Here is a 67,629-nt window from a genome sequence, read left to right on the forward strand (position 1 = left end):
ACAGAAGAAGGAGAAGAGTGAGCAGACCCAGACCCGCCTTAGACCCGGACCCATCCAGACCCGGTTCTGTTTAAAAACATCATGAAGACCTTCGTGTTTGTCCTGACTCTGATACACGGTAAGAACACCAGACCAGGACCAGGACCCGGACCCGGGTCCTGGTCTAATGTGTCTTCAGAAACCAAACCCGATCAGGGTTCAATCTGGACCGGGTCTCCGGGACTACCGGGACTACCGGGTCCACCGTAAAACAGACTGCCGTAAAGTTGGCCGTAGTTTGGTACTGCCGTTGGGCGGGAACGGTCCTGGAGAGAAAAAGAAAAAAACAGTCTGTGAAGAGATAAAAGAAAAACAGTCTGTGAAGAGATAAAAGAAAAAAACAGTCTGCGAAGAGATAAAAGCAAAAACAGTCTGCGAAGAGATAAAAGAAAAAAACAGTCTGCGAAGAGATAAAAAAGAAAAACAGTCTGCAAAGAGATAAGAATAAAAACAGTCTGCGAAGAGAGAAAAGAATAAAAACAGTCTGCGAAGAGAGAGATAAAGAAAAAACAGTCTGCGAAGAGAGAAGAATAAAAACAGTCTGCGAAGAGAGAGAAAAGAAAAAACAGTCTGCAAAGAGAGAAGAATAAAAACAGTCTGCGAAGAGAGATAAGAATAAAAACAGTCTGCGAAGAGAGAGAAGAATAAAAACAGTCTGCGAAGAGAGAGATAAAGAAAAAACAGTCTGCGAAGAGAGAAGAATAAAAACAGTCTGCGAAGAGAGAGAAAAGAAAAAACAGTCTGCGAAGAGAGATAAGAATAAAAACAGTCTGCGAAGAGAGAAAAGAATAAAAACAGTCTGCGAAGAGAGAGATAAAGAAAAAACAGTCTGCGAAGAGAGAAGAATAAAAACAGTCTGCGAAGAGAGAGAAAAGAAAAAACAGTCTGCGAAGAGAGAGAAGAATAAAAACAGTCTGCGAAGAGAGAGAAGAATAAAAACAGTCTGCGAAGAGAGAGAAGAATAAAAACAGTCTGCGAAGAGAGAGAAGAATAAAAACAGTCTGCGAAGAGAGAGAAGAATAAAAACAGTCTGCGAAGAGAGAGATAAAGAAAAAACAGTCTGCGAAGAGATAAAAGAATAAAAACAGTCTGCGAAGAGAGAGAAAAGAAAAAACAGTCTGCGAAGAGAGAAGAATAAAAACAGTCTGCGAAGAGAGAGAAAAGAAAAAACAGTCTGCGAAGAGAGAGAAGAATAAAAACAGTCTGCGAAGAGAGAGAAGAATAAAAACAGTCTGCGAAGAGAGAGAAGAATAAAAACAGTCTGCGAAGAGAGAGAAGAATAAAAACAGTCTGCGAAGAGAGAGAAGAATAAAAACAGTCTGCGAAGAGAGAGATAAAGAAAAAACAGTCTGCGAAGAGATAAAAGAATAAAAACAGTCTGCGAAGAGAGAGAAAAGAAAAAACAGTCTGCGAAGAGAGATAAGAATAAAAACAGTCTGCGAAGAGAGAGAAGAATAAAAACAGTCTGCGAAGAGATAAAAAAGAAAAACAGTCTGCGAAGAGAGAAAAAGAAAAAACAGCCTGCGAAGAGAGAGAAGAATAAAAACAGTCTGCGAAGAGAGAAAAGAATAAAAACAGTCTGCGAAGAGAGAAAAAAAAAAAAACAGCCTGCGAAGAGAGAAAAGAATAAAAACAGTCTGTGAAGAGAGAAAACAAACAACAAAACGGTCAGAAAAGAGATAAAAAAAACAGTCAACAAAACTATAAAGTAAAAACAAAAGGACAAAGAACACTCACAAAAGCTGTAATGGAAACAGAACAGAACCGTCACCAAAGCAGCAGCAGAGCAGCATTTAAGACACATGAGTTCAAAGGTCCTGGAGTCTACAGCTGGGAAACAGGAGGTCTGGACCCGGGTCTGGACCACCAAAGGGTCCAGTCTGGTCCACCAAAGGGTCCAGTCTGACCACCAAAGGGTCCAGTCTTTTCCACTAAAGGGTCAAGTCTGGTCCACTAAAGGGTCCAGTCTGACCCACTAAAGGGTCCAGTCTGGTCCACCAAAGGGTCCAGTCTGACCACTAAAGGGTCCAGTCTGACCCACTAAAGGGTCCAGTCTGACCACTAAAGGGTCCAGTCTGGTCCAGTAAAGGGTCCAGTCTGACCCACTAAAGGGTCCAGTCTGGTCCAGTAAAGGGTCCAGTCTGACCCACTAAAGGGTCCAGTGTGGTCCACTAAAGGGTCCAGTCTGGTCCAGTAAAGGGTCCAGTCTGACCCACTAAAGGGTCCAGTCTGGTCCACTAAAGGGTCCAGTCTGGTCCACCAAAGGGTCCAGTCTGGTCCACTAAAGGGTCCAGTCTGACCACTAAAGGGTCCAGTTTGGTCCACTAAAGGGTCCAGTCTGACCCACTAAAGGGTCCAGTCTGGTCCACTAAAGGGTCCAGTCTGACCCACTAAAGGGTCCAGTCTGGTCCACCAAAGGGTCCAGTCTGACCACTAAAGGGTCCAGTCTGACCCACTAAAGGGTCCAGTCTGACCACTAAAGGGTCCAGTCTGGTCCAGTAAAGGGTCCAGTCTGACCCACTAAAGGGTCCAGTCTGGTCCAGTAAAGGGTCCAGTCTGACCCACTAAAGGGTCCAGTGTGGTCCACTAAAGGGTCCAGTCTGGTCCAGTAAAGGGTCCAGTCTGACCCACTAAAGGGTCCAGTGTGGTCCAGTAAAGGGTCCAGTGTGGTCCAGTAAAGGGTCCAGTGTGGTCCACTAAAGGGTCCAGTCTGACCACTAAAGGGTCCAGTCTGGTCCACTAAAGGGTCCAGTCTGACCACTAAAGGGTCCAGTCTGACCCACTAAAGGGTCCAGTCTGGTCCACTAAAGGGTCCAGTCTGACCACTAAAGGGTCCAGTCTGACCCACTAAAGGGTCCAGTCTGGTCCACTAAAGGGTCCAGTCTGGTCCACTAAAGGGTCCAGTCTGGTCCACTAAAGGGTCCAGTCTGACCCACTAAAGGGTCCAGTCTGACCCACTAAAGGGTCCAGTCTGACCACTAAAGGGTCCAGTCTGGTCCACTAAAGGGTCCAGTCTGACCCACTAAAGGGTCCAGTGTGGTCCAGTAAAGGGTCCAGTGTGGTCCAGTAAAGGGTCCAGTGTGGTCCACTAAAGGGTCCAGTCTGACCACTAAGGGTCCAGTCTGGTCCACTAAAGGGTCCAGTCTGGTCCACTAAAGGGTCCAGTCTGACCACTAAAGGGTCCAGTCTGACCCACTAAAGGGTCCAGTCTGGTCCACTAAAGGGTCCAGTCTGACCCACTAAAGGGTCCAGTCTGACCCACTAAAGGGTCCAGTGTGGTCCAGTAAAGGGTCCAGTCTGACCCACTAAAGGGTCCAGTCTGACCCACTAAAGGGTCCAGTGTGGTCCAGTAAAGGGTCCAGTCTGACCCACTAAAGGGTCCAGTCTGACCCACTAAAGGGTCCAGTGTGGTCCAGTAAAGGGTCCAGTGTGGTCCAGTAAAGGGTCCAGTGTGGTCCACTAAAGGGTCCAGTCTGACCACTAAAGGGTCCAGTCTGGTCCACTAAAGGGTCCAGTCTGGTCCACTAAAGGGTCCAGTCTGACCACTAAAGGGTCCAGTCTGACCCACTAAAGGGTCCAGTCTGGTCCACTAAAGGGTCCAGTCTGACCCACTAAAGGGTCCAGTCTGACCCACTAAAGGGTCCAGTCTGACCACTAAAGGGTCCAGTCTGGTCCACTAAAGGGTCCAGTCTGACCCACTAAAGGGTCCAGTGTGGACCCTGGGGTGAATGTGTCAGATACAGAAGTACAGAGCAGACCGCTCACATGTGTTCCAGTCCTTTCAGGTCCTGTCAGTCTAAAGTGGACCAGAACCAGGAACAGACTCCAGTAATAACGTATAAATCATCAGAACTGGACTTTGTGTTTAAGTGAAAACAGTCAAATTAAACCAAAGTGTTTACATTTACAGACGAGCCTTGAACAAAACGTGAATTTCTGGGACATGTGAACAGAAGTCTGGAATTTAACTCATGTTGTCTGTTCTTAAATGTTTGTTTGTAGATCCACTGTGAACAGGAGTACATGATAAACGGAGGCAGAACATCGTTCACGTCACACTCAGTTCACTGTAGAATTCTAGCCTGTTCATGTTGTGTTCAAGTACAGTTCGTAAATGTGAACTTTTTCATTATGGAGTTTACTTTGTTCACTCAAACGTTGTGATCCTGTTATTTCTATTGGACTGGACCGGTCCGGTCCACTACAGACCACATTAGACTGAGTATGGAACTGATCTGACATGAGTCTGACAGACCTGGTCTACAGGAGCCCCCATAAGACAGCAGGGTTCAGGTGGACCAGGTTCAGATGGTCCAGAGGGTTCAGATGGTCCAGAGGGTTCAGGTAGTCCAGGTTCAGATGGTCCAGAGGGTTCAGGTGGACCAGGTTCAGATGGTCCAGAGGGTTCAGATGGTCCAGAGGGTTCAGGTAGTCCAGGTTCAGATGGTCCAGATGGTCCAGAGGGTTCAGATGGTCCATAGTTTAGTTAGTGGTCACTGATTAGTGTACTTAATGGTGACTGGTTAGTTTAGTCTGTCTCCTCAGTTTCCCATCATGCCTCAGTGTTTTTCCTGTTTCTCCTCAGTTTCCCATCATGCCTCAGTCTTTGTCCTGTTTCTCCTCAGTTTCCCATCATGCCTCAGTGTTTGTCCTGTGTTTCCTCAGTTTCCCATCATGCCTCAGTGTTTTTCCTGTTTCTCCTCAGTTTCCCATCATGCCTCAGTCTTTGTCCTGTTTCTCCTCAGTTTCCCATCATGCCTCAGTCTTTGTCCTGTTTCTCCTCAGTTTCCCATCATGCCTCAGTCTTTGTCCTGTTTCTCCTCAGTTTCCCATCATGCCTCAGTGTTTTTCCTGTTTCTCCTCAGTTTCCCATCATTCCTCAGTCTTTGTCCTGTTTCTCCTCAGTTTCCCATCATGCCTCAGTGTTTTTCCTGTGTTTCCTCAGTTTCCCATCATGCCTCAGTGTTTGTCCTGTGTTTCCTCAGTTTCCCATCATGCCTCAGTGCTGGTGCAGGTATCTGAGGGGGGGTCGGCCCTCCTCCCCTGTTCTTCTTCGAAGCCTCTCTCTGACGGCGCCGTGGTGGAGTGGCTCCGGGACACGCCCCCCCTCACCGTCCACATCCGCCGCAGCGACCGCGACCAGCCGTCCGAACAGGACAGGCTGTACCAACGCCGCACCGCCATGAAGGCCGACGCCTACAAGAGCAGAGACCTGAGCCTGACCCTGAACGACACCACCATCTTTGACAAAGGAGTCTACATCTGCTCTGTGACGGACGGAAGCAAACTACCAGACCAGGAGGTGGAGCTGAAGGTCCACCTGAAGGACGGTGAGTGGTCCAAACAGAACCAGAACCAGAACCCCCTAACCCTAACCAGACCAGGAGGTGGAGCTGAAGGTCCACCTGAAGGACGGTGAGTGGTCCAAACAGAACCACAACCAGAACTAGAACTAGAACTAGAACCAGAATCCTAACCATAACCAGACCAGGAGGTGGAGCTGTGGTTCCACTAAATGTCTTCATTCACTGTACGATTCTTTCGATGGTTTCAAACAGCTCCAACTTAAACTGTGTGAATCTGTGGTAAAGTCAGACTCAGAGTTCATGTTCTCACACTGTAGGACCGTACACCAGAGGACGAACCACACTGTAGGACCATACACCAGAGGACGAACCACACTGTAGGACCATACACCAGAGGATGCACCACACTGTAGGACCATACGCCAGAGGACAAACCACACTGTAGGACCATACACCAGAGGACGCACCACACTGTGGGACCATATGCCAGAGAACAAACCACACTGTAGGACCGTACGCCAGAGGACGCATCACACTGTAGGACCATACACCAGAGGACGAACCACACTGTAGGACCGTGCGCCAGAGGACGCACCACACTGTAGGACCGTACACCAGAGGACAAACCACACTGTAGGACCGTACACCAGAGGACGCATCACACTGTAGGACCATACACCAGAGGACGCACCACACTGTAGAACCATACACCAGAGGACGCACCACACTGTAGGACCATACGCCAGAGGACGAACCACACTGTAGGACCATACACCAGAGGACGCATCACACTGTAGGACCATACGCCAGAGGACGCACCACACTGTAGGACCATACACCAGAGGACGAACCACACTGTAGGACCATACGCCAGAGGACGCACCACACTGTAGGACCCTACGCCAGTGGACGAACCACACTGTAGGACCATACGCCAGTGGACGAACCACACTGTAGGACCATACGCCAGAGGACGCACCACACTGTAGGACCGTACACCAGAGGACGCATCACACTGTAGGACCATACGCCAGAGGACGCACCACACTGTAGAACCATACGCCAGAGGACGCACCACACTGTAGGACCATACGCCAGAGGACGAACCACACTGTAGGACCATACGCCAGAGGACGCACCACACTGTAGGACCATACGCCAGAGGACGCACCACACTGTAGGACCATACGCCAGAGGACGAACCACACTGTAGGACCATACGCCAGAGGACGCACCACACTGTAGGACCCTACGCCAGAGGACGCACCACACTGTAGGACCCTACGCCAGTGGACGAACCACACTGTAGGACCATACGCCAGAGGACGAACCACACTGTAGGACCATACACCAGAGGACGCACCACACTGTAGGACCATACGCCAGAGGACGCACCACACTGTAGGACCATACGCCAGAGGACGCACCACACTGTAGGACCATACGCCAGAGGACGCACCACACTGTAGGACCATACGCCAGAGGACGAACCACACTGTAGGACCATACGCCAGAGGACGCACCACACTGTAGGACCCTATGCCAGAGGACGCACCACACTGTAGGACCCTACGCCAGTGGACGAACCACACTGTAGGACCATACGCCAGAGGACGCACCACACTGTAGGACCATACGCCAGAGGACGAACCACACTGTAGGACCGTACGCCAGAGGACGCACCACACTGTAGGACCGTACGCCAGAGGACAAACCACACTGTAGGACCGTACGCCAGAGGACGCACCACACTGTAGGACCGTACGCCAGAGGACAAACCACACTGTAGGACCGTACGCCAGAGGAGGCACCACACTGTAGGACCGTACGCCAGAGGACGCACCACACTGTAGGACCGTACGCCAGAGGACGCACCACACTGTAGGACCATACGCCAGAGGACGCACCACACTGTAGGACCATACGCCAGAGGACGAACCACACTGTAGGACCATACGCCAGAGGACGCACCACACTGTAGGACCATACGCCAGAGGACGAACCACACTGTAGGACCATACGCCAGAGGACGCACCACACTGTAGGACCCTACGCCAGAGGACGCACCACACTGTAGGACCCTACGCCAGTGGACGAACCACACTGTAGGACCATACGCCAGAGGACGAACCACACTGTAGGACCATACGCCAGAGGACGCACCACACTGTAGGACCATACGCCAGAGGACGCACCACACTGTAGGACCATACGCCAGAGGACGCACCACACTGTAGGACCGTACGCCAGAGGAGGCACCACACTGTAGGACCGTACGCCAGAGGACGCACCACACTGTAGGACCGTACGCCAGAGGACGCACCACACTGTAGGACCGTACGCCAGAGGACAAACCACACTGTAGGACCGTACACCAGAGGACGAACCACACTGTAGGACCGTACACCAGAGGACGCATCACACTGTAGGACCATACGCCAGAGGACAAACCACACTGTAGGACCGTACGCCAGAGGACGCACCACACTGTAGGACCATACACCAGAGGACAAACCACACTGTAGGACCATACGCCAGAGAACAAACCACACTGTAGGACCATACGCCAGAGGACGCACCCCACTGTAGGACCATACGCCAGAGGACGCACCACACTGTAGGACCATACGCCAGAGAACAAACCACACTGTAGGACCATACGCCAGAGGACGCACCACACTGTAGGACCATACGCCAGAGGACGAACCACACTGTAGGGCCATACGCCAGAGGACGCACCACACTGTAGGACCATACGCCAGAGGACGCACCACACTGTAGGACCATACGCCAGAGGACGAACCACACTGTAGGACCATACGCCAGAGGACGCACCACACTGTAGGACCCTATGCCAGAGGACGCACCACACTGTAGGACCCTACGCCAGTGGACGCACCACACTGTAGGACCCTACGCCAGAGGACGCACCACACTGTAGGACCCTATGCCAGAGGACGCACCACACTGTAGGACCCTACGCCAGTGGACGAACCACACTGTAGGACCATACGCCAGAGGACGCACCACACTGTAGGACCATACGCCAGAGGACAAACCACACTGTAGGACCGTACACCAGAGGACGAACCACACTGTAGGACCGTACACCAGAGGACGCACCACACTGTAGGACCGTACACCAGAGGACAAACCACACTGTAGGACCGTACACCAGAGGACGCACCACACTGTAGGACCATACGCCAGAGGACGCACCACACTGTAGGACCATACGCCAGAGGACGCACCACACTGTAGGACCATACGCCAGAGGACGCACCACACTGTAGGACCATACGCCAGAGGACGCACCACACTGTAGGACCATACGCCAGAGGACAAACCACACTGTAGGACCATACACCAGAGGATGCACCACACGTTCAACTGTTGGACCCGGAAATCCAACGTTCAAATACCAAGGAATCCAAAGTGCACAGACGACTGTGTGTTGGTGTGAGTCACCAGATGGTAGTGCTAAACCAAACCCATGGAGCTGCTGTGGTAACATGTGCCATTATCTGTGAGGAATGAAAACAGAAGAACAGACGAGCAGGTGTTTGTGGAGGAGGTGTTTGTCCAGATGTGGACAGTATGGGCTGTCAGTCCTACAGCAAAGGGAACCAGAGGGAAGATGCAACAGATAAACTGCACTAGGACAACAGCCAGCTACTGTTAGCTTAGCATTAGCTGAGTATTAGCTTAGCATTAGCTTATAGTAGCTGGATATTATTGTGTTGGTGCATGCACAGTGTGAGAATGTTTTCAGTTCAGTTCAGTTTTATTTGTACAGCCCAGTATCACAGCCAGGTTATGTCAAAGGGCTTTACAGAGTCAGCTGGATGTAAACAACAGTCTAATAAACAGCAGAACATGAGTCATGTCCAGGACATCCCCCGTCCTTAGACCCTCCTTCTCAGAAAGGAAAAACTCAAACCCAGTGGGAAAAGGGAGAAACCTGGGGGAGAACCTCAGTGAAGGACAGATCCACTCCCATGGACGGACAGGCTGGAGATGCACCAGGACTGATGGACGTCCTTTGCAGATGGAGTTCTAGTCTGAAGGATGCAGTAGGTGGACACATGGGGGTCCGTCCACTGGATGAGACAGGCAGGAGCGAGGAGGTCCATCCACAGCGGTGAGGCCCAGGACGTCCATCCAGACAGGTGGGGGAGGGGCTCAGGACAGGACACAGAGGGGTCAGCGCAGATCCTGTCGTCATTGGCTCCCAGTGGCTACGGCTGAAAAAGTAGCCACTCCCCCAGAGGGGAGTGGGGAAAGGGGACAGCGGGTGAATAGTAAAGCAAGAATCTGAGGCTCATGGGCTCGTGGCAGTGCTGTGACAGTGGATATCCTCAGGAGGAGCAGCAGGACTTCAAACAGCTGCGTTTTCCTGGTGAACACACGATAGGAGGTGGTGTTCATGTCCACTGCACCAAACAGCACACACCGTTAGAGGAACATCTGGACCCACCCACAAAGAGAAGCACCAGAGTATGGACGCCTTTAAAGGACAGTGAATGGTCTGATCCAGAACCAGAACCCCTTAACCCTGACCTGACCAGGAGGTGGAGCTGAGGGTCCATTTAAAGGACAGTGAGTGTAGAACCAGAACCCAGAGCCTCTGAACCATAACCCATAAACCCTGGTTCTACTGGTTCTGTTGGTTCTGGTTCTGGTCCTAGTTGTGGTCTGGTTCTGGTCCACAGCTCATGTGTTCTTGTGTTTTCCAGATCGTTCTGTTGGTTCTGGTTCTGGTCCTAGTTCTGGTCTGGTTCTGGTCCACAGCTCATGTGTTCTTGTGTTTTCAGATGGTTCTGTTGGTTCTGGTTCTGGTTCTGGTCCTAGTTCTGGTCTGGTTCTGGTCCACAGCTCATGTGTTCTTGTGTTTTCAGATGGTTCTGTTGGTTCTGGTTCTGGTCCTGGTTCTGGTCTGGTTCTGGTCCACAACTCATGTGTTCTTGTGTTTTCCAGATGCAATCTCCAGACGTCTGTCTGATCTGAGGGACGCTGTCATCGTAGTGGGCGTGTTCACGGGCATCGGCTTCATTGGAGGAAGTGGATACCTGCTGTACAAAAAATACACAAAAGGTAACACACACACACACACACACACACAGTTTCACTTCCTGTTCTGTTTGTAAAGAAAACTTTTTTTTTCTCCCAAAATTAGATTTTTATTTTGGTTGTCAATAAAAAATGACCTTTATGTTCTGGATAATAAACAGATAATAAACAAATAATGAACAGATAATAAACAGATAATAAACAAATAATGAACAGATAATAAACAGATAATAAACAAATAATGAACAGATAATAAACAGATAATAAAAAGGTAATGATCAGGTGGACGTAATGAACTGTTGACGACGTCCTAATCATGTGTCATCCGCAGTTAAAGGTGCAGATGTTCAGTGTATTCAACAGTTAAAGGTGCAGATGTACAGTGTATTCAACAGTTAAAGGTGCAGATGTTCAGTGTATTCAACAGTTAAAGGTGCAGATGTTCAGTGTATTCAACAGTTAAAGGTGCAGATGTACAGTGTATTCAACAGTTAAAGGTGCAGATGTTCAGTGTATTCAACAGTTAAAGGTGAAGATGTTCAGTGTATTCAACAGTTAAAGGTGCAGATGTTCAGTGTATTCAACAGTTAAAGGTGCAGATGTACAGTGTATTCAACAGTTAAAGGTGCAGATGTACAGTGTATTCAACAGTTAAAGGTGCAGCTGTTCAGTGTATTCAACAGTTAAAGGTGCAGATGTACAGTGTATTCAACAGTTAAAGGTGCAGATGTTCAGTGTATTCAACAGTTAAAGGTGCAGATGTTCAGTGTACTCAACAGTTAAAGGTGCAGATGTACAGTGTATTCAACAGTTAAAGGTGCAGATGTACAGTGTGTTCAACAGTTAAAGGTGCAGATGTTCAGTGTATTCAACAGTTAAAGGTGCAGATGTACAATGTATTCAACAGTGAAAGGTGCAGATGTTCAGTGTATTCAACGGTTAAAGGTGCAGATGTACAATGTATTCAACGGTTAAAGGTGCAGATGTACAGTGTATTCAACAGTTAAAGGTGCAGATGTTCAGTGTATTCAACAGTTAAAGGTGCAGATGTTCAGTGTATTCAACAGTTAAAGGTGCAGATGTTCAGTGTATTCAACAGTTAAAGGTGCAGATGTACAGTGTATTCAACAGTTAAAGGTGCAGATGTACAGTGTATTCAACAGTTAAAGGTGCAGATGTTCAGTGTATTCAACAGTTAAAGGTGCAGATGTTCAGTGTACTCAACAGTTAAAGGTGCAGATGTACACTGTATTCAACAGTTAAAGGTGCAGATGTTCAGTGTGTTCAACAGTTAAAGGTGCAGATGTACAGTGTGTTCAACAGTTAAAGGTGCAGATGTTCAGTGTATTCAACAGTTAAAGGTGCAGATGTACAATGTATTCAACGGTTAAAGGTGCAGATGTTCAGTGTATTCAAGAGTTCAAGGTGCAGATGTTCAGTGTATTCAACAGTTAAAGGTGCAGATGTACAATGTATTCAACGGTTAAAGGTGCAGATGTTCAGTGTATTCAAGAGTTCAAGGTGCAGATGTTCAGTGTATTCAACAGTTAAAGGTGCAGATGTACAGTGTATTCAACAGTTAAAGGTGCAGATGTTCAGTGTATTCAACAGTTAAAGGTGCAGATGTTCAGTGTATTCAACAGTTAAAGGTGCAGATGTACAGTGTATTCAACAGTTAAAAGTGCAGATGTACAGTGTATTCAAGAGTTAAAGGTGCAGATGTTCAGTGTATTCAACAGTTAAAGGTGCAGATGTTCAGTGTCTTCAACAGTTAAAGGTGCAGATGTACAGTGTATTCAACAGTTAAAGGTGCAGATGTACAGTGTATTCAACAGTTAAAGGTGAAGATGTTCAGTGTATTCAACAGTTAAAGGTGCAGATGTACAGTGTATTCAACAGTTAAAGGTGCAGATGTACAGTGTATTCAACAGTTAAAGGTGCAGATGTTCAGTGTATTCAACAGTTAAAGGTGCAGATGTACAGTGTATTCAACAGTTAAAGGTGCAGATGTACAGTGTCTTCAGCAGTTAAAGGTGCAGATGTACAGTGTATTCAACAGTTAAAGGTGCAGATGTACAGTGTATTCAACAGTTAAAGGTGCAGATGTACAATGTATTCAACAGTTAAAGGTGCAGATGTACAGTGTCTTCAGCAGTTAAAGGTGCAGATGTTCAGTGTATTCAACAGTTAAAGGTGCAGATGTTCAGTGTGTTCAACAGTTAAAGGTGCAGATGTTCAGTGTATTCAACAGTTAAAGGTGCAGATGTTCAGTGTATTCAACAGTTAAAGGTGCAGATGTACAGTGTATTCAACAGTTAAAGGTGCAGATGTACAGTGTCTTCAGCAGTTAAAGGTGCAGATGTTCAGTGTATTCAACAGTTAAAGGTGCAGATGTTCAGTGTATTCAACAGTTAAAGGTGCAGATGTTCAGTGTATTCAACAGTTAAAGGTGCAGATGTTCAGTGTATTCAACAGTTAAAGGTGCAGATGTTCAGTGTATTCAACAGTTAAAGGTGCAGATGTTCAGTGTATTCAACAGTTAAAGGTGCAGATGTACAGTGTATTCAACAGTTAAAGGTGCAGATGTACAGTGTATTCAACAGTTAAAGTTGCAGATGTACAGTGTCTTCAGCAGTTAAAGGTGCAGATGTACAGTGTATTCAACAGTTAAAGGTGCAGATGTTCAGTGTATTCAACAGTTAAAGGTGCAGATGTACAGTGTATTCAACAGTTAAAGGTGCAGATGTACAATGTATTCAACAGTTAAAGGTGCAGATGTACAGTGTCTTCAGCAGTTAAAGGTGCAGATGTTCAGTGTATTCAACAGTTAAAGGTGCAGATGTTCAGTGTATTCAACAGTTAAAGGTGCAGATGTTCAGTGTATTCAACAGTTAAAGGTGCAGATGTTCAGTGTATTCAACAGTTAAAGGTGCAGATGTACAGTGTATTCAACAGTTAAAGGTGCAGATGTTCAGTGTATTCAACAGTTAAAGGTGCAGATGTTCAGTGTATTCAACAGTTAAAGGTGCAGATGTACAGTGTATTCAACAGTTAAAGGTGCAGATGTACAGTGTATTCAACAGTTAAAGGTGCAGATGTTCAGTGTATTCAACAGTTAAAGGTGCAGATGTACAGTGTATTCAACAGTTGAATCTGTGTCTCTTCTGTTCTCTGATTGGATTTCAGGATCTACACGGGGTGGAAACATATGACATCAGCTGACTCATGTGTGAGGTCATTTCCTGTTCAGTCTGGGTGGTGGGAGGTGTTCACAGACATCAGAGTAGACAGTGAGGAGTCTGATGGGGGGGGGCAGTACCCCCCCCCCCCATCAGCTGGAGGTAGCACTGAGCATGTCTGTTCTCTGTAGAACCAGTCTGTTCCGAGCAGAACCAGTCTGTTCCCTTTAGAACCAGTCTGTTCTGTGTAGAACAAATCTGTTCTGTGTAGAACCAGTCTGTTCTATGTAGAACCAGTCTGTTCTCTGTAGAACCAGTCTGTTCTGTGTAGAACAAATCTGTTCTGTGTAGAACCAGTCTGTTCTCTGTAGAACCAGTCTGTTCTCTGTAGAACCAGTCTGTTCCGTGTAGAACCAGTCTGTTCTTTGTAGGCCCAGTCTGTTCCCTGTAGAACCAGTCTGTTCTCTGTAGAACCAGTCTGTTCCCTGTAGAACCAGTCTGTTCTGTTTAGAACCAGTCTGTTCTTTGCAGAACCAGTCTGTTCCCTGTAGAACCAGTCATTTCTCTTTAGAGCCAGTCTTTTCCCTGTAGAACCAGTCTGTTCTTTGCAGAACCAGTGTGTTCAGTGTAGAACCAGTGTGTTAAGTGTAGAACCAGTCTGTTCTGTGTAGAACAAGTGTGTTCTGTGTAGAACCAGTCTGTTCTATGTAGAACCAGTCTATTCCCTTTAGAACCAGTCTTTTCCCTGTAGAACCAGTCTGTTCTGTGTAGAACCAGTCTGTTCTGTGTAGAACCAGTGTGTTCAGTGTAGAACCAGTGTGTTCAGTTTAGAACCAGTCTGTTCTGTGTAGAACCAGTCTGTTCCCTGTAGAACCAGTCTGTTCTGTGTAAAACCAGTCTGTTCCCTTTAGAACCAGTCTGTTCTGTGTAGAACCAGTCTGTTCCCTTTAGAACCAGTCTGTTCCCTTTAGAACCAGTCTGTTCCCTGTTGAACCAGTCTGTTCCCTGTTGAACCAGTCTGTTCCCTTTAGAACCAGTCATTTCTCTTTAGAACCAGTCTTTTCTGTGTAGAACCAGTCTGTTCTTTGCAGAACCAGTCTTTTCTGTGTAGAACCAGTGTGTTCAGTGTAGAACCAGTGTGTTCAGTGTAGAACCAGTCTGTTCTATGTAGAACAAGTGTGTTCTGTGTAGAACCAGTCTGTTCTCTGTAGAACCAGTCTGTTCCGAGCAGAACCAGTCTGTTCCCTTTAGAACCAGTCTGTTCTGTGTAGAACAAATCTGTTCTGTGTAGAACCAGTCTGTTCTCTGTAGAACCAGTCTGTTCTCTGTAGAACCAGTCTGTTCTGTGTAGAACAAATCTGTTCTGTGTAGAACCAGTCTGTTCTCTGTAGAACCAGTCTGTTCTCTGTAGAACCAGTCTGTTCCGTGTAGAACCAGTCTGTTCTTTGTAGGACCAGTCTGTTCCCTGTAGAACCAGTCTGTTCTCTGTAGAACCAGTCTGTTCCCTGTAGAACCAGTCTGTTCTGTTTAGAACCAGTCTGTTCTTTGCAGAACCAGTCTGTTCCCTGTAGAACCAGTCATTTCTCTTTAGAGCCAGTCTTTTCCCTGTAGAACCAGTCTGTTCTTTGCAGAACCAGTGTGTTCAGTGTAGAACCAGTGTGTTAAGTGTAGAACCAGTCTGTTCTGTGTAGAACAAGTGTGTTCTGTGTAGAACCAGTCTGTTCTATGTAGAACCAGTCTGTTCCCTTTAGAACCAGTCTTTTCCCTGTAGAACCAGTCTGTTCTGTGTAGAACCAGTGTGTTCAGTGTAGAACCAGTGTGTTCAGTTTAGAACCAGTCTGTTCTGTGTAGAACCAGTCTGTTCCCTGTAGAACCAGTCTGTTCTGTGTAAAACCAGTCTGTTCCCTTTAGAACCAGTCTGTTCTGTGTAGAACCAGTCTGTTCCCTTTAGAACCAGTCTGTTCCCTGTTGAACCAGTCTGTTCCCTTTAGAACCAGTCATTTCTCTTTAGAACCAGTCTTTTCTGTGTAGAACCAGTCTGTTCTTTGCAGAACCAGTCTTTTCTGTGTAGAACCAGTGTGTTCAGTGTAGAACCAGTGTGTTCAGTGTAGAACCAGTCTGTTCTATGTAGAACAAGTGTGTTCTGTGTAGAACCAGTCTGTTCTATGTAGAACCAGTCTGTTCCCTTTAGAACCAGTCTGTTCCCTGTAGAACCAGTCTTTTCTGTGTAGAACCAGTCTGTTCTGTGTAGAACCAGTGTGTTCAGTGTAGAACCAGTGTGTTCAGTTTAGAACCAGTCTGTTCTGTGTAGAACCAGTCTGTTCCCTGTAGAACCAGTCTGTTCTGTGTAGAACCAGTCTGTTCCCTTTAGAACCAGTCATTTCCCTGTAGAACCAGTCTGTTCTCTGTAGAACCAGTCTGTTCTCTGTAGAACCAGTCTGCTCCCTGTAGAACCAGTCTGTTCTGTGTAGAACCAGTCTGTTCCCTGTAGAACCAGTCTTTTCCCTTTAGAACCAGTCTCTTCTGTGTAGAACCAGTCTGTTCCCTGTAGAACCAGTCTGTTCCCTGTAGAACCAGTCTGTTCTGTGTAGAACCAGTCTGTTTTTTGCAGAACCAGTCTTTTCTGTGTAGAACCAGTCTGTTCCCTGTAGAACCAGTCTGTTCTGTGTAGAACCAGTCTGTTCCCTTTAGAACCAGTCATTTCCCTGTAGAACCAGTCTGTTCTCTGTAGAACCAGTCTGCTCCCTGTACAACCAGTCTGTTCTGTGTAGAACCAGTCTGTTCCCTGTAGAACCAGTCTGTTCCCTTTAGAACCAGTCTCTTCTGTGTAGAACCAGTCTGTTCCCTGTAGAACCAGCCTGTTCTGTGCAGAACCAGTCTGTTCTGTGTAGAACCAGTCTATTCTGTGTAGAACCAGTCTTTTCTTTGTAGAACCAGTCTTTTCCATGTAGAACCAGTCTGTTCCCTGTAGAACCAGTCTGTTCTTTGTAGAACCAGTATGTTCTGTGTAGAACCAGTCTGTTCCCTTTAGAACCAGTCTGTTCTGTGTAGAACCAGTCTGTTCTTTGCAGAACCAGTCTTTTCTGTGTAGAACCAGTCTTTTCCCTGTAGAACCAGTCTGTTCTGTGTAGAACCAGTCTGTTCCCTTTAGAACCAGTCTGTTCCCTGTAGAACCAGTCTGTTCTCTTTAGAACCAGTCTGCTCCCTTTAGAACCAGTCTGTTCTCTGCAGAACCAGTCTGTTCCCTGTAGAACCACTCTGTTCCCTGTAGAACCAGTCTTTTCTGTGTAGAACCAGTCTGTTCCCTGTAGAACCAGTCTGTTCTGTGTAGAACCAGTCTGTTCTGTGCAGAACCAGTCTGTTCTGTGCAGAACCAGTCTTTTCCCTGTAGAACCAGTCTGTTCTGTGCAGAACCAGTCTGTTCTCTGTAGAACCAGTCTCTTCTTTGTGGAACCAGTGTGTTCTCATTAGAACCAGTCTGTTCTGTGCAGAACCAGTCTGTTCTGTGTAGAACCAGTCTTTTCCCTGTACAACCAGTCTGTTCTCTGTAGAACCAGTCTGTTCCCTGTAGAACCAGTCTGTTCTGTGCAGAACCAGTCTGTTCTGTGTAGAACCAGTCTTTTCTTTGTAGAACCAGTCTTTTCCATGTAGAACCAGTCTGTTCCCTGTAGAACCAGTCTGTTCTTTGTAGAACCAGTCTGTTCTGTGTAGAACCAGTCTGTTCCCTGTAGAACCAGTCTGTTCTTTGTAGAACCAGTCTGTTCTTTGCAGAACCAGTCTTTTCTTTGTAGAACCAGTCTGTTCTGTGTAGAACCTGTCTGTTCCCTTTAGAACCAGTCTGCTCCCTGTAGAACCAGTCTGTTCTCTGCAGAACCAGTCTGTTCCCTGTAGAACCAGTCTGTTCTGTGTAGAACCACTCTGTTCCCTGTAGAACCAGTCTTTTCTTTGTAGAACCAGTCTGTTCCCTGTAGAACCAGTCTGTTCTTTGTAGAACCAGTCTGTTCTGTGCAGAACCAGTCTGTTCTGTGTAGAACCAGTCTGTTCTGTGCAGAACCAGTCTGTTCTCTATAGAACCAGTCTGTTCCCATTAGAACCAGTCTGTTCTGTGTAGAACCATTCTGTTCTCTGTAGAACCAGTCTGTTCTTTGTAGAACCAGTCTTTTCCCTGTAGAACCAGTCTGTTCCCTGTAGAACCAGTCTGTTCTTTGTAGAACCAGTCTGTTCTGTGTAGAACCAGTCTGTTCCCTGTAGAACCAGTCTGTTCTGTGTAGAACTAGTCTGTTCTTTGCAGAACCAGTCTTTTCTGTGTAGAACCAGTCTGTTCCCTGTAGAACCAGTCTGTTCCCTGTAGAACCAGTCTGATCTCTGCAGAACCAGTCTGATCTGTGTAGAACCAGTATGTTCCCTTTAGAACCAGTCTGTTCTGTTTAGAACCAGTCTGTTCTCTGTAGAACCAGTCTGTTCTTTGTAGAACCAGTCTGCTCATTGTAGAACCAGTCTGTTCTCTGTAGAACCAGTCTGTTCTGTTTAGAACCAGTCTGTTCTCTTTAGAACCAGTCTGTTCTTTGTAGAACCAGTCTTTTCCGTGTAGAACCAGTCTGTTCCCTGTAGAACCAGTCTGTTCTTTGTAGAACCAGTCTGTTCTTTGTAGAACCAGTCTGTTCCCTGTAGAACCAGTCTGTTCCCTGTAGAACCAGTCTGTTCTGTGTAGAACCAGTCTTTTCTTTGCAGAACCAGTCTTTTCTGTGTAGAACCAGTCTTTTCCCTGTAGAACCAGTCTTTTCTCTTTAGAACCAGTCTGCTCCCTTTAGAACCAGTCTGTTCTCTGCAGAACCAGTCTGTTCCCTGTAGAACCAGTCTGTTCTCTGTAGAACCACTCTGTTCCCTGTAGAACCAGTCTGTTCTGTGTAGAACCAGTCTGTTCTGTGCAGAACCAGTCTGTTCCCTGTAGAACCAGTCTTTTCCATGTAGAACCAGTCTGTTCCCTGTAGAACCAGTCAGTTCTTTGCAGAACCAGTCTTTTCTGTGTAGAACCAGTCTGTTCCCTTTAGAACCAGTCTGTTCTGTGCAGAACCAGTCTGTTCTCTGTAGAACCAGTCTGTTCTTTGTAGAACCAGTGTGTTCTCTGTAGAACCAGTCTGTTCTTTGTAGAACCAGTCTGTTCTGTGCAGAACCAGTCTTTTCTGTGTAGAACCAGTCTGTTCCCTGTAGAACCAGTCTGTTCTCTGTAGAACCAGTCTGTTCTTTGTAGAACCAGTCTTTTCCATGTAGAACCAGTCTGTTCCCTGTAGAACCAGTCTGTTCTGTGTAGAACCAGTCTGTTCTTTGCAGAACCAGTCTTTTCTGTGTAGAACCAGTCTGTTCCCTGTAGAACCAGTCTTTTCTGTGTAGAACCAGTCTGTTCCCTTTAGAACCAGTCTGTTCCCTGTAGAACCAGTCTGTTCTCTTTAGAGCCAGTCTGCTCCCTGTAGAAGCAGTCTGTTCTCTGCAGAACCAGTCTTTTCCCTGTAGAACCAGTCTGTTCTCTGTAGAACCACTCTTTTCCCTGTAGAACCAGTCTGTTCTGTGTAGAACCAGTCTGTTCTCTGTAGAACCACTCTTTTCCCTGTAGAACCAGTCTTTTCTGTGTAGAACCAGTCTGTTCTTTGCAGAACCAGTCTGTTCCCTATAGAACCAGTCTGTTCCCTGTAGAACCAGTGTGTTCTGTGCAGAACCAGTCTGTTCTCTGTAGAACCAGTCTGTTCTTTTTAGAACCAGTCTTTTCCCTGTAGAACCAGTCTGTTCTTTGTAGAACCAGTCTGTTCCCTGTAGAACCAGTCTGTTCTTTGTAGAACCAGTCTGTTCTTTGTAGAACCAGTCTGTTCTCTGTAGAACCAGTCTGTTCTTTGTCGAACCAGTCTGTTCTGTGTAGAACCAGTCTGTTCTGTGCAGAACCAGTCTGTTCCCTATAGAACCAGTCTGTTCTCTGTAGAACCAGTCTTCTCCCTGTAGAACCAGTCTGTTCTCTGCAGAACCAGTCTTTTCTGTGTAGAACCAGTGTGATCTTTGTAGAACCAGTATGTTCCCTGTAGAACCAGTCTGTTCTGTGTAGAACCAGTCTGTTCTGTGTAGAACCAGTATGTTCCCTGTAGAACCAGTCTGTTCTCTTTAGAACCAGTCTGTTCTTTGTAGAACCAGTCTTTTCTGTGCAGAACCAGTCTGTTCTGTGCAGAACCAGTCTGTTCCCTGTAGAACCAGTCTGTTCCCTGTAGAACCAGTCTGTTCTTTGTAGAACCAGTCTGTTCTGTGTAGAACCAGTCTGTTCTGTGCAGAACCAGTCTGTCCTGTGTAGAACCAGTCTGTCCTGTGTAGAACCAGTCTGTTCTCTGTAGAACCAATCTTTTCCATGTAGAACCAGTCTGTTCCCTGTAGAACCAGTCTGTTCTTTGTAGAACCAGTCTGTTCTGTGTAGAACCAGTCTGTTCCCTGTAGAACCAGTCTGTTCTTTGCAGAACCAGTCTGTTCCCTGTAGAACCAGTCTGTTCTGTGTAGAACCAGTCTGTTCCCTTTAGAACCAGTCTGTTCCCTTAGAACCAGTCTGTTCTCTTTAGAACCAATCTGCTCCCTGTAGAACCAGTGTGTTCTGTGTAGAACCAGTCTGTTCTTTGTAGAACCAGTGTGTTCTCTTTAGAACCAGTCTTTTCTTTGTAGAACCAGTTTTTTCCATGTAGAAACAGTTTGTTCCCTGTAGAACCAGTCTGTTCTGTGTAGAACCAGTCTGTTCCCTGTAGAACCAGTCTGTTCTCTTTAGAACCAGTCTGCTCCCTTTAGAACCAGTCTGTTCTCTGCAGAACCAGTGTCACACCAACCCACTGTGTGATCACATGACCTGACTCCACCCACTGTGTGTTTGTTCTGTAGGATGAAGAGGAGCAGGAGGTTTCCATGACAACGCATGCCTGAGGACAAACACACACACACACACACACACACACACACACACACACACACACACACACAGTCAGCTGATTCACATGTTGATATTCTGTCCTTATCCACTGAAGACTGAAGGTCTGGGTTTGGTCTGGGTTTGGTTTGGGTTTGGTCTGGGTTTGGTTTGGGTTTGGTCTGGGTTTGGTCTGGGTTTGGTCTGGGTTTGGTATGGGTTTGGTTTGGGTTTGGTCTGGGTTTGGTCTGGGTTTGGTCTGGGTTTGGTATGGGTTTGGTCTGGGTTTGGTCTGGGTTTGGTTTGGGTTTTGTTTGGGTTTGGTCTGGGTTTGGTCTGGGTTTGGTTTTGGTTTGGGTTTGGTTTGGGTTTGGTCTGGGTTTGGTCTGGGTTTGGTCTGGGTTTGGTATGGGTTTGGTATGGGTTTGGTCTGGGTTTGGTCTGGGTTTGGTTTGGGTTTTGTTTGGGTTTGGTCTGGGTTTGGTCTGGGTTTGGTTTTGGTTTGGTCTGGGTTTGGTTTGGGTTTGGTTTGGGTTTGGTTTGGGTTTGGTCTGGGTTTGGTTTGGGTTTGGTTTGGGTTTGGTCTGGGTTTGGTTTGGGTTTGGTCTGGGTTTGGTCTGGGTTTGGTCTGGGTTTGGTTTGGGTTTTTGTCTAATGAAAAGTTTGAACACCCACACGTCCAATGGGGACAAGAGTCGTTCATGTCCTAAAGAGTCGTTCATGTTCTAAAGAGTCATTCATTTACTAAAGATTTGTTCATTTACTAAAGAGTCGTTCATTTATTAAAGAATCGTTCATGTCCTAAAGAGTCGTTCATTTACTAAAGAGTCGTTCATGTCCTTGAGTCGTTCATTTACTAAAGAGTCGTTCATGTCCTAAAGAGTCATTCATTTACTAAAGAGTCATTCATTTACTAAAGAGTCGTTCATGTCCTAAAGTGTCGTTCATTTATTAAAGAATCGTTCATGTCCTAAAGAGTCGTTCATGTCCTAAAGAGTTGTTCATTTACTAAAGAGTCGTTCATTTACTAAAGAGTCGTTCATGTCCTAAAAAGTCGTTCATTTACTAAGGAGTCGTTCATGTCCTAAAGAGTCGTTCATTTACTAAAGAGTCGTTCATGTCCTAAAGAGTCATTCATGTCCTAAAGAGTCGTTCATTTACTAAAGAGTCGTTCATGTCCTAAAGAGTCGTTCATTTACTAAAGAGTCATTCATGTCCTAAAGAGTCGTTCATGTCCTTTAGAGTCGTTCATTTACTAAAGAGTCGTTCATGTCCTAAAGAGTCGTTCATTTACTAAAGAGTCATTCATGTCCTAAAGAGTCGTTCATGTCCTAAAGAGTCGTTCATTTACTAAAGAGTCATTCATGTCCTAAAGAGTCGTTCATTTGCTAAAGAGTCATTCATGTCCTTAAGAGTCGTTCATTTCTTTCATGTGTTTCTTGTTCATCTTTATGAAACAAAACAGTAAAGTTCACATTTTTCACCGTCCAACAAGCATGTTCATGGAGACGCTTTTCCTGCATCTCCTCCTGCGTCGTCGTCTCCTCCTGCGTCGTCTCCTCCTTTGTCGTTTCCTCCTGCGTCTCCTCCTGCGTTGTCGTCTCCTCCTGCGTCTCCTCCTGCGTTGTCGTCTCCTCCTCCTTTGTCGTCTCCTCCTGTGTCTCCTCCTCCGTCCCTCGTATTTCTCCTTTTCTTGGTGAAATCAGAGCAGATCTTTTCTATTTAATGGTCGTTTTTATTTTGCTTGTGGTTTGATAGAAGGATAGGTGACAGAAAATAGTAACTATGACGACAGAAAAGAGTAACTACGATGACAGGAAAGAGTAACTATGACGACAGAAAAGAGTAACTACGATGACAGGAAAGAGTAACTATGACGACCGAAAAGAGTAACTACGATGACAGGAAAGAGTAACTATGACGACCGAAAAGAGTAACTACGATGACAGGAAAGAGTAACTATGACGACAGAAAAGAGTAACTACGATGACAGGAAAGAGTAACTATGACGACAGAAAAGAGTAACTACGATGACAGGAAATAGTAACTATGACGACAGGAAATAGTAACTATGACGACAGGAAATAGTAAGGGTTAACCCTTACCCTGTGGTTCCTCAGACTGGATCTTCTGTAGACTTTTCTGTCGTCATAGTTACTCTTTTCTGTCGTCATAGTTACTCTTTTCTGTCGTCATAGTTACTCCTTTCTGTCATCATAGTTACTCTTTTCTGTCATCATAGTTACTCCTTTCTGCCGTCATAGTTACTCCTTTCTGTCGTCATAGTTACTCTTTTCTGTCGTCATAGTTACTCCTTTCTGTCGTCATAGTTACTCTTTTCTGTCGTCATAGTTACATTCTGCTCGTCCCTCAGTTTGAGCTGAACTTCTTCCTAAACATTGAACCTGATTCAACCCAAGTCTGGAGTTCAGATGGAGTGAAGACCCTCAGACCTTCAGTCCTTCAGACCCTCAGACCCTCAGACCCCAGACCCTCAGACCCTCAGACCCTCAGACCCCCAGACCCCAGACCCTCAGACCCCCAGACCCCAGACCCTCAGACCTTCAGACCCCAGACCTTCAGTCCCTCAGACCCTCCGACCTTCAGACCCCAGACCTTCAGTCCTTCAGACCCCAGACCTTCAGTCCTTCAGACCCTCAGACCCCAGACCTTCAGTCCTTCAGACCCTCTGACCTTCAGACCCCAGACCTTCAGTCCTTCAGACCCTCAGACACCAGACCCTCAGACCTTCAGACCCCAGACCTTCAGACCTTCAGACCCCAGACCTTCAGTCCTTCAGACCCTCAGACCCCAGACCTTCAGTCCTTCAGACCCTCTGACCTTCAGACCCCAGACCTTCAGTCCATCAGACCCTCAGACACCAGACCCTCAGACCTTCAGACCCCAGACCTTCAGACCCCAGACTTTCAGTCCTTCAGACCCCAGACCTTCAGTCCTTCAGACCCTCAGTCCTTCAGACCCCAGACCTTCAGTCCTTCAGACCTTCAGTCCTTCAGACCCTCAGTCCTTCAGACCCCAGACCTTCAGACCTTCGGTCCTTCAGACCCCAGACCTTCAGTCCTTCGGTCCTTCAGACCTTCAGTCCTTCAGTCCTTCAGTCCTTCATCCTCAGTGTGTTTGATGACAGTGGAATCAGTTTGTATTTATTGTTTGTTCTTTTTAATAAACCTCCTTAAACCCACACAGTCTGTTTCTTTAAATGTCGGAGTTCAAACTCACCAGAACATGTTTGGGTCGGATCTGATCCGTTCCACTGAACCCACTAACCCCATCAGAACTCCTTCATCTTCTGAACCATTAGAGTCCTGGGACAGAGAAGACCTGAACTGGAGGTAAGTCCACCAGAGTGGTCCAGCTGACCCATGTGGATCGTCCAGTTCAGTGTCCTCAGATGGACCAGGTCAGGGTTCTTCAGTCTGGTCCTGGGGTCAGGGTTCTTCTATCTGGTCCTGGGGTCAGGGTTCTTCTGTCTGGTCCTGGGGTCAGGGTTCTTCTGTCTGGTCCTGGGGTCAGGGTTCTCCTATCTGGTCCTGGGGTCAGGGTTCTTCTGTCTGGTCCTGGGGTCAGGGTTCTTCTATCTGGTCCTGCTTCGTAAACAGGACCTCCTACTTGGACGGACATTCCGTTGCCTTTGACCCAGTTGGATGTGGGAACCTTTGACCTCCTGGCGCTCTGGAATGCAGAGGGGGAGGGGCCTATTCCAGCGACCAACAAATGAAGGCGGGGTTTACCCTGGACCCCTGACCTACAGGTCCTTTAGATGGACTTGACCTTTGACCCTGATAAACTCATGCCTGTGGAAGAACCCAGGAACCCTGGAGAGAACCTACAGGTCAAAGGTCAAACACTGAGACAATAATGTTCTCCTGGTGCCTGGGTTCAGGTCCTCATGTTCTCTGGGTTCCATCATGTACAGGTCAAAGGTCACTGGGTTCCATCATGTACAGGTCAAAGGTCACTGGGTTCCATCATGTACAGGTCAAAGGTCACTGGGTTCCATCATGTACAGGTCAAAGGTCACTGGGTTCCATCATGTACAGGTCAAAGGTCACTCAGTCTCTGGCTCAGTGAACACAAACAACTAGAACTGATTCAGTCACAGTCATGAGTTTAAGAATTAAACCTGGTCAATATTTAACCCTTTCATGCACACTGGTCAGTCCAGTGGACACTCCAGTGGTCAGTCCAGTGGACACTCCAGTGGTCAGTCCAGTGCAGGCTCGGACTGGCTAATCGGGAGGACCGGTGGGCGGGTATAATATTTAGGCTGCGAGGACCGGAGTTCACTATATATATGTCAGGGTAGAGACTGTGATCTGGTGGGATCGCAGTCTCTACCAGTAGAGACTCTGATCAGAGTCTCTACTGGTAGAATCGCCGATCCTACCAGATCGCAGTCTCTACCCTGACATATATACATATATATATATATATATATATATATATATATATATGTATAATTTTTTATTTTTTTGGTGGTGGTGGTGGGGGGGGTTCAGTCATAGCACTGGGTTGATCACGTAAACTGCAGCCGCTGTTCCTGGGCCCCACCCCCTCTGGTGGAAAGCAGACGCACTGTGACGTCACATGTCCGTGCATACAGTTAGTAGTTCTGTACTGTAGCTGTGGAGCACAGACCATCTGTGGAGCATAGACCATCTGTGGAGCACAAGACCATCTGTGGAGCACAAGACCATCTGTGGAGCAGATACCATCTGTGGAGCATAGACCATCTGTGGAGCAGATACCATCTGTGGAGCAGATACCATCTGTGGAGCACAAGACCATCTGTGGAGCATAGACCATCCGTGGAGCATAGACCATCTGTGGAGCAGATACCATCTGTGGAGCACAGACCATCTGTGGAGCAGATACCATCTGTGGAGCAGATACCATCTGTGCTCTGTAGGCTGTGGATGCTCAGCTGTGTTTACTGTTTGAAACATGGAGAATAGAAAGAACAAGGGTGGTGTGGAGAAGACAAGAATGAAAAAGAGGAAAGCTCTGGAAGCAAACGCAGCCAAATGTGACAAAATCTGAAACTTTTTCACAAAAACCACCTCCGGTTGGAAACAACTAATGAGGACGATGAAGCGGGTAAAGCACCTTTAAAGTGAGTTAATTATGGAGTCAGTGAATTGTGTGGCATTGTGGCGTGGAACATAAGGTTCTGTCATTTAAATAATAGTCTGATACAAGGCCACAGAAGTGGGAAACTTTGTCTTGTAGCTCCTCAGAGTCAGAAAGCAGATCCAGCAGCAGACAGCAGCCATGAGCCCACAAGTCCAGAGTGGGCAGGTAGGACTGCTCAGAGAGGGAAGAGGATTAGAAGAAATAGGCTCCAATGAAGAGTATGGTGTAGGCCTGTTCAGTATGAAAGGTATCTGAGATGATTCAGCACTACATGAATGAAACTGACACCAAGGCTTTGGAAACAGAAGGTTTGTGCTGAGAATTCAGAGCATTTACACTGTGCTTTAGTGTCAGAAGCAGAGCCAGGAGCCAGTAGTGATGAGGGGATTGTTCCTGTCAGGATGGAAGGAGAAGGTGAGCTGTTGGAACAGACTGTGAACAAGCAGTAGTTCCACTAAAACCACTGTCTAGACCCAAACCATAGTCCTGACCTGTTTTATTTTTATCATTAACAGTGAGACAGTAAATACACAAAGCCCACAACTGAAAGGCAACAGCATAAAGAAATATGAAATAAACCTGCATATTTAGCCAATGTAAAGATCTGAACTGGTTCAGTAAGTCCAAATGTCTGTAGATATTATTTTTTATTGTGATCCAGGTGCAGGAGAGTCTAGAGAAACTGGAGGAAGAGTGAAAGGGAGAGCAGAGTCTACTGATGACAGAGGAGCAGCTCAGCAGCACAACCTGAACCACTAATGACACACATGAACAGGAGTCTGTGGGAGCTGGGGTTCCTCTGGGGTTCCTCTGGGGTTCCACTGGGGTTCCTCTGGGGTTCCACTGGGGTTCCTCTGGGGTTCCACTGGGGTTCCTCTGGGGTTCCTCTGGGGTTCCACTGGGGTTCCTCTGGGGTTCCTCTGCTCACCTCAGTCATATACACACAGTTTTTTCTTCTCATCCTCATCAAACCCCTAATATCACTGAACCAAAAGTTTTCAATAGATGGAACAAACCACAGGTAAGTTGTGATGGAAATCTTTTGTTGCAGAGGATTCAAAAATGATAGAGTTATTAGAAAGTGCAGCAGGCTTTATTTTTATTTTTTTAAATTATTTTTTATTTAATATTTTTATATATTCTTTTATTTCATGTCAAACATTTTAAAGGTTTGAAAAATGTTAACACTTATGAGAACAAAAATCTAGATTCTGTTATTGTTGTGTTGTGAGGAATAATGTAGGAGATGTGGACGTGCACTCACTGTTGAAATAAATCCACACTGTGAAGCAACCTTTACTTGTGCTGAACTGGAAATATTTTAGAAAATACACTGAATTCCAAGGCTTTGCAGAACAGTGTGTAGACCAAACATGTACGGTTACAATTCCATGATTTTAATAAGAACTGGTCATGATCTAAAGTGGGCCGGTCTGAGGTACGAAACTACAGGACTGAAAATGAGTCTCAGTCTGGACCTGGTCCAGTGGACACTCCAGTGGTCAGTCCAGTGGACACTCTAGTGGTCAGTCCAGTGGTCAGTCCAGTGGACACTCCAGTGGTCGGTCCAGTGGTCAGTCCAGTGGACACTCCAGTGGTCGGTCCAGTGGACACTCCAGTGGACACTCCAGTGGTCAGTCCAGTGGACACTCCAGTGGTCAGTCCAGTGGTCAGTTCTTCTCCAGCTGTTCTCTTGTATATTCATGCTTTAGTTGTTTCAGTTTTGTATCAGCCAACACAGTGGACACTAATGCTCCATCCCATAATAACCCAGGTCCAGTGAAAGCCTTGGTGTAGCCGTGCTGTTCCACATAAACCTGATGTGACATGTTCTACTGTGAATCTGGTCCTTCTTATTGTTATTAGACTGTAATTAACAAGGTTATTTTTGTCATATTATGTCCATGAAGTGATTAATGACCAGTACTAGAGTTCACTGCAGACAGAGAGTGAAGGATATTTACTTTGTTTTGGTCTTTTTCTTTTTTTTTTTTTGGGGGGGGGGGGGGGGGTCATTTTTGCCATTTGTAAATAAAACTATGTCTGGTCATTAAAAGAAAAAAAAAGTTTCAATTCAATTCACACAAAAAAAGTAAAAAGTGTTGTGCAAGAATCCCAACTGGAAAAAAAAAAAAGCCCCAAAATTAAAAATATCCAAAACTTTTTTGTAGTGTATGTGAAAATGTGAGAAAACATCAAATTAGCAGCATTTAATGTTTTTATTTCCTAGTTTTCACCCAGTTTATCAGTAAATACATGTTTCTTTTCTTCTAATATTAAACCCATGGTGTCCAGATGAGTGGACATGTTCACACCTGCACGGAAAAGACATTCAGAAAAAATACAAGAACAATAATCACTTTGATTTTTAAATGCATGAAAAAGAATAAAGAACAAAATCTGGATTAATGTTCTTATAATTCATACATAAAAGGGTTAAATCTGTTCAGTAATTAAACCTGTTCAATAATTAAACCTGTTCAGTAATTAAACCTGTTCAATAATTAAACCTGTTCAGTAATTAAACCTGTTCAGTAATTAAACCTGTTCAATAATTAAACCTGTTCAATAATTAAACCTGTTCAGTAATTAAACCTGTTCAATAATTAAACCTGTTCAATAATTAAACCTGTTCAGTAATTAAACCTGTTCAATAGTTAAACCTGTTCAATAATTAAATCTGTTCAGTAATTAAACCTGTTCAGTAATTAAACCTGTTCAATAATTAAACCTGTTCAGTAATTAAACCTGTTCAATAATTAAACCTGTTCAATAGTTAAACCTGTTCAATAATTAAACCTGTTCAATAATTAAACCTGTTCAGTAATTAAACCTGTTCAATAATTAAACCTGTTCAGTAATTAAACCTGTTCAGTAATTAAACCTGTTCAATAATTAAACCCGTTTGATTAAACTGATCATTAATTAGTTCCATCTGTTTGGACAAAATCATCACATTTACTTCAACTTTAATTATTTTTTAAAGTGATCTGAAGCCTGTATAATGTCCCCTGGACCCCGCCCCCTCCCCTCTGGACCCCTCCCCCTGGACCCGCCCCCTCTGTTCTCCCATCTGTGAGCTCGTGCACGGCTTCATGACGCCTCGTTCTGTGTCACTTTATTTCACAAACAACGTGAACGCGCTTGCATCCGCGCTCGCGCCCGTGTGTTTTCATACAGAGTTGTGATTGGCTGATAAGACTCCACCCTAGGGGAGGGCCGGCCCTGTCCAGTACGCATGCGCAGCAGAGGAGGGAGGGGAACGTGTTTTGAAAGTTTGGAGAAAGTTTCGACATTTTTGGGTTTGGAAAGAGTGACTTCAGACACACAGACACACAGACAGACAGACAGGGTGTAGACAGACAGACACACAGACAGACAGGGTGTAGACAGACACACAGACAGGTAGGTCACACACACACAGACAGCTCTGCCTCCAGGAGACACACCGAGACCTCGCCGTGCTCCCAGCCGGGTGAAGGAGCGCATCTGCCGGCATGACGATCGAGTTCGCCCCGCTGAACATCCCCCTGCGGAGGAGGCTGCAGACGGCGGCGGTGCTGCAGTGGGTCTTCTCCTTCCTGGCATTAGGTACCGAACCAGAACCAGCACAGACCAGAACCAGCACAGACCAGAACCAGCACACAGACCAGAACCACCACAGACCAGAACCAGCACAGACCAGAACCACCACAGACCAGAACCAGCACACAGACCAGAACCACCACAGACCAGAACCAGCACACAGACCAGAACCAGCACACAGACCAGAACCAGCACAGACCAGAACCACCACAGACCAGAACCAGCACACAGACCAGAACCAGCACAGACCAGAACCAGCACACAGACCAGAACCACCACAGACCAGAACCAGCACAGACCAGAACCACCACAGACCAGAACCACCACAGACCAGAACCAGCACACAGACCAGAACCACCACAGACCAGAACCAGCACAGACCAGAACCAGCACACAGACCAGAACCAGCACAGACCAGAACCACCACAGACCAGAACCAGCACACAGACCAGAACCAGCACAGACCAGAACCAGCACACAGACCAGAACCAGCACAGACCAGAACCAGCACAGACCAGAACCAGCACACAGACCAGAACCACCACAGACCAGAACCAGCACACAGACCAGAACCACCACAAACCAGAACCACCACAGACCAGAACCAGCACAGACCAGAACCACCACAGACCAGAACCACCACAGACCAGAACCCCTGTGTGTGTTCACATCAGCCTTCCTGGGCTCTAGTCTGGGTTAAAGTGTGTCCATGTGTTCATGTGTCCATGTGTTCATGTGTCCATGTGTTCATGTGTTCATGTGTCCATGTGTTCATGTGTCCATGTGTCCATGTGTTCATGTGTTCATGTGTCCATGTGTTCATGTGTCCATGTGTCCATGTGTTCATGTGTCCATGTGTCCATGTGTTCATGTGTTCATGTGTCCATGTGTTCATGTGTCCATGTGTTCATGTGTTCATGTGTCCATGTGTCCATGTGTTCATGTGTCCATGTGTCCATGTGTCCATGTGTCCATGTGCCCATGTGTTCATGTGTCCATGTGTCCATGTGTTCATGTGTCCATGTGTTCATGTGTCCATGTGTTCATGTGTCCATGTGTCCATGTGTCCATGTGTCCATGTGTGCATGTGTCCATGTGTCCATGTGTCCATGTGTGCATGTGTTCATGTGTGCATGTGTTCATGTGTCCATGTGTGCATGTGTCCATGTGTCCATGTGTTCATGTGTGCATGTGTTCATGTGTCCATGTGTCCATGTGTGCATGTGTCCATGTGTCCATGTGTGCATGTGTGCATGTGTTCATGTGTGCATGTGTTCATGTGTCCATGTGTTCATGTGTCCATGTGTGCATGTGTTCATGTGTCCATGTGTGCATGTGTTCATGTGTCCATGTGTTCATGTGTCCATGTGTGCATGTGTCCATGTGTTCATGTGTCCATGTGTCCATGTGTGCATGTGTTCATGTGTCCATGTGTGCATGTGTCCATGTGTGCATGTGTCCATGTGTGCATGTGTTCATGTGTGCATGTGTTCATGTGTCCATGTGTCCATGTGTTCATGTGTGCATGTGTCCATGTGTTCATGTGTGCATGTGTCCATGTGTTCATGTGTCCATGTGTCCATGTGTCCATGTGTGCATGTGTTCATGTGTGCATGTGTGCATGTGTTCAAGTGTGCATGTGTTCATGTGTTCATGTGTCCATGTGTTCATGTGTCCATGTGTCCATGTGTCCATGTGTCCATGTGTGCATGTGTCCATGTGTGCATGTGTTCATGTGTGCATGTGTTCATGTGTGCATGTGTCCATGTGTGCATGTGTTCATGTGTGCATGTGTTCATGTGTTCATGTGTGCATGTGTTCATGTGTCCATGTGTTCATATGTCCATGTGTTCATGTGTTCATGTGTGCATGTGTTCATGTGTTCATGTGTGCATGTGTTCATGTGTCCATGTGTTCATATGTCCATGTGTGCATGTGTTCATGTGTTCATGTGTTCATGTGTCCATGTGTGCATCTGTCCATGTGTTCATGTGTTCATGTGCAGTTCATCCACTCCTCAGTTCCAGATCAGACCCACACACTGTGGATGTGATTAGAGCAGAGGTCACCTGAGGTCACCTGAGGTCACCTGAGGTCACATGACAAACTCTGACAGTTGGTAAAGACTGGATCAATACACTACAGCTCTGCTTAATATGTGTCTCTCTCTATGCATATCTATCTATCGATCGATCGATCGATCGATCGATAGATAGATATAGATATTACATTCAAGGAAAAAACAAATGCTCCATTTTCGTTTTCTTCATTTGTTCATAAATATCTGTTATTTCCAAACGTCAAACTCCAGTCAGTTCAGTTTGATTCTGAGTCCAAATGAAAGGATTGTTTTTCTGCTTGAATTTTATTATCATTTAGAAGTGTATGTGTGTATGTGTGTATTTGTATATCAGTGTATCTGTGTATTTGTATATTAGTGTATTAGTGTATCTGTGTATTTGTGTATTTGTATATTAGTGTATTAGTGTATCTGTGTATTTGTGTATTTGTATATTAGTGTATTAGTGTATCTGTGTATTTGTGTATTTGTATATTAGTGTATTAGTGTATCTGTGTATTTGTATATTAGTGTATTAGTGTATCTGTGTATTTGTGTATTTGTATATTAGTGTATTAGTGTATCTGTGTATTTGTGTATTTGTATATTAGTGTATTAGTGTATCTGTGTATTTGTGTATTTGTATATTAGTGTATTAGTGTATCTGTGTATTTGTGTATTTGTATATTAGTGTATCTGTGTATTTGTGTATTTGTATATTAGTGTGTGTTCAGGAGTCAGACTCAGATGACCTGGACCTGTGCTCAGCTGTGAACAAACATTAACTATAAAAGACACAAAATGGAACACACACACATCTGTCCACAGTGACACCAGTACTGCAGCTGCACAGAAGGAACCACTGGTATGGTTCACCTGGACGGAGCAGACGGGAGCCCGGCGCCACCTCCTCCGAGAGGCCGTCCGCCGTCACTCCGACGGTCCACCCGTGGAATGTCCACCTAGAGAGACCAGGACCCTTCACCTTCAACACCGTCTCCTCGACCACTTTTCCCTCCGACCACCGCTATCCTCGGGGACTCCATCATCCGTCACGTCCGTTTCTTTAACACCATAACCAGGTGTTTTCCTGGTTCCACCGTCACCTCCATCCTCCATGAACTCCCTCAGCTGCTGCTCTCACTGCCGTCCACCGTTACCCGGATCATAGTTCACGTGGGCTTCAATGACACTTCTCTTCAACAGTCCGAAGTGACGAAGGTTCATTTTAAAAACCTCTTTGATAAATTGAAAGGATGCGGGAAGGCTGTTTTCATTTCCGGGCCCCTCCCCTCCTTTGCCCGTGGTGTGGGCCGTTTCAGCCGCCTCCTCAGCCTGAACACCTGGCTCCAGTCCGCCTCTGCTCTGAACGGCTTCAGTTTTATTGATAACTTTAATCTGTTCTGGAACCGCCCCTCCTTCTACAAGTCCGATGGTGTCCACCCCTCTAGACTAGGCAGCAGGGTCTGGGCTCAAAACATCCAACACGCTGTCCAGACTAAAACCACACCCACACCTATGTGACTATGCCCTCCCTCTTCTGCTGCAGTCACCTGCTCCCCCTGCTGGTCACATCTAATATCACCACGTTCAGAGTCTCCTATAAAATCTGTAGTGAGAATAAACACCACCCCAGCTGATCTCTCCTCCTCTCCCAGGCCCTCACTGTCCACCTGTCAACTAACCACCTCAGTGAATTCCTCTTCTCCTTCCCCATCTCCAGCAGCCTACACCTCTGCCTTGCTCTTCTCCATTCCTGTCATATCCAGGTCTCGTATGGGGTTTCACTCTGCTAAAAGGCACCATAGGTGGTTGACACAAATCCCATTACACACAGCGGACACCAACACCATGATGTCACCACCACCTAGCCGGTTTGGATTACTAAATGCACGTTCCATTGCCAATAAATCCTTCTCCCTAAATGAGCTTTTTACCAACAGGAACTTGGATGCATTATTCCTGACGCAGACGTGGCAGAGGGATGGGGAGTTCATTCATTTAAATGAACTGTGCCCTCCTGGCTGCTCTGCTGTTGGTCAGCCCCGCCCCTGTCGCCGGGGCGATGGCCTTGCTGTAGTGCACCAAGACAAATACATATGCAGAGGGATGAGCACCGATGACTTTCACTCATCTGAGTCACAGATGATCCAGATTGGCTCGTCCAGTGTGTTTTACTGTTTCTTAATCTGCCGTCCCCCTGGCCCTGCTGGTGCCTTCTGAAAACATGTGACTGATTTCCTTACATCAATAATAAAACTGGAGAAGGTTTGAATTCTTGGGGATTTCAATCTGCACATCGATAACAATTCATCCAGCCCAGCAATGGAACTTTTAGCCATGACTGACACTTTTAACCTCAAACATGTATGTGGCCCCACCCACAGGAAAGGCCACACCCTGGACCTGGTTTTCTCACTGGGCTTACACGTCACAAATGTGTGTGTTGAGGATGTCCACTTGAGTGACCATTGTGGTGTGTTTTTTGACTTATGTGTGCCTCTGGATAGGGCTGCGCGATTTTGGCAAAAAAAAAAAATCCCAATTTTTTCCTCTAAAAATTCGATTTTCGATTTTGATTTCGATTTTTGGGTAAAACTACAAAAGACAACAGAAGTCAGCATGTCGTTTTCGTGAGCAGCCCACAATGCAAGGCACTGCTCTGACCTGAAATCTGTGATGGGATCACATGTTGAACCCACAGAAGTTTAGTTTTTCTTAATTAAATCTTTATTGAATGAAGTCGAGTATACAAACAATGTATACAACAAGAAAATAACATAAGTTTGCCAGGAGGAATACACTATAATACAATGTCCAAATCAGAGCAAATACTTATGTTTTTTAGACCTTTTTTATACCTGCCTTTTTGTTTCCAGATTTATCGAACAGCTTTAAATAAAGTTCAACATCTTTCAAAAAATAAATAATATTTGGTTTTGTGTTAAATAACTTACATTTGTGAATGAAAAATTTAGCAAGTAAGAGGACTAAATTAATTATTAAATATACATATATATATATATATATATATATATATATATATATATATATATATATATATATATGTATTTTTTTATTTTTTATTTTTTCTGGGCATCTGGGCCCACAGAAGTGATACCAATGTAAGTCAGTGACAGGCACCAGTCGTGCGTGTACCACGTTAATATGAGTGATCCACATGTGGTTCTATTTAAACTGAAGGATCCGTGCGTGGAACAGACCGACCCAGGACACACTGAAGGGATTCTATCCTGGAGCTGGTGGATGTGTGTGTGCAGGGGGCTGTGTGGGCTCCTCTGCTGAGGCTGATGACCCTGACACCCGGACCCGGATCGGAAGAAGACAGTACGGTACAGATCCGGGACAACGGAACTTGAGTGATCCGCATGCAGTTGTATTTCAGTTGTGGGATCCGTGCGTGAAGCCACGGCTTACATTGGTATAAGTACTGTGGGCTCATTAGCATGTTTACAGTCCGGTCATTACACAGACTTCTGTGACAGACCGCTGTCACTTACAGGGGGAGGAGCCTATGGGAGCCCGTAAGCGCGCGGCCCACAGGCACGAGAGAGATGAAATCAATTTTACGATTTCGTTTTTAAAAATCGTCCTAATTAAAAAATCCGATTTTGATTTAAAATTGATTAATTGTGCAGCCCTACCTCTGGAGCCCAAGCCTGCTCCTAGAAGGGCCAACAGGAGGATCATCACAGAGTCCACAGCCCAGGTTCTCTGTGCCCTGTTTAACCCTAGTCTTCTTCATGAGTGTTCTGATGTTGGTGAGTTTATCCAGTGCTTCTCCACACACTGCAGCTCTATTCTGGACCAGGTGGCTCCCCTGAAAACCAGTGTCACTGGTCAGTGGTCTTGTCCCTGGATAAATGAAAACATCTTAAATTTAAGGAGAACTTGTCGCAAAACTGAGCGTCTTTGGAAATCAACCCAGTTGGAAGTACACAGGTTACATCTGAAAGATCTCATAACCTCATTAAATAAAATGATGATGTAAAGTGGACATCAGTGACTTCCTAAACTTCTTCACAGACAAGATCAGGGATATTAAACACAATATCCCACCACCCTCTGGCCGTCTGACCCTATCTGATCCCCCTCTCCAAACCTGGTCCTCTTTCGACCCTGTGACACTGGAGGACATCTCAGCACTTTTATCCAAAACGAGACCCTCCTCCAACTCTGCAGACCTCCTCCCCCATAAGCTCCTTGTCGGTGTCTTTGACACTATTGGACCATGGGTCACAAAGTTTTTTAACCTGTCGCTCTCAACTGGTTTGTTTCCCAGCTCCTTCAAACAGGCCATCATAGAACCTAAACTAAAGAAAACCACACTGGACCCCACAGACTTCAAAAGCTACAGGCCCATTTCAAAGCTCCCCCTATTGGCCAAAATCCTTGAGAAAGCAGTGTCTAAACAACTGACAGCTTTTCTGGAGACACACCAGATCTATGACACTTTTCAGTCTGGGTTTAGACAACGCCACTCAACACAAACCGCACTATTAAAAGTGTCCAGTGACATCCTGATGGCGGCTGACTCCGGGAAATCCACGGTCTTGGTCCTGCTAGATCTGTCCTCGGCCTTTGACACAGTGGACCATACCATAATGATTGAGAGACTGAGGGACCTGGTAGGGATGTCAGGTCCTGTGCTAGACTGGTTCTCCTCTTACCTGACCGGCAGAAGCTTCACTGTGTCAATAAACAACTTCCAATCTGACTCAGCGGATCTACTGTGTGGTGTGCCCCAAGGCTCTGTCCTGGGACCAGTGCTATTCTTACTCTATGTCCTCCCACTTGGCCACATTATCCAACAGTATAGTGATGTCTCCTATCATCTATTCACAGATGACATCCAGATGTACTGCTCCTTTAACTCCTCTGAGCCCCACAAACTGAGTTCCTTAATCATCTGCTTGTCAGAGCTGAAGCAGTGGCTAAATGAGAACAGCCTCCAGCTGAACTCCAGTCAAACACAGACCCTCATCACTGACCCGGATAGTGCAATCCCAGGGATCAAACATCACCTTGGAGACCTGAGTTCCTCGGTAAAGACCAAACTGAGGAATCTGGGTGTCATCTTTGACCAGGACATGTCTTTAGAATTCTACTCCAAACACCTAGTCAAAAACTGTTTCTTCCACCTACGCAACATCTCCAAACTCAGATCTATGGTGTCCACAAATGAGCTCGAGATGATCGTTCACGCTTTTGTGTCTTCTGGCTTAGACTACTGCAACAGCCTGTTTACATGTTTAAACAGAAGGAGCTGGTCCGTCTACAGTTTGTCCAGAACTCTGCTGAAGGCTCCTGACCCGCACAAACAGGAGAACCCACATCACTCCCATCCTTAAATCTCTCCACTGGCTCCTGTTCTATATCGTCTTCATTTTAAATTCTGGTGCTAACTTTCCAGGCTCTACATGTCCAGGCCCCTGCAGACACTACTGCCCTGATCCAGCCCTACAGCTCGACTCGTAGCCTGAGGTCTTCAGGACAGCACCTGCTGATGGTTCCACACACCTGCTGATGGTTCCACGGACCTGTTTTAGCACACGCGGTGACAGGTCTGTTAAAGCTGTGGACCACGTCTATGGAATGACCTGCCTCTACACCTACGGTCCATGGACTCTGTACAGAGCTTTAAGAAACACCTGAAACCCTCCTGTTCAAACAGGCTGTTTAGTCTCCCACCTGACCCAGGACCACCACAGACTGACCACACTGTAAGGATTCATCATACAGTACTCCATGTGACCCCCCCCCCCCCCCCAGTCTCTCTCTATCTCTCTCTCTTTTCTCCTCCTTTCCTCTCTCTCTTTAACCCTCTCTCTCCTCCTGTCACTCGTCCATCCTCCAGGTTTAAACCTGTTAAAGGGACTGTTTCCTTCCACTGTCACCACCAGTGTTTACTCCTGGAGGACTCTGGTGGGTCTGGAAACTGGATCTGATTCTGAAACTGGATCTGATTCTGATTTGAACTGATAAAGCACTTTGTGACTGTCTGTGAAGAGTGCTCTAAATAAAATGTACTTATTTATATACACATATGTATACATATATACACATATATATACATATAAATATATATATATACATATATACACATATATATATATATATACATATATACACATAGATCTACTTGACTCCAGTGTTTTTCAACCTCTGGTCCTGACCCCATGTGAGGTCACCTGGAATTTCTGGTAATTGCTAAAAAAAAAAAAAAAAAAAAAAAAAAAAAAACATCAAATAAAAAATGCACTAATATAAATGTATGTGGGTTAAAGGAAACAGTTCCAGTAAAAAAACAGACTGAGTTTCAGTTTCAGCTCCAGTTTGTTCAGTTTTAACTGTAAATGACAGCTGGACTGACTGGACACATACTGGACACATACTGGACATATACTGGACACATACTGGACACATACTGGACATATACTGGACACATACTGGACACATACTGGACATATACTGGACACATACTGGACACATACTGGACATATACTGGACACATACTGGACATATACTGGACACATACTGGACACATACTGGACATATACTGGACACATACTGGACATATACTGGACATATACTGGACATATACTGGACACATACTGGACATATACTGGACACATACTGGACACATACTGGACACATACTGGACATATACTGGACACATACTGGACATATACTGGACAAATACTGGACACATACAGGACACATACTGGACACATACTGGACACATACAGGACACATACTGGACACATACTGGACACATACAGGACACATACTGGACACATACAGGACATATACAGGACACATACTGGACACATACTGGACACAAACTAGACATATACTGGACAGATACTGGACACAAACTGGACAGATACAGGACACATACTGGACAGATACTGGACATATACTGGACACATACTGGACAGATACAGGACACATACTGGACAGATACAGGACACATACTGGACACATACTGGACATATACTGGACACATACTGGACATATACTGGACACATACTGGACAGATACTGGACACATACTGGACACATACTGGACATATACTGGACACATACTGGACACATACTGGACAGATACAGGACACATACTGGACACATACTGGACACATACAGGACACATACTGGACATATACTGGACACATACTGGACATATACAGGACACATACTGGACACATACTGGACACAAACTAGACATATACTGGACACGTACTGGACACAAACTAGACATATACTGGACAGATACTGGACACAAACTGGACAGATACAGGACACATACTGGACACATACTGGACATATACTGGACAGATACTGGACACAAACTGGACAGATACAGGACACATACTGGACACATACTGGACATATACTGGACAGATACTGGACACAAACTGGACAGATACAGGACACATACTGGACAGATACAGGACACATACTGGACACATACTGGACATATACAGGACACATACTGGACATATACTGGACACATACTGGACAGATACAGGACACATACTGGACACATACTGGACATATACAGGACACATACTGGACACATACTGGACACAAACTAGACATATACTGGACAGGTACTGGACACATACTGGACAGATACTGGACACATACTGGACATATACTGGACACAAACTGGACAGATACTGGACATACTGGACATATACTGGACAGATACTGGACACATACTGGACATATACAGGACATATACTGGACAGATACTGGACATATACTGGACACATACTGGACATATACTGGACATATACAGGACATATACTGGACACATACTGGACATATACTGGACACATACTGGACAGATACAGAACACATACTGGACATATACAGGACACATACTGGACATATACTGGACACATACTGGACATATACTGGACACATACTGGACACATACTGGACACAAACTAGACATATACTGGACAGATACTGGACACATACTGGACAGATACTGGACACATACTGGACACAAACTGGACAGATACTGGACATACTGGACATATACTGGACACATACTGGACACATACTGGACATATACAGGACATATACTGGACATATACAGGACATATACTGGACAGATACTGGACATATACAGGACATATACTGGACACATACTGGACATATACAGGACAGATACTGGACACATACTGGACATATACTGGACACATACAGGACAGATACTGGACAGATACTGGACACATACTGGACAGATACTGGACACATACTGGACACATACTGGACACATGCTGGACACATACTGGACAGATACTGGACAGATACTGGACACATACTGGACAGATATTGGACACATACTGGACACATACTGGACACATACTGGACACATACTGGACACATACTGGACACATACTGGACATATACTGGACATATACAGGACAGATACTGGACAGATACTGGACAGATACTGGACAGATATTGGACACATACTGGACATATACTGGACATATACTGGACACATACTGGACATATACTGGACATATACAGGACAGATACTGGACACATACTGGACACATTCTGGACAGATACTGGACACATACTGGACAGATACTGGACACATACTGGACATATACTGGACACATACTGGACATATACTGGACACATACTGGACATATACTGGACAGATACTGGACAGATACTGGACACATACTGGACACATACTGGACATATACTGGACAGATACTGGACACATACTGGACAGATACTGGACACATACTGGACACATACTGGACACATACTGGACATATACTGGACACATACTGGACATATACTGGACAGATACTGGACACATACTGGACACATACTGGACACATACTGGACATATACTGGACAGATACTGGACAGATACTGGACACATACTGGACATATACTGACCCTTTTATCTACACCTGGAGTTCCTGCCTTCATTTATAATAATAAACTTTATACAGACTAAATGTGTCTGACATTAACGTTTACAGAGAATAAAAAACTATTACAGGATCAAAAACAAATGAATTTTAGTAAAAAACAAAAGTTTCCATTTTAAATGTGTGGTCGACAGAAGTTTGTGATTTCTAAATGAGGTCAAGAGTTAAAAAGTTTGAACCACTGGTTTAATAGAAAAGAAAAACAGTCCATGAAACAAATACAATAATAAACTAAAATGTGTTGAATGAATGTTGACTTTTGTTCCAGCTGCTCATGAAGTGTCCATGTCAGACTGTAAACACATGCAGCTGTTTGGTTCTGTTCCACAGCTGAACTCAGACTCCAGTCCAAACATACGAACAGTTCATGTGTGCTTTAAACTACAGTCTGTTTATGATATGGGACATGTTCATGAGCTGAAACTGAAACTGAGCCACACACTGAGTGAACCAAGCTGAAGTTCAGGACAGGAAGGAGGAGGGGAAGAAAAAGCAGATCCTTCAAAATAAAAGCAGAGTGAAAAACAGCAGATCCTTCAAAATAAAAGCAGAGTGAAAAACAGCAGATCCTTCAAAATAAAAGCAGAGTGAAAAACAGCAGATCCTTCAAAATAAAAGCAGTGGTGTTGGACTGGTTCCATCTGTGATGATGAAATATTTGTGCATTGACTTTGAATTTGACAGTGACCGGATGTGGGTCAGCTGGGTCACATGTGACCCCCCAGGCCTTAAAGGTCCAGGTCTGGGTCTGGGTTAGGGTCAGTTTAAGAAGCACCAGGAACAGACAAAGGGGAACGGAGTGGGGGCCACCTGGGCCTTTAAGGCCTGGGGGGTCACATGTGACCCAGCTGACCCAGACCTGGACCTTTAAGGCCTGGGGGGTCACATGTGACCCAGCTGACCCAGACCTGGACCTTCTCTCTCTCTCTTTCAGCTCAGTTCTGTTTGGCTGCCTTCATCCTCCTCCTGCTCTCTGATTGGTGGATTCTGGCTGTGCTCTATGCTGGTTGGCTGTTTCTGGACTGGGACACGCCCACCAGTGGGGGTCGGAGGTCACAGTGGGTTCGCAGCTGGAGCGTCTGGGATTACTTCAGGGATTACTTTCCTATAACGGTAGAGTATTGATTACTGCTGATCAATCAGAATATGATTGACAGGTTATTGATCTGTGTCTGATCAGAATGTGATTGACAGGTTATTGATCTGTGTCTGATCAGAATGTGATTGACAGGTTATTGATCTGTGTCCTCAGCTGGTGAAGACGGTGGACCTGGACCCCAAACACAACTACATCTTTGGTTTCCATCCACATGGTGAGAGAGAGAGAGAGAGAGAGAGAGCACCCTGGACGATCAACACACACAACAGGAGTCTGACCCGGTTCCAGGACCTGGGACCAGAGTCTGACCCGGCTCCAAACCCAGAGTCTGACCCGGAACCCGGAGCCAGACCCAGAGCCGGACCCGGGTCTGGATCCCGAGCCGGACCTGGGACCGGAGTCTGACCTGGGTCCAAACCCAGAGTCTCTATATCTAGAGTATATGTACCTGTCTCCCTCTCTCTACTTGTCTGTCTCTCTCTGTTGTACCTCTCTCTCTCTCTCTCTCTCTCTCTCTCTCTCTCTCTCTCTCTCTCTCTCAGTTGTACCTGTCTCTCTGTCTCAGCTGTACCTGTCTTTCTCTCCCTCTCTCTCTCTTAGCTGTACCTGTCTCTCTCTCTGTCTCTCAGTTGTACCTGTCTCTCTCTCTCTCTCTCTCTCTCTCTCAGTTGTACCTGTCTCTCTCTCTCTCTCTCTCTCTCTCTCTCTCTCAGTTGTACCTGTCTCTCTCTCTGTCTCTCTCTCTCAGTTGTACCTGTCTGTCTCTCAGGTGTACATGTGCCTGTCTGTCTCTCTGTAGGTGTGCTGGTTGCAGGTGCCTTCGGCTCCTTCTGTACTGAGTCCACAGGTTTCTCTCAGTTGTACCTGTCTCTCTCTCAGTCTCTCTCTCTCTCAGTTGTACCTGTCTCTCTCTCTCTCTCTTTCTCTCTCAGTTGTACCTGTCTCTCTCTCTGTCTCTCTCTCTCAGTTGTACCTGTCTGTCTCTCAGGTGTACATGTACCTGTCTCTCTCTCAGTTGTACATGTACCTGTCTGTCTCTCAGGTGTACATGTGCCTGTCTGTCTCTCTGTAGGTGTGCTGGTTGCAGGTGCCTTCAGCTCCTTCTGTACTGAGTCCACAGGTTTCTCTCAGTTGTTTCCTGGTCTCACTCCTCACCTGCTCATGCTGCCGTTCTGGTTCAGAGTTCCACTGTTCAGAGAATACATCATGTGTGGAGGTACACACACAGACACACACATACACACACATATACACATATACACACATACACACACAGACACAGACACACACATACACACACAGACACACACATACACACATATATACACACACAGACACACACATACACACACAGACACACACATACACACACATATATACACACACAGACACACACATACACACACATATACACATATACACACATACACACACAGACACACACAGACACACACATACACACACATATATACACACACAGACACACACATACACACATATACACACATATACACACACATACACACACATACACACATATACACATATACACACATATACACACACATACACACATATAGACACGCACGAATACACACATGCACACACATGCACACATATACACACATATACACACACATACACACGTATACACACATGCATACATATACACACAGACACACACATACACACACATATATACACACACAGACACACACATACATACATATACACACACATACACACATACACACATATACACACACATATACACATATACACACACATACACACATATACACACACGTATACACACATGCACACATATACACACACATACACACAAAGACACACATACACACACGAATATACACACACATGTATATATATATATATATATATATATATATATATATATATATATATAGAGAGAGAGAGAGAGAGAGAGAGAGATCCTATATTAGATTCTATGTTAGATCCTTTATTAGATCCTTTATTACATCCTCAGTAGATCCTTTATTAGATCGTATATTAGATCCTTTATTACATCCTCAGTAGATCCTTTAATAGATCCTATATTACATCCTCAGTAGATCCTTTATTAGATCCTATATTAGATCCTTTATTACATCCTCAGTAGATCCTTTATTAGATCATATATTAGATCCTTTATTACATCCTCAGTAGATCCTTTAATAGATTCTATATTACATCCTCAGTAGATCCTTTATTAGATCCTATATTAGATCCTTTATTACATCCTCAGTAGATCCTTTATTAGATCCTATATTAGATCCTTTATTACATCCTCAGTAGGTCCTTTAATAGATCCTATATTAGATCCTTTATTACATCCTCAGTAGATCTTTTATTAGATCCTTTATTAGATCCTATATTACATCCTCAGTAGATCCTTTATTAGATCCTACAGGGATTGGACAAAAAAATGGAAACACCTAACATTGTGGCATCATAGAAGGTGTTTCCATTATTTTGTCCAACCCCTGTATATTACATCCTCGGTAGATCCTTTATTGGGTCCTATATTAGATCCTATATTACATCCTCAGTAGATCCTTTATTAGATCCTATATTAGATCCTATATTACATCCTCAGTAGATCCTTTATTAGATCCTTTATTAGATCCTATATTACATCCTCAGTAGATCCTTTAATAGATCCTATATTAGATCCTTTATTACATCCTCAGTAGATCCTTTAATAGATCCTATATTAGATCCTTTATTACATCCTCAGTAGATCCTTTATTAGATCCTATATTACATCCTCAGTAGATCCTTTATTAGATCCTTTATTAGATCCTATATTACATCCTCAGTAGATCCTTTATTAGATCCTACAGGGGTTGGACAAAATAATGGAAACACCTAACATTGTGGCATCATAGAAGGTGTTTCCATTATTTTGTCCAACCCCTGTATATTACATCCTCGGTAGATCCTTTATTAGATCCTATATTAGATCCTATATTACATCCTCAGTAGATCCTTTATTAGATCCTTTATTAGATCCTATATTAGATCCTATATTACATCCTCAGTAGATCCTTTGTTAGATCCTTTATTAGATCCTATATTACATCCTCAGTAGATCCTTTATTAGATCCTATATTACATCCTCAGTAGATCCTTTATTAGATCCTGTATTAGATCCTATATTACATCCTCAGTAGATCCTTTATTAGATCCTATATTACATCCTTAGTAGATCCTTTATTGGATCCTATATTAGATCCTATATTATATCCTCAGTAGATCCTTTAGTAGATCCTATATTACATCCTCAGTAGATCCTTTAGTAGATCCTATATTACATCCTCAGTAGATCCTATATTAGATCCTATATTACATCCTCAGTAGATCCTTTATTAGATCCTATATTACATCCTCAGTAGATCCTTTAGTAGATCCTATATTACATCCTCAGTAGATCCTTTATTAGATCCTATATTACATCCTCAGTAGATCCTTTATTAGATCCTATATTACATCTTCAGTAGATCCTTTATTAGATCCTATATTAGATCCTATATTACATTCTCAGTAGATCCTTTAGTAGATCCTATATTACATACTCAGTAGATCCTTTATTAGATCCTATATTACATCCTTAGTAGATCCTTTAGTAGATCCTATATTACATCCTCAGTAGATCCTTTATTAGATCCTATATTACATCTTCAGTAGATCCTTTATTAGATCCTATATTAGATCCTATATTACATTCTCAGTAGATCCTTTAGTAGATCCTATATTACATACTCAGTAGATCCTTTATTAGATCCTATATTACATCCTTAGTAGATCCTTTAGTAGATCCTATATTACATCCTCAGTAGATCCTTTAGTAGATCCTATATTACATCTTCAGTAGATCCTTTATTAGATCTTATATTACATCCTCAGTAGATCCTTTAGTAGATCCTATATTACATCCTCAGTAGATCCTTTAGTAGATCCTATATTACATCCTCAGTAGATCCTTTAGTAGATCCTATATTACATCCTCAGTAGATCCTTTATTAGATCTTATATTACATCCTCAGTAGATCCTTTAGTAGATCCTATATTACATCCTCAGTAGATCCTTTATTAGATCCTATATTACATCCTCAGTAGATCCTTTAGTAGATCCTATATTACATCCTCAGTAGATCCTTTATTAGATCCTATATTACATCCTATATTACATCCTCAGTAGATCCTTTAGTAGATCCTATATTACATCCTCAGTAGATCCTTTATTAGATCCTATATTACATCCTCAGTAGATCCTTTAGTAGATCCTATATTACATCCTCAGTAGATCCTTTAGTGGATCCTATATTAGATCCTATATTACATACTCAGTAGATCCTTCAGTAGATCCTTTATTACATCCTCAGTAGATCCTTTATTAGATCCTATATTAGATCCTATATTACATACTCAGTAGATCCTTTATTAGATCCTATATTACATCCTCAGTAGATCCTTTATTAGATCCTATATTACATCTTCAGTAGATCCTTTATTAGATCCTATATTAGATCCTATATTACATCCTCAGTAGATCCTTTATTAGATCCTATATTACATCCTCAGTAGATCCTTTATTAGATCCTATATTACATCCTCAGTAGATCCTTTAGTAGATCCTATATTACATCCTCAGTAGATCCCTTATTAGATCCTATATTAGATCCTATATTACATCCTCAGTAGATCCTTTATTAGATCCTATATTACATCCTCAGTAGATCCTTTATTAGATCCTATATTACATCTTCAGTAGATCCTTTATTAGATCCTATATTACATCCTCAGTAGATCCTTTATTAGATCCTATATTACATCCTCAGTAGATCCTTTATTAGATCCTATATTACATCCTCAGTAGATCCTTTATTAGATCCTCTGTAGATCCACTGATCTCTTCCAGACTGGACCCAGACCAGCTGATCATTCACTGTTTGATCTGTCAATCGGCTTTGAACCAACAGGGTTAAAGGTCAGGGGGTGGAGGCAGTGCTGCTGTCTGATTGGCTGTCGTGGCAGTCGGACCGTTGGTGTGGGCGGAGCTCCAGCTGTGACGCTGTTTGTGTTCCTGTTCCAGGTCTGGTGTCCAGTTCAAAGTCCAGTCTGGGTCATCTGGTCAGCCGGCCGGAGGGAGGGAACGTGGCGGTGCTCGCAGTGGGCGGAGCCCCAGAGGCTCTGGACGCACGGCCCGGAGCGTTAACTTTACAGGTAGAGCAGTCCTTGAATGCACCACAGAGCGTTAACGTTACAGGTAGAGCAGTCCTTGAATGCACCACAGAGCGTTAACGTTACAGGTAGAGCAGTCCTTGAATGCACCACAGAGCGTTAACGTTACAGGTAGAGCAGTCCTTGAATGCACCACAGAGCGTTAACGTTACAGGTAGAGCAGTCCTTGAATGCACCACAGAGCGTTAACGTTACAGGTAGAGCAGTCCTTGAATGCATCACCTTCAGAAGCGTGCACGTGTCCAGAAGCGTGCACGTGTCCAGAAGCGTGCACGTGTCCTCTCCTCCTGAACATCCTCCTCATTAAACGTCATTTAACTCGTGTTTGTTTTTGTGTTTTTTTTAGATCCTCAACAGAAAAGGCTTCATCAAACTGGCTCTGAAACACGGGTGGGTGGAGCTTCTCAGGGGCGTGGCCTGGTTTGAACCTATGTGCTTGTACATGTGAGTTGTGTGTATTTAGTGTGTATTTAGTGTGTATTTAGTGTGTTGATCTGTGTGCAGGGCTCAGCTGGTTCCGGTGTTTTCCTTTGGAGAAAACGAGCTCTTTGATCAGATGGAGAATCCAACTGGATCTGCACTGAGGAGGCTACAGGTACAGCCGCTAACCACAGCTAACGTTAGCATGACAGCCGCTACCCAGAGCTAACGTTAGCTTGACACCCACTACTCACAGCTAACGCTAGCATGACAGCCGCTACCTGGAGCTAACGTTAGCATGACAGCCGCTAACCACAGCTAACGTTAGCATGACAGCCGCTAACCACAGCTAACATTAGCATGACAGCTGCTACCCACAGCTAACGTTAACATGACAGCCGCTACCTGGAGTTAACATTAGCATGACAGCCACTACTCACAGCTAATGTTAGCATAACAGCCGCTAACCACAGCTAACGCTGGCATGACAGCCACTACCTGGAGCTAATGTTAGCATGACAGCTGCTACCTGGAGCTAACATTAGCACTGAACATAATGAAAACTGTTTGTATGACACCTGCTAGCCTGTAGCTAATGTTAGTATTGAACTGTTAGGAGTGTTAACATGACACCAGCTAGCCTGTAGCTAATGTTAGTATTGAACTGCTAGGACCGTTAGCATGACACCTGTTAGCCTGTAGTTAATGTTAGTATTGAACTGTTAGGACCGTTAGCATGACGCCTGTTAGCCTGTAGTTAATGTTAGTGTTGAACTGCTAGGACCGTTAGCATGACGCCTGTTAGCCTGTAGTTAATGTTAGTATTGAACTGCTAGGACCGTTAGCATGGCGCCTGTTAGCCTGTAGTTAATGTTAGTATTGAACTGTTAGGACCGTTAGCATGACGCCTGTTAGCCTGTAGCTAATGTTAGTATTGAACTGTTAGGACCGTTAGCATGACGCCTGCTAGCCTGTAGCTAATGTTAGTATTGAACTGTTAGGACCGTTAGCATGGCGCCTGCTAGCCTGTAGCTAATGTTAGTACTGAACTGTTAGGACCGCTAGCATGGCGCCTGTTAGCCTGTAGCTAATGTTAGTACTGAACTGTTAGGACCGCTAGCATGGCGCCTGTTAGCCTGTAGCTAATGTTAGTATTGAACTGTTAGGACCGCTAGCATGGCGCCTGTTAGCCTGTAGCTAATGTTAGTATTGAACTGTTAGGACCGCTAGCATGGCGCCTGTTAGCCTGTAGCTAATGTTAGTATTGAACTGTTAGGACCGCTAGCATGGCGCCTGTTAGCCTGTAGCTAATGTTAGTATTGAACTGTTAGGACCGCTAGCATGGCGCCTGTTAGCCTGTAGTTAATGTTAGTATTGAACTGTTAGGACCGCTAGCATGGCGCCTGTTAGCCTGTAGTTAATGTTAGTATTGAACTGTTAGGACCGCTAGCATGGCGCCTGTTAGCCTGTAGTTAATGTTAGTATTGTACTGTTAGGACCGTTAGCATGGCGCCTGTTAGCCTGTAGCTAATGTTAGTATTGAACTGTTAGGACCGTTAGCATGGCGCCTGTTAGCCTGTAGCTAATGTTAGTATTGAACTGTTAGGACCGTTAGCATGGCGCCTGTTAGCCTGTAGTTAATGTTAGTATTGAACTGTTAGGACCGCTAGCATGGCGCCTGTTAGCCTGTAGTTAATGTTAGTATTGAACTGTTAGGACCGCTAGCATGGCGCCTGTTAGCCTGTAGTTAATGTTAGTATTGAACTGTTAGGAGCGCTAGCATGGCGCCTGTTAGCCTGTAGCTAATGTTAGTATTGAACTGTTAGGACCGTTAGCATGGCGCCTGTTAGCCTGTAGTTAATGTTAGTATTGAACTGTTAGGACCGCTAGCATGGCGCCTGTTAGCCTGTAGTTAATGTTAGTATTGAACTGTTAGGACCGTTAGCATGGCGCCTGTTAGCCTGTAGTTAATGTTAGTATTGAACTGTTAGGACCGCTAGCATGACGCCTGTTAGCCTGTAGTTAATGTTAGTATTGAACTGTTAGGACCGTTAGCATGGCGCCTGTTAGCCTGTAGCTAATGTTAGTATTGAACTGTTAGGACCGTTAGCATGGCGCCTGTTAGCCTGTAGTTAATGTTAGTATTGAACTGTTAGGACCGCTAGCATGGCGCCTGTTAGCCTGTAGCTAATGTTAGTATTGAACTGTTAGGACCGTTAGCATGGCGCCTGTTAGCCTGTAGCTAATGTTAGTATTGAACTGTTAGGACCGCTAGCATGGCGCCTGTTAGCCTGTAGTTAATGTTAGTATTGAACTGTTAGGACCGTTAGCATGGCGCCTGTTAGCCTGTAGTTAATGTTAGTATTGAACTGTTAGGACCGCTAGCATGACGCCTGTTAGCCTGTAGTTAATGTTAGCGTTGAACTGTTAGGACCGTTAGCATGGTGCTAATTGTTTTGGTTGTGTGTTTGACAGAACCGGCTGCAGAGCATCATGGGAGTAGCTCTGCCTCTGTTTCACGCCAGAGGAGTTTTCCAGTACAGCTTCGGCCTGATGCCGTACCGACAACCCATACACACTATAGGTAACACAACTACACAACTACTACACAACCCATACACACTATAGGTAACACAACTACACAACTACTACACAACGCATACACACTATGGGTAACACAACTACACAACTACTACACAACGCATACACACTATGGGTAACACAACTACACAACTACTACACAACGCATACACACTATGGGTAACACAACTACTACACAACCCATACACACTATAGGTAACACAACTACACAACTACTACACAACGCATACACACTATAGGTAACACAACTACACAACTACTACACAACCCATACACACTATAGGTAACACAACTACACAACTACTACACAACCCATACACACTATAGGTAACACAACTACACAACTACTACACACTACAGGTAACACAACTACACAACTACTACACACTACAGGTAACACAACTACACAACTACTACACAACTACTACACACTACAGGTAACACAACTACACAACTACTACACAACTACTACACACTACAGGTAACACAACTACACAACTACTACACACTACAGGTAACACAACTACACAACTACTACACACTACAGGTAACACAACTACACAACTACTACACAACTACTACACAGTACAGGTAACACAACTACACAACTACTACACAACTACTACACAACTACTACACACTACAGGTAACACAACTACACAACCCATACACACTATAGGTAACACAACTACACAACCCATACACACTATAGGTAACACACATCTACTGTTACACAACTAATATCTCTCTCTCCTCCCCCCCCTCTCCCCCCTCCTCCCCCCCCCCCTCAGTGGGCAGTCCTATCTCTGTTTCTCTCACTCCCTCTCCTGACAGTTCTGACATCAGTCGTCTTCATAAACTTTACCTCCAGAGTTTAACCGACCTGTTTGAACAGAACAAACTCAAGTATGGACTGAAGGAGGACCAGCACCTGACCTTCATCTGACCTCTGACCCCTGACCTCTGACTTCACCTTCATCTGACCTCTGACCCATGACCTCTGACCTCTGACCCCTGACCTCTGACCTGTTTGAACAGAACAAACTCAAGTATGGACTGAAGGAGGACCAGCACCTGACCTTCATCTGACCTCTGACCCATGACCTCTGACTTCACCTTCATCTGACCTCTGACCCATGACCTCTGACTTCACCTTCATCTGACCTCTGACCCATGACCTCTGACCCCTGACTGTTGACCCCTGACATCACCCACAGGAATAGTGGACCCACTAAAGATGACGGTTCCAGTCTTCAGGTGGACCAGGTCCTGGTCTGGTGGTCTGAAAGTGGGCCAGGTCCTGGTCTCGGACCAGGGTCTGATTGGTGTGGATGGATCCTATGGGACAAGTCTTTCCATAATGACCAGATGACCTCTGTGTTGACCTTTAACCTCTGAACTATAGACCACGCCTCCTAATCAGATGGAACCTTACCTACAGAACATCTACAGAACATCAACAGAACCCATCACCTACAGAACACCAGTGGAACATCAGCAGAACCCATCACCTACAGAACACCAGTGGAACATCAGCAGAACCCATCACCTACAGAACCTCAGCAGAACCCATCACCTTCAGAACATCTGCAGAACCCATCACCTACAGAACCTCATCAAAACCCATCAGAACCTCAGCAGAACCCATCACCTACAGAACATCTGCAGAACCCATCACCTACAGAGCCTCAGCAGAACCCATCCCATTGGGGAAACCTGTATTAACATGCGTTAATGTTCTGTTTTGATCAACAGTGGAACCAATGACAGGTTTAGTTCTGTGGCAGTTTAGAACCAACCCACAGGTTCTGCAGTTTAGAACCAACCCAAAGGTTCTATAGTTTAGAACCAACCCACAGGTTCTGCAGTTTAGAACCAACCCACAGGTTCTGCAGTTTAGAACCAACCCAAAGGTTCTATAGTTTAGAACCAACCCAAAGGTTCTGCAGTTTAGAACCAACCCAAAGGTTCTATAGTTTAGAACCAACCCAAAGGTTCTGCAGTTTAGAACCAACCCAAAGGTTCTATAGTTTAGAACCAACCCAAAGGTTCTATAGTTTAAAACCAATCCACAGGTTCTGCAGTTTAGAACCAACCCAAAGGTTCTGCAGTTTAGAACCAACCCAAAGGTTCTGCAGTTTAGAACCAACCCAAAGGTTCTATAGTTTAGAACCAACCCACAGGTTCTATAGTTTAGAACCAACCCAAAGGTTCTGCAGTGGAATGAAGGTGGTTCCGTGTAAATACAGATGTGTTAATAAAGAACGGTCATTCCTGTTGAATCAGATCAGAATGTTTGTGTTTTTAATCACGTAGAACATCAGATTAAAGAACAGGTTTATTCAGATTAAAGCATCCACCTAATAGGACTAACACTGGACCACAACACACACACACACACACATATATATATATATATATATATATATATATATATATATATATATATATATATATATATATATATATATATATATACAGGGTGTCCCATAAGTCTCCATACATAGGAGACATAGTCCATTCCATACATATATGGTTCTAACATGTATTTCTTTATATTTCTTCTTTCTAGTTCTTCACCAGTGGAGGACACACATTGAAATGTGTTCCCGACAGAATGTCAGTCATATAGAGCAGATTATAGAAATAAAAATGGTTTATGTCAAGAAACGTTTATTTTTCCTATGTATGGAGACTTATGGGACACCCTGTAAATATATATATATATATATATATAGAGAGAGAGAGAGACCCTGTCCTCTATTGCTCTGGTGTTCTGGTCCTGTTCCTCTGGTTTGTTTCTCTTCATATCATCCTCTTCCTCAGTTTGTCATTGGTCCATTCCATGCAGGGGCGTGTCCTTCCATGATAGCCCCTCCTCTGGCTCCTCCTTCTTCCTGGTCTTAGATCTTCTTTTATTCCTGGAGGTTTTCCCTTTCCTCCTGCACACAAGTTCAGACTCTTATTACCCCCCCATTGGTTTGTTTACTTTATTTACTGTTGTTATTGACTCTGTTTGTTTGTTTACTTTATTTCCTGGTTCTAACTTCTTAAACTATACTTTTCTATTATATTTATATTTTTTTCCTTTTCTTTGTTTACTTTATTTCCTGTTGTTGTTATTAACTGTTTGTTTGTTTACTTTATTTCCTGTTATTGTTATTAACTCTGTTTACTTTATTTCCTGTTGTTGTTATTAACTCTGTTTGTTTGTTTACTTTATTTCCTGTTATTGTTATTAACTCTGTTTACTTTATTTCCTGTTGTTGTTATTAACTGTTTATTTGTTTACTTTATTTCCTGGTTCTAAATTCTTAAATTGTTCATTTCTTTTTTATATTTGTTTTATTTTTTCTTTTGTTTGTTTACTAAATCTTTCCCTGAAACACAAACATCCCAATGTTTCCGCCAGTCCTCAAGGCGCATGCGCCCCTTTGTTTGGCGCGCTCCGTGCAGGCTCGTGTTCCCGGCCACGCGCGGCCCGTTCAGATGATGATGATGACGCGGGTGTTTACTGTCCGCTGATTGGCTGCTGTTCACGGACTCGGAGGCTGTGAGGCGCAGACTCAGGAGCCGTAGAAGAAGAGCTGGGGAGTTGGAGGACCGCGGAGGAGTGAGTAAAACCACAGAAGAAGAGCAGAGGTTTGAAGGAGTGGAGGAAAAAGGAGCGAAAACAGAAGAAGAAGAAAAAACAGGAAACTGGACGAACTTTACACTGTTCTGAGTCCGTGCGCGCTCCCGACGCCTGCGTCTCACTTCACACACGGGCCCGCATGCGCACTGGAGCTGAGCTTCTCTGAATATAATGGAGCAATTGTGTCCGCGACTTCGGCGGTGACGTCACGGACAGCAACAAGTAGGGGGAAGGACGCGGGGACGCGCGTGAGAGTCGAAGTGAACGTGAGTGACGTCAGACTTCAGATTTTCAAAAATACAAAGACAGCTGATCAATCAGCTGATCAATCAGCTGATTGAACTTCATATGTTTATGTTGACTCATCTGTTCAGAAAGTTTAAAAACCAAAGAGAAGAAGAAGAAGAAGTACTGCAGAGTATTTAAAAAAGTACTGACAAGTACAGAAGGAACGACTACTGATCAGAAACTAAACATGTGCATGATCATCTGCAGTACTAGAGTACAGAGTACTGTTACTGAAGTACCAGTACTACAGTACAGAGTACTGTTACTGAAGTACCAGTACTAGAGTACAGAGTACTATTACTATTGTACCAGTACTAGAGTACACAGTACTGTTACTGTAGTACCAGTACTAGAGTACAGAGTACTGTTACTGTAGTACCAGTACTAGAGTACACAGTACTGTTACTGAAGTACCAGTACTACAGTACAGAGTACTATTACTATTGTACCAGTACTAGAGTACACAGTACTGTTACTGTAGTACCAGTACTGGAGTACAGAGTACTGTTACTGAAGTTCCAGTACTACAGTACAGAGTACTATTACTATTGTACCAGTTCTAGAGTACACAGTACTGTTACTGTAGTACCAGTACTAGAGTACAGAGTACTGTTACTGTAGTACCAGTACTAGAGTACAGAGTACTGTTACTGAAGTACCAGTACTACAGTACAGAGTACTATTACTATTGTACCAGTACTAGAGTACAGAGTACTGTTACTGTAGTACCAGTACTAGAGTACAGAGTACTGTTACTGAAGTACCAGTACTACAGTACAGAGTACTATTACTATTGTACCAGTACTAGAGTACACAGTACTGTTACTGTAGTACCAGTACTAGAGTACAGAGTACTGTTACTGAAGTACCAGTACTAGAGTACAGAGTACTATTACTATTGTACCAGTACTAGAGTACACAGTACTGTTACTGTAGTACCAGTACTAGAGTACAGAGTACTGTTACTGTAGTACCAGTACTAGAGTACAGAGTACTGTTACTGAAGTACCAGTACTACAGTACAGAGTACTATTACTATTGTACCAGTACTAGAGTACACAGTACTGTTACTGTAGTACCAGTACTAGAGTACAGAGTACTGTTACTGAAGTACCAGTACTACAGTACAGAGTACTATTACTATTGTACCAGTACTAGAGTACACAGTACTGTTACTGTAGTACCAGTACTAGAGTACAGAGTACTGTTACTGTAGTACCAGTACTAGAGTACACAGTACTGTTACTGAAGTACCAGTACTACAGTACAGAGTACTATTACTATTGTACCAGTACTAGAGTACAGAGTACTGTTACTGTAGTACCAGTACTAGAGTACAGAGTACTATTACTATTGTACCAGTACTAGAGTACACAGTACTGTTACTGCAGTACCAATGCTAGAGTACAGCGTACTGTTACTGTAGTACCTGTACTACAGTACAGAGTACTATTACTATAGTACTGCAGTAGTAGGGTACAGAGTACTTTTACTATAGTACCAGTACTAGAGTGCAGAGTACTATTACTGTAGTACTACTACTAGAGTGTAGAGTACTATTACTGTAGTACCAGTACTAGAGTACAGAGTACTGTTTCTGCAGTGCAGAGTATGTATGTGTGTATGTAGTCCATGTGGTGTAAACACAGTATTAGTACTGGTTCAGGTACACAGAGAAAATACTGCAACACCTGTATGAACACTGACTAATACACACACACACGTATACGCCTACACACACATACACATACACACAGACACACATACACACACACATACACACGTATACGCCTACACACACATACACACACACACACACACACACACACACACACACACACACACAGTCTAATGGTGGTTGTGCAACAGCAGGTTGAGTCAACGTCAACAGAAACAGGAACCAGGAGATGAGAGTCTGAGAAGGACGAGAGACACCCACCACAACAGGAGAGAGAGAGAGAGACAGGATGTGGTGAGACAGGGTCAAGAGTGGTCTTACCTGTGGACCAGGTGAGGACACGCCCCCTGTGTGGACACAAACCAGCTGAGGACACGCCCCCTGTGTGGACACAAACTGTGTGGACACAAACCAGCTGAGGACACGCCCCCTGTGTGGACACAAACCAGCTGAGGACACGCCCCCTGTGTGGACACAAACCAGCTGAGGACACGCCCCCTGTGTGGACACAAACACCTGAAGGCTCCTGTCAATGTCAGCGTCTGCCCCGAGTCCTCAGGTAAACTGTGGAGAGACAGGTGTGATTGACAGGTGTGTGATTGACAGGTGTGTGATTGACAGGTGTGTGATTGACAGGTGTGATTGACAGATGTGGAGCGACAGGTTTGTGATTGACAGGTGTGATTGACAGATGTGGAGAGACAGGTGTGGAGCGACAGGTGTGATTGACAGGTGTGGAGAGACAGGTGTGATTGACAGGTGTGTGATTGACAGGTGTGCAGCGACAGGTGTGATTGACAGTTGTGTGATTGACAGGTGTGTGGGCGGTTCTTCCTGGTCGGTCCAACCCTCAGGATGATCTGAGCGAATCATAAACAGGTGAGACCAAAAACAGTCATGTGACTGATGACAGTCTTTTATCTTCTGTCTTTCTTCTTCTCTTCATTTTTTCTTCGTCATTTGACTCCTCCCTCTGATCTGCAGCTTCTGATTGGACGAAACCATGAGTGGCGGCAGCGGTGGTAAAAAGAGGAGTGGCTTCCAGATCACCAGTGTGACATCAGACTTCCACCTCAGCCCTCTGGACCAATCAGCTCCGGGTTCCGTCCTGTCTGTCGTCCAATCGGGTGCTACGTCCCCGCCCTCTCAGGGAAGCTCCTCCCAGCCGACCACTCCCTCCCTGAAAAGGAAGTTAATTTCCCACGATGCCCCGGGTCAGGGGGCGGGGTCTATGTCCAGGTTCCGGGTGGTCAGGCTCGCAGTGGGCGGGGCTGGCAGCGGGGGGCGGGCCCGGCCATACCGCCGTGGACGATGGACATGCACGGAGTTTGAAGAGCATCAGGAGGGGGCGGGGTTTAGACGGGTGATGGACAGCATGAGACACGCCCACTCCCTGGAGTCTCTGGAGATGATTGGCCGAGACAAAGAGAGGGGCGGGGTTTGCTCTCAGCCAATCAGAGTTGTGGGAGGGGTGGGGCTGGTTCTGAGGAGCGGCCCTCCCTCCCCGACACATCAGGAGCCAATCAACATCTTGCTTCTGGACCGCAGTGAGCCAACAGCAGTGCAGCATTTAGACTCCGCCCCTCTACCGCCTTCCCCCCGCCCACGAAATGCCCCTCCTCCTCTGCGATTGGATACGGACGCCGCAGGACGGGTGGGTACTCACGGGATTGGACGGACAGACTGTCTGTCAACATGCATGTAGGGACAGGGGGTGGGGCCATGGGGTGGCTGAGGGGGGTGTGGCCCTGTGGAGCAGTGGGGGGGGGGGGCATAGAGCTGTGGGAGGGGCATAAATGTGAACTTTTTCATCGTTTATTTTTCAGCTGAACTGTCATTTATTCATGAACCAACTGTAATATTATTACTGTCTGTCTGTCTGTCCATCTGTCTGTCTCTCCATCTGTCTGTCTGTCTGTCTGTTCATCTGTCTGTCTCTCCATCTGTCTGTCTGTTCATCTGTCTGTCTGTCTGTCTGTCCATCTGTCTGTCTGTCTGTCCATCTGTCTGTCTGTCTGTTCATCTGTCTGTCTGTCTGTTCATCTGTCTGTCTCTCCATCTGTCTGTCCATCTGTCTGTCTGTCTGTCCATCTGTGTGTCTGTTCATCTGTCTGTCTCTCCATCTGTCTGTCTGTTCATCTGTCTGTCTGTCTGTCTGTCCATCTGTCTGTCCATCTGTCTGTCTGTCTGTTCATCTGTCTGTCTGTCTGTTCATCTGTCTTTCTCTCCATCTGTCTGTCCATCTGTCTGTCTGTTCATCTGTCTGTCTGTCCATCTGTCTGTCCATCTGTCTGTCTGTCCATCTGTCTGTCTGTCCATCTGTCTGTCTGTCTGTTCATCTGTCTATCTCTCCATCTGTCTGTCTGTCTGTTCATCTGTGTGTCTGTTCATCTGTCTGTCTGTCTGTTCATCTGTCTGTCTGTTCATCTGTCTGTCTGTCCATCTGTCTGTCCATCTGTCTGTCTGTCTGTCCATCTGTCTGTCCATCTGTCTGTCTGTCTGTTCATCTGTCTGTCTGTCTGTTCATCTGTCTGTCTCTCCATCTGTCTGTCCATCTGTCTGTCTGTCTGTCCATCTGTCTGTTTGTTCATCTGTCTGTCTGTTCATCTGTCTGTCTGTCTGTCCATCTGTCTGTCTGTCTGTTCATCTGTCTGTCTGTTCATCTGTCTGTCTCTCCATCTGTCTGTCTGTTCATCTGTCTGTCTGTCCATCTGTCTGTCCATCTGTCTGTCTGTCTGTTCATCTGTCTGTCTGTCTGTTCATCTGTCTGTCTCTCCATCTGTCTGTCCATCTGTCTGTCTGTTCATCTGTCTGTCTGTCCATCTGTCTGTCCATCTGTTTGTCTGTCCATCTGTCTGTCTCTCCATCTGTCTGTCTGTTCATCTGTCTATCTCTCCATCTGTCTGTCTGTCTGTTTATCTGTCTGTTCATCTGTCTGTCTGTCCATCTGTCTGTTCATCTGTCTGTCTGTCCATCTGTCTGTCTGTCTGTCCATCTGTCTGTCTGTTCATCTGTCTGTCTGTCCATCTGTCTGTCTGTTCATCTGTCTGTCTGTTCATCTGTCTGTCCATCTGTCTGTCTGTCCATCTGTCTGTCTGTCCATCTGTCTGTCTGTTCATCTGTCTGTCTGTTCATCTGTCTGTCTGTCTGTCCATCTGTCTGTCTGTTCATCTGTCTGTCTGTTCATCTGTCTGTCTGTTCATCTGTCTGTCTGTCTGTCCATCTGTCTGTCTGTTCATCTGTCTGTCTGTTCATCTGTCTGTCCATCTGTCTGTCTGTCCATCTGTCTGTCTGTTCATCTGTCTGTCTGTCTGTCCATCTGTCTGTCTGTTCATCTGTCTGTCTGTCCGTCTGTCTGTTCATCTGTCTGTGTCTGTCTGTCCATCTGTCTGTCTGTTCATCTGTCTGTCTCTCTATCTGTCTGTCTGTCTGTTCATCTGTCTGTCTCTCCATCTGTCTGTCTCTCCATCTGTCTGTCTGTCTGTCCATCTGTCTGTCTGTTCATCTGTCTGTTCATCTGTCTGTCTGTTCATCTCTCTGTCTGTCTGTTCATCTCTCTGTCTGTCTGTTCATCTGTCTGTCTGTTCATCTCTCTGTCTGTCTGTTCATCTGTCTGTCTGTCTGTCTGTTCATCTGTCTGTTCATCTGTCTGTCTGTCTGTTCATCTGTCTGTCTGTCTGTTCATCTGTCTGTCTGTCCATCTGTCTGTCTGTCCATCTGTCTGTCTGTCTGTTCATCTGTCTATCTCTCCATCTGTCTGTCTGTCTGTTCATCTGTCTGTCTGTTCATCTGTCTGTCTGTCTGTTCATCTGTCTGTCTGTCCATCTGTCTGTCCATCTGTCTGTCTGTCTGTTCATCTGTCTGTCTGTCTGTCCATCTGTCTGTTTGTTCATCTGTCTGTCTGTTCATCTGTCTGTCTGTCTCTCCATCTGTCTGTCTGTCTGTTCATCTGTCTGTCTGTTCATCTGTCTGTCTCTCCATCTGTCTGTCTGTTCATCTGTCTGTCTGTCCATCTGTCTGTCCATCTGTCTGTCTGTCTGTCCATCTGTCTGTCTGTTCATCTGTCTGTCTGTCTCTCCATCTGTCTGTCTGTCTGTTCATCTGTCTGTCCATCTGTCTGTCTGTCCATCTGTCTGTCTGTTCATCTGTCTGTCTGTCCGTCTGTCTGTTCATCTGTCTGTGTCTGTCTGTCCATCTGTCTGTCTGTTCATCTGTCTGTCTGTTCATCTGTCTGTCTCTCTATCTGTCTGTCTGTCTGTTCATCTGTCTGTCTCTCCATCTGTCTGTCTCTCCATATGTCTGTCTGTCTGTCCATCTGTCTGTCTGTTCATCTGTCTGTTCATCTCTCTGTCTGTCTGTTCATCTGCCTGTCTGTTCATCTGTCTGTCTGTCTGTCTGTTCATCTGTCTGTTCATCTGTCTGTCTGTCTGTTCATCTGTCTGTCTGTTCATCTGTCTGTCTGTCCATCTGTCTGTCTGTCCATCTGTCTGTCTGTCTGTTCATCTGTCTATCTCTCCATCTGTCTGTCTGTCTGTTCATCTGTCTGTCTGTTCATCTGTCTGTCTCTCCATCTGTCTGTCTGTCCATCTGTCTGTCTGTCTGTCCATCTGTCTGTCCATCTGTCTGTCTGTCTGTTCATCTGTCTGTCTGTCTGTCCATCTGTCTGTTTGTTCATCTGTCTGTCTGTTCATCTGTCTGTCTGTCTCTCCATCTGTCTGTCTGTCTGTTCATCTGTCTGTCTCTCCATCTGTCTGTCTGTTCATCTGTCTGTCTGTCCATCTGTCTGTCCATCTGTCTGTCTGTCTGTCCATCTGTCTGTCCATCTGTCTGTCTGTCTGTTCATCTGTCTGTCTGTCTGTCCATCTGTCTGTTTGTTCATCTGTCTGTCTGTTCATCTGTCTGTCTGTCTCTCCATCTGTCTGTCTGTCTGTTCATCTGTCTGTCTCTCCATCTGTCTGTCTGTCCATCTGTCTGTCTGTTCATCTGTCTGTCTGTCCATCTGTCTGTCTGTCCATCCGTCTGTCTGTCTGTCTGTCTGTCCAGTCTGTCCTCAGACTGTCTCACTCTCAGCCCCCCTCCCCCTCTGTTAGATCGTTCCATCCCACTCTGACCCCCGTCCAGACTCCAGGAGCCTTCAGTCTGGACCAAACCATGTTCAGCCTAACAGGGGACACCAGGTAGGTCCACCTAGACCTGGACCAGGTCTGGACCTGGGGACACCAGGTAGGTCCACCTAGACCTGGACCAGGTCTGGACCTGGGGACACCAGGTAGGTCCACCTAGACCTGGACCAGGTCTGGACCTGGGGACACCAGGTAGGTCCACCTAGACCTGGACCTGGGCCCTCATGTATAAAGTGTGCGTACACACATAAACCTGGTGTACGTCCTTTTCCACACTCACACTCAGACGTTCACAGTGAAATGACTTTAAATGTGTGTTTAAATGTGTTTAAATGTGTTTAAATGTGTGTTTAAATGTGTGTTTAAATGTGTTTAAATGTGTTTAAATGTGTGTTTAAATGTGTGTTTAAATGTGTTTAAATGTGTTTAAATGTGTGTTTAAATGTGTGTTTAAATGTGTTTAAATGTGTGTTTAAATGTGTGTTTAAATGTGTTCCTGCACAGCCTGTCCACAGCAGGAGAACACAGGTGTGTAGAGTTAGGAACCTTTGGAGACACTGACATGGTCATGGTGTAGGTCTGTGTGTGTGTGTGTGTGTCTGTGTGTGTGTGTGTGTGTGTGTCTGTGTGTGTGTGTGTGTATGTGTGTGTCTGTGTGTGTGTGTGTGTGTGTCTGTGTGTGTGTGTGTGTGTGTGTGTCTGTCTGTGTGTGTGTCTGTGTGTGTGTGTGTGTGTGTCTGTGTGTGTGTCTGTATGTCTGTGTGTGTGTGTGTGTATGTGTGTGTCTGTGTGTGTGTGTGTGTATGTGTGTGTCTGTGTGTGTGTGTGTGTCTGTATGTCTGTGTGTGTGTGTGTGTCTGGTGGTGTGTGTGTGTGTCTGTGTGTGTGTGTGTGTGTGTGTGTGTGTGTCTGTGTGTGTGTGTGTGTGTGTGTGTGTTCTGGATGGACCCACATGAACATGTCAGATCAGTTATTGTGACTAAAATTCTCACAGTTCTCATTATTTTCACAGTATTTTTACCTCCACCAAGGAGGTTCTGTTTTTGCCAGGGTTTGTCTGTTTGTTTGTTTGTTTGTTTGTTTGTTTGCCTGTCCGTTAGTGTGCAACAAGCACTTTGGGCTACAATTTCTGTATGAAAGGTGCTATACAAATAAAGTTTATTATTATTATTATTAACATAACTCAAAAAGTTATGGACAGATTTGGATGAAATTTTCAGGGTTTGTTGGAAATGGGATAAGGAAGAAATGATTAACTTTTGGTGGTGATCGGGGGTGGGGGGGCCCACGGGGGGGCCCATTTCCAACAAACCCTGAAAATTTCATCCAAATCTGTCCATAACTTTTGAGTTATGTTGCACACTAACAGACAGACAAACAGACAAACAAACAAACAAACAAACCCTGGCAAAAAACATAACCTCCTTGGCGTGGGGGGGGCCCACGGGGGGGGGGGGGGGGGGGGGGGGGGGGGGGGCACTGATCAGCCTTGGCAGAGGTCTGCGCTCTCCGAGTGCTTCTAGTTGAAACTGTGCTCCAAATGTTCCAAAAGTACAAATACACACTGAAAGAATTAAACCAAGTTGTATTTAACAAATAAATAAATACATATAATACCAGTCCCATGTTCCTTCTGTGTCACAAACGTTCCCATATTAACCCTCAGTGCTCTGAGTCTGTTCTGTCTGTTTCAGTCCTTCTGCTTCAGCCTTTCTATACAAACACATGTTTCCTGTACACATGTTTGGATCTGTGTTTTCAGCACAACTTCATCTGTCTATTATTTTTCACTGTAACCTGGAATAAAAAACACAAAAGGACAGAAAACACACAAAATATATAAAATCCACTGTGATAAATGTATATAATTTATTGCATAAATAACACACAGATGTTTAACGAACCTTTTCACAGACTTTAAAAGTGAATATTGGTTCAAATATTAGGGATAGAAAATTAAAACTGTAATAAATTCAAACTCTACTCAAATATTTGACATTAAAGCAGATCTGTGCACAGAAAAGTGTGGTAATCAGACACAGTTCTCATGACAATTACAACTTAAACACTAATACTGTCTGGGATTTTACTGCAGTTTATGGTTCTACTGGTACTGGTTCTACTGGTACTGGTTCCACTGGTACTGGTTCTACTGATACTGGTTCCACTGGTACTGGTTCTACTGGTACTGGCTCCACTGGTACTGGTTCTACTGATACTGGTTCCACTGGTACTGGTTCCAATGGTACTGGTTCCACTGGTACTGGTTTTACTGGTACTGGTTCCACTGGTACTGGTTCCATCATCAGTCTGTGTTCAGACCGTCCACACTGATCTACTGACACTGAGTCTGTCACAGCTGGAGAAGAGTTAGTCTGTTCCTCTGGTTCTGGTTCTGGTTCTGGTCCTGGTTATAGTTGTGGTTCTAGTTCTGGTTTTGGTTCTAGTTGTGGTTCTGGTCCTGGTCCTGGTTCTGGTCCTGGTTCTGGTCCTGGTCATGGTTCTGGTCCAGGTTCTGGTTTTGGTCCTGGTTCTGGTCCTGGTTCTGGTCCTAGTTGTGGTTCTGGTCCTGGTTCTGGTCCTGGTCTTGGTCTTTGTCTTGGTCTTGGTCCTGGTTCTGGTCTTGGTTCTGGTCCTGGTTCTGGTTCTGGTTCTGGTCTTGGTTCTGGTTCTGGTCTTGGTTCTGCTTGTGGTTCTGGTTCTCATCCTGGTTCTGGTTCTGGTCCTGGTCTTGCCAGTCTGTTTGAATCAAAGCTCTGTTTTTGGTCCTGGTATTGGTTCTGGTTCCTGGTCGTGGTTATGGTTATGGTTCTAGTTCTGGTTCTGGTCCTGGTTCTGGTCTTGGTCCTGGTTTTGGTCCTGGTTCTGGTCCTGGCCTTGGTTCTGGTCCTAGTCCTGGTCCTGGTCCTGGTTCTGGTCCTGGTCTTGGTCCTGGTCCTGGTCCTAGTCTTGGTTCTGGTTCTGGTCCTGTTCCTGGTTCTGGTCCTTGTTCTGGTTTTGTCAGTCTGTTTGAATCATAGCTCTGTTTGTAGTCCTGGTCCTGGTTCTAGTTCTGGTCCTGGTTCTGGTCCTGGTCTTGGTCCTGGTCCTGGTCCTGGTCCTGGTCTTGGTCCTGGTCTGGGTCCTGGTCCTGGTCTTGTCAGTCTGTTTGAATCACAGCTCTGTTTGTAGTCCTGGTCCTGGTTCTAGTTCTGGTCCTGGTTCTGGTCCTGGTCTTGGTCCTGGTCTTGGTCCTGGTCTTGTCAGTCTGTTTGAATCACAGCTCTGTTTGTAGTCCTGGTCCTGGTTCTGGTCCTGGTCCTGGTTCTAGTTCTGGTCCTGGTTCTGGTCCTGGTCTTGGTCCTGGTCCTGGTCCTGGTCCTGGTCTTGTCAGTCTGTTTGAATCACAGCTCTGTTTGTAGTCCTGGTCCTGGTTCTAGTTCTGGTCCTGGTTCTGGTCCTGGTCTTGGTCCTGGTCCTGGTCCTGGTCTTGTCAGTCTGTTTGAATCATAGCTCTGTTTGTAGTCCTGGTCCTGGTTCTGGTCCTGGTTCTAGTTCTGGTCCTGGTTCTGGTCCTGGTCTTGGTCCTGGTCCTGGTCTTGGTCCTGGTCTTGTCAGTCTGTTTGAATCACAGCTCTGTTTGTAGTCCTGGTCCTGGTTCTAGTTCTGGTCCTGGTCCTGGTCTTGGTCCTGGTCCTGGTCCTGGTTGTCAGTCTGTTTGAATCACAGCTCTGTTTGTAGTCCTGGTCCTGGTCTAGTTCTGGTCCTGGTTCTGGTCCTGGTCTTGAACTTGGTCTTGGTCCTGGTCTTGGTCCTGGTCTTGGTCCTGGTCTTGGTCCTGGTCCTGGTCTTGGTCCTGGTCTTGGTCCTGGTCTTGTCAGTCTGTTTGAATCACAGCTCTGTTTGTAGTCCTGGTCCTGGTTCTAGTTCTGGTCCTGGTCCTGGTTCTGGTCCTGGTCCTGGTCTTGTCAGTCTGTTTGAATCACAGCTCTGTTTGTAGTCCTGGTCCTGGTTCTAGTTCTGGTCCTGGTTCTGGTCCTGGTCTTGGTCTTGGTCCTGGTTTTGGTCCTGGTCCTGGTCTTGGTCCTGGTCCTGGTCTTGTCAGTCTGTTTGAATCACAGCTCTGTTTGTAGTCCTGGTCCTGGTTCTAGTTCTGGTCCTGGTCCTGGTCCTGGTCCTGGTCCTGGTTCTGGTCCTGGTCTTGGTCCTGGTCTTGGTCCTGGTCTTGGTCCTGGTCTTGTCAGTCTGTTTGAATCACAGCTCTGTTTGTAGTCCTGGTCCTGGTCCTGGTCCTGGTTCTAGTTCTGGTCCTGGTCTTGGTCCTGGTCTTGGTCCTGGTCTTGTCAGTCTGTTTGAATCACAGCTCTGTTTGTAGTCCTGGTCCTGGTTCTAGTTCTGGTCCTGGTTCTGGTTCTGGTCCTGGTCTTGGTCCTGGTCTTGGTCCTGGTCTTGTCAGTCTGTTTGAATCACAGCTCTGTTTGTAGTCCTGGTCCTGGTTCTAGTTCTGGTCCTGGTCCTGGTCCTGGTTCTGGTCCTGGTCTTGGTCCTGGTCTTGGTCCTGGTCTTGGTCCTGGTCTTGTCAGTCTGTTTGAATCACAGCTCTGTTTGTAGTCCTGGTCCTGGTTCTAGTTCTGGTCCTGGTTCTGGTCCTGGTCCTGGTCCTGGTCTTGGTCCTGGTCCTGGTCTTGTCAGTCTGTTTGAATCACAGCTCTGTTTGTAGTCCTGGTCCTGGTTCTAGTTCTGGTCCTGGTCCTGGTTCTGGTCCTGGTCTTGGTCCTGGTCTTGGTCCTGGTCTTGGTCCTGGTCCTGGTCCTGGTCTTGTCAGTCTGTTTGAATCACAGCTCTGTTTGTAGTCCTGGTCCTGGTTCTAGTTCTGGTCCTGGTCCTGGTCCTGGTCTTGGTCCTGGTCCTGGTCTTGGTCCTGGTCTTGGTCCTGGTCTTGGTCCTGGTCTTGTCAGTCTGTTTGAATCACAGCTCTGTTTGTAGTCCTGGTCCTGGTTCTAGTTCTGGTCCTGGTCCTGGTTCTAGTTCTGGTCCTGGTTCTGGTCCTGGTCTTGGTCCTGGTCCTGGTCTTGGTCCTGGTCTTGGTCCTGGTCTTGTCAGTCTGTTTGAATCACAGCTCTGTTTGTAGTCCTGGTCCTGGTCCTGGTTCTGGTCCTGGTCCTGGTCTTGGTCCTGGTCTTGGTCCTGGTCTTGTCAGTCTGTTTGAATCACAGCTCTGTTTGTAGTCCTGGTCCTGGTTCTAGTTCTGGTCCTGGTTCTGGTCCTGGTCTTGGTCCTGGTCTTGGTCCTGGTCTTGGTCCTGGTCCTGGTTCTGGTCCTGGTCCTGGTCTTGTCAGTCTGTTTGAATCACAGCTCTGTTTGTAGTCCTGGTCCTGGTTCTAGTTCTGGTCCTGGTCTTGGTCCTGGTCCTGGTCTTGGTCCTGGTCTTGTCAGTCTGTTTGAATCACAGCTCTGTTTGTAGTCCTGGTCCTGGTTCTAGTTCTGGTCCTGGTCCTGGTTCTGGTCCTGGTCTTGGTCCTGGTCTTGTCAGTCTGTTTGAATCACAGCTCTGTTTGTAGTCCTGGTCCTGGTTCTAGTTCTGGTCCTGGTTCTGGTCCTGGTCTTGGTCCTGGTCTTGGTCCTGGTTCTGGTCCTGGTCCTGGTCTTGTCAGTCTGTTTGAATCACAGCTCTGTTTGTAGTCCTGGTCCTGGTTCTAGTTCTGGTCCTGGTCTTGGTCCTGGTCCTGGTCTTGGTCCTGGTCTTGGTCCTGGTCCTGGTCCTGGTCTTGTCAGTCTGTTTGAATCACAGCTCTGTTTGTAGTCCTGGTCTTGGTCCTGGTCTTGGTCCTGGTCTTGTCAGTCTGTTTGAATCATAGCTCTGTTTGTAGTCCTGGTCCTGGTTCTAGTTCTGGTCCTGGTCTTGGTCCTGGTCCTGGTCTTGGTCCTGGTCTTGGTCCTGGTCTTGGTCCTGGTCCTGGTCTTGGTCCTGGTCTTGTCAGTCTGTTTGAATCACAGCTCTGTTTGTAGTCCTGGTCCTGGTCTTGGTCCTGGTCCTGGTCTTGGTCCTGGTCTTGGTCCTGGTCTTGGTCCTGGTCTTGTCAGTCTGTTTGAATCACAGCTCTGTTTGTGTGAATGTGAGTGGGAACAGAAGAATCCATTGCTTTCATTCTATTGGCTGAGACTGAGTGGGTGGGGAGTTGGAATGATGTGACGGCCAATCAGAGATTAGAGCAGGGTGTAGGAGAGAGGGGGCGGGGCCACATGATCGCCTGTAGTGAGTGAAGCAGAGAATGAACTCAGAACACCTGGAACCAAGGAGCCAATCACAGACTGAGGAGCTGACCTGGACATGACATGCCTCATCTGATTAGGCCACGCCTCCTGTCTTCATCTGATTAGGCCACGCCTCCTGTCTTCATCTGACTAGGCCACGCCTCCTGTCTTCATCTGACTAGGCCACGCCTCCTGTCTTCATCTGGTTAGGCCACGCCTCCTGTCTTCAATCTGATTAGACCACGCCTCCTGTCTTCATCTGATTAGGCCACGCCTCCTGTCTTCTGTGGGATTACTCGTCTCAGTTCCAATTGGACGTCTTCTTGGATGGTAAACTGTCATTGGTCAATATGAAGAAGATGAATTCTGACTCCACCCCCTGTAGTCGTCCTCATCGTCGCCGCCCCCCGTCGACTCCGCCCTCCCTCTGAGGGCGTTACAACTTGTTGCTAGGCAACCAGACACACCAGTGGTGTTACGAGAGCGCAGAACGGTCGGAGGTCCGGGGTCCGGGGTCCGGGAGTCCTGGCCCTGTACCGGGGTGACCTCTGACCCCCAGACCGCCCAGGACACCAGCCGCCATTAAAGCTACGCCCAGTGGGCGGGGCTCAGATGCCACCATGATGTCACTTCTGCTGTTCTGCCACAGGTAAAGGCCATGGGGCACAGCAGCAGGGTTAGGGTCCTCATGTGGGCACGTCTTCATATGGGCGTGTCCTCATATGGGTGTGTCTTCTTATGGGCGTGTCCTCATATGGGCGTGTCTTCATGTGGGCGTGTCCTCATATGGGTGTGTCTTCATGTGGGCGTGTCTTCATATGGGCGTGTCCTCATAACCCTGCTGGTTCCAGTTTAAACCTGTTTCTTCTCGTGGTGTGTTTGGTTCAGGTTGATTCAATCAGATCCTAAACATGTCAGTGATGTTAGTCTCAATCTAAGGGTCAGGGTTAGCCTGGTTTAGGGTTAGCCCTGGGTTAG

At 45.5% G+C, this 67,629-nt stretch overlaps 3 protein-coding genes across 8 annotated transcripts in view; all 3 read left to right on the forward strand.

Annotated features, from left to right (window-relative positions):
* LOC115416197 (V-set domain-containing T-cell activation inhibitor 1-like) overlaps positions 1-20,766 on the forward strand; it is a 20,842-nt gene extending 76 nt beyond the window's left edge. Inside the window, exons 1-5 of one of the 3 annotated variants that reach the window (XM_030129926.1) lie at positions 1-118; positions 5,025-5,369; positions 10,323-10,439; positions 13,602-13,649; positions 20,495-20,766. The exon at positions 1-118 is cut by the window's left edge and continues 76 nt beyond it. In XM_030129926.1, coding sequence (XP_029985786.1) covers positions 82-118; positions 5,025-5,369; positions 10,323-10,439; positions 13,602-13,627 — 525 coding nt within the window. In that variant the 5' untranslated portion in view covers positions 1-81 and the 3' untranslated portion in view covers positions 13,628-13,649; positions 20,495-20,766. The remainder of the gene's footprint in view (positions 119-5,024; positions 5,370-10,322; positions 10,440-13,601; positions 13,650-20,494) is intronic. The other 2 variants (XM_030129925.1, XM_030129927.1) reach the window with 2 other exon arrangements.
* Positions 20,767-28,923: 8,157 nt separating this feature from the next.
* Positions 28,924-51,624, forward strand: LOC115416208 (2-acylglycerol O-acyltransferase 2-A-like). Of its 2 annotated transcripts, none has more exons than XM_030129941.1 (9): positions 28,924-29,264; positions 41,244-41,422; positions 41,562-41,622; positions 42,208-42,624; positions 46,525-46,655; positions 47,020-47,063; positions 47,178-47,268; positions 49,569-49,677; positions 50,486-51,624. In XM_030129941.1, exons 1-9 carry the CDS (start codon positions 29,171-29,173, stop codon positions 50,638-50,640), a joined length of 1,281 nt encoding a protein of 426 aa, XP_029985801.1. In that variant the 5' UTR covers positions 28,924-29,170; the 3' UTR covers positions 50,641-51,624. The 2 variants fall into 2 exon arrangements, with proteins under 2 accessions (XP_029985801.1, XP_029985802.1); XM_030129942.1 differs by having other exon boundaries at positions 28,929-29,264; positions 42,481-42,624.
* A 1,586-nt stretch (positions 51,625-53,210) lies between these two features.
* On the forward strand, positions 53,211-60,726 carry LOC115416210 (TSC22 domain family protein 4-like). Of its 3 annotated transcripts, XM_030129943.1 has the most exons (6): positions 53,212-53,594; positions 55,486-55,853; positions 56,111-56,173; positions 56,279-56,948; positions 60,338-60,471; positions 60,518-60,726. In XM_030129943.1, the coding sequence occupies exons 4-6, from the start codon at positions 56,298-56,300 to the stop codon at positions 60,519-60,521; spliced, it is 789 nt and encodes a 262-aa protein (XP_029985803.1). In that variant the 5' UTR covers positions 53,212-53,594; positions 55,486-55,853; positions 56,111-56,173; positions 56,279-56,297; the 3' UTR covers positions 60,522-60,726. The 3 variants fall into 3 exon arrangements, with proteins under 3 accessions (XP_029985805.1, XP_029985803.1, XP_029985804.1); XM_030129944.1 differs by lacking the exon at positions 60,518-60,726 and having other exon boundaries at positions 55,489-55,853; positions 60,338-60,511; XM_030129945.1 differs by lacking the exons at positions 56,111-56,173; positions 60,518-60,726 and having other exon boundaries at positions 53,211-53,594; positions 60,338-60,511.
* The last annotated feature ends 6,903 nt before the right edge of the window (positions 60,727-67,629 follow it).

This window comes from Sphaeramia orbicularis, unplaced genomic scaffold (genome assembly GCF_902148855.1).
Source record: "Sphaeramia orbicularis unplaced genomic scaffold, fSphaOr1.1, whole genome shotgun sequence".
In the NCBI taxonomy this organism is placed as follows: Eukaryota; Metazoa; Chordata; class Actinopteri; order Kurtiformes; family Apogonidae; genus Sphaeramia; species Sphaeramia orbicularis.

Coding starts and splice junctions, on each gene's coding strand:
- LOC115416208 (XM_030129941.1), top strand. CDS start 29,171: ATGACGATCGAGTTCGCCCCGCTGAACATCCCCCTGCGGAGGAGGCTG. Junction 42,625..46,524: donor AGAATACATCATGTGTGGAG/GTACACACACAG, acceptor TTCCTGTTCCAG/GTCTGGTGTCCAGTTCAAAG. Junction 47,269..49,568: donor CTGCACTGAGGAGGCTACAG/GTACAGCCGCTA, acceptor TGTGTTTGACAG/AACCGGCTGCAGAGCATCAT.
- LOC115416210 (XM_030129945.1), top strand. CDS start 56,298: ATGAGTGGCGGCAGCGGTGGTAAAAAGAGGAGTGGCTTCCAGATCACC. Junction 56,949..60,337: donor ATACGGACGCCGCAGGACGG/GTGGGTACTCAC, acceptor CTGTCTGTCCAG/TCTGTCCTCAGACTGTCTCA.